Consider the following 72,089-nt stretch of genomic DNA (forward strand, 5'->3'; position numbering starts at 1 on the left):
TTGGGCGGGAAGGTGGAGTTGAGGTAGAAGATCAGCCATGATCTCATTGACTGGCGAAGAAGGCTCAAGGGGCCGAATGGCCTATGCCTGCACCTATTTCTTATGTTCTCTGTTAACATGCAACAGGTCCATGCCGGTGTTTTTGCTTCACTCGAGCCTCTGCCCACCACTCTTCATCTCACTCTATCAGCATATCCTTCTATTCCTTTCTCCCTCATGTACTTATCTAGCTTCAGCTTAAAAGCATCTATGCTCTTCGCCTCAACTGCTCCTTGTGGTAGCGTGTAATTTCAATTTATACATTGGCTGCCATTCTTGATGTGCAGAACAATGACATCATGAATGACAGGCTGGATTGTGAGCAAGAGAGAAACAGAAAAGAAATCGCGTTAAAATGAAATCCATAAACGTTTGGTCTTAGTATCAACAACAACAATAAAAACTTGTATTTATATAGCACCTTTAATGTAGTAAAACATCCCAAGGCATTTCACAGGAGCGTTAACTGACAAATTTTGACACTGAGCCACAGGAGATATTAGTACAGATGAGCTTGGCCAAAGACATAGGTTTTAAGGAGTGTCTTAAAGGAGAGAGAGGCAGGGAGACAGAGAGGTTTAGGAAGGGAATTTCAGGATTGAGGGCGTTGGCAGCTGAAGGTACGACCTGCAATGGTGGAGCGATTGAAATCAGGGCTGTGCGAGAGGCCTGAATTGGAGGAGCGCAGAGATCTCGGAGGGTCTCAAAAATGAAACAGGTTTACGTCGCGACTTGAGCGGGTGTTACATACTTTGATGAGTAACATCGCCTTTTGAAAAAGACCCCTCCCCGGGGAACGTGAGGCTAAGTTTAACTCGACACCGAATAGTTCAACTGAAAAGGCAAAACTCTCATTCATGCAATTTGAGATTAAAAAAAGAGGTTTTCAATAGCAAATCCAAATTATTCTGAAATGAGAAGTTTTGTTTATGAACAGATGCAAATGAAACAAATCACATTGCTTAAAACCCACCTCTTTGACCAAGCTTTTGGTCATGTGCCCCTATATCTCCTTATGTGGCTCGGTGTCAAATTTTGCCTGATAACGCTCCTGTGATGCGCCTTGGGATATTTTACTATGTTAAAGGCGCTATGTAAATGCAACTTGTTGTTGTTGCCTGACCTCGAATTTTTAGGCTCGTGGTGCATCTGTGGTAACAGATGTGCTGTAATTATATGTTGGTAACGGGTCAAAATGGCAGGAGTATGGCAAAAAATGATCATTAATGAGGGAAATTAAGTAAAATGATTATTCAAATCAATTATCAGTTTCTATCTTCCCAGCCAGAGAGTTCTGTCAGTTGAACAGTTCATGTAGAGTCACACTTTCCGTTTGTTCGATCATGCCATGCAGTACGGGCCTGAGGTGACACAGTGCGTTATAATGCAGTAACTTTGCTTCAGCTTTAAAGGTACATTGTCAACCCCTTGGTGAGGGTAGACTGGAAGGGCAATTAAGAAGCCAAAAGTTCAATTGTGCATTAACCCAAACGATTGGAGACCGGGATCTTACTATGAAGTTTGAAATTAGCTTGTTGCTTGAGGAATTTGATACAGTTCCTATCACTTATCCATGCTTATCACATGAGAATTATCACCGGTACGCTTTTATTGACACCGACATCTTGGCTTCCCATGCTTGCAAACATCGCACCACCACACCGACGCCGCGAGTATGCTGTCTCCAGAGAATACAACCGCTACACCAGCAAGACATGCTGATCCAGGCCGACTTGAACAACCTACCACCAACCGGTCTCAAATCTAGAAGGCCATTGTGGACCATCGCCGAAGCCCTCTGGCGATCTCCCCTCAGCCTTGATGACCAATGGTGAAATGCTTGGAAGAACTGCGACATACGGAATGGATTCCTTGTAGAGGACCCCACAGTACAACCTGAAGGATCAAACCTCCCTCGCAAACAGTGGACAACCATCAACCGCCTCAGAACCGGTCACGGTCGATGCTGCCACCTTCTCCCTAGATGGAAGATCAAAGCATCCCCATCATGCGACTGTGGAGCTCCTGATCAGACCCTGGAGCACATCATTGAGCACTGCCCTCAGAGGAAATTCACAGGCAGTCTACAAGATATCCACGCTGTTACACCGGAAGCTTTGGCCTGGATATCTGACTTAGATATTGACATTTGATTTGCTTTGCTATTACCATATGAAAGAAGAAGGCTGCCAGCTTCTATATCAGGCAAACCGCACCAACCGCGTGCCATTATCATAAGAGTCGATGACAAGGAAGCCGCTTATAACAAATTAAACACGCCAACTATTTCCTTCATATTGTCTCCGTATTACAAAAAGGATATGGAGGCACTGGAGAAGGTGCAAATAAGATTTAGTAGAATTATACCAGAACTGAGAGGTTACAACTATCAGGAAAGACCAGACAGGCTGGGTCGCTTCTCCAGAAAAGAGAAGGTGACCCGATAGAGGTCTTTAAAATTATGAAAGGTGTTCGACAGGGTAGGCGTAGAGAAGATGTTTCCACTTGTGGGAGAGACCAGAACTAGGGGTCATAAACATAAGAAAGTCACGAATAAATCCAATAGGGAATTCAGGAGAATCTCCTTTACCCAGAGAGTGGTTAGAATGTGGAACTCGCTGCCACAGAGAGTGGTTGAGGTGAATAGCTTTGATGAATTTAAGGGGAAGCCAGATGACATGAATCAGTCATTCATGAAAGAAAGACTTATGAAATAATACTGAGCAGCCTACGGGTGGCGCTGTCCAGGGAGAGTATAAATACTCGGGTACGGGTCCAGCTTGTGCAGGACATTCTTAACAGGAACTAGTGAAGGACACAACTAGACCTCCGTGTTGTAAAACAGTTGATTAAAGCTATGTTTAACGCTTAGACCAAGTGCCTAGTAGTTTAATTACGTCACCAGATAAGTTCATGAGGGAGAAAAGAATAGAAGGATATATTGATGGGGTTAGATGACGAGGGCTAAGAGGATGCTTGTGTGGAGCATAAACACGGGCATGGACTTGTTGGGCCAAAGGGCCTGTTCCTGTGCTGTAGATGCTATGTAATTCTTTATGCACTTCTTCGCACTACATTAACCCCTTTACAGTGTTGACCAATGTCATAGAGTCCTAGGCCTAGAAATTCAGTATAGCCACGTTCGGGGCGCTACTGTCGGGCGGCCGCTAAAGTTTGCGCCCGGCGCAACTTCACGCCACCTTCGCCGATATTCAGTCGCATCGCCCCAAGAGGTTGCTGCTGCACTAAAACAGGCGATGCACGACTATCATTAGGCGCAAAGCCGGCGGTCCGGGGCAATACCCCCGAGGGCGGGCGCAGCGCAGGTGCGGCGAGTTACTGATTGACGGCAGACACTCTGGCGCCGGTGAGCTCTTAAAGGGGGAGGGTGGATTTGTTTGCCTGCCACGCCCTGCACACTGCAGCCCTGAAGCAAGGCCTGACCACTGCTGCTTGATCTGTACAACGCCCAGGACTATGGAGAAGGCCAACGTTTGCACCCATTGCAGCCCCCATTATATGTTTCCAATCAATGCTATGGCTCTGAAGTTAAAGACAAGTGCAAAGCTGTGGCCTGAAGCCACAAGTACCTGTGCGAGTATTGAGCCAAACCAGAAAGCTCTCTACCTTTGTCTCTCTCCAAAGATCCGTCTCTCACAAAGAAGGAGTGTTGCAAAATGGCTGCCATTTCTACTGCAGGAGGAGTGCCCTTTAATTTGCGCCCCCCTCGCCCCGCAGCGACTGGGAACCGTTCCCCTCTACCAGTCGCTATGGGCGCCAGGCGCACAATAGGCCGGCGCCACTGAATTTCCGGTTTGGGGCGCACAAAGAGCGTTGCACGATGAAATGATGTCAGGATCTGCGCGCGCACCTGAGCGCGCGCAAAGGCTTTGCGCCGCCGCTAAATCTTCACTGAAGTTGGGGAGAGGCGCAGATCGCGATGCACCCGGCCGCTAGCCGCCTAGCGCCCCACATCTCCTCCTCCTAAGGCGCTAGCGGCTGGTGCAAACAACTGAATTTCTAGGCCCTAGAGTCATAACGATACAGAAGGAGGACATTTGGCCCATCGAGTCAATGCCGGCTCTCTGTAGAGCAATCCAGTCAGTCCCATTCCCCTGCTCTATATCCGTAGCCCTGCAAGTTTAATTCCCTCAAGTGCCTATCCAGACCACTTCTGTCGGCAGCGAATTCCAGGTCATCACCACTCGCTGTGTAAAAAAGTTTTTTCTCACTATTTACAATCTATATTAATGACCTAGATGAAGAGACCGAGTGTAATGAATCCAAGTTTGCTGATGATACAAACCTAGGTGGGACAGTAAGCTGTGAGGAGAACACAGAGTCTGCAAAGGGATATAGATAGACTAAGTGAGTGGGCAGTAAGGTGGCAGATGGAGTAAAATGTAGGGAAATGTGAGGTTATTCACTTTGGTAGGAAGAATAGAAAAACAGAATATTTATTGAATGGTGAGAAACTTTCAAATGTTGGTGTTCAGAGAGATTTGGGTGTCCCCGTGCAAGAAACACAGCATGCAGGTACAACAAGCAATAAGGAAGGCAAATGGCATGTTGGCCTTTATTATAAGGGGGTTGGAGTATAAGAGTAAGGAAGTCTTGCTACAATTGTACAGGGCCTTGGTGAGAACACACCTGGAGCACTGTGCACAGGTTTGGTCTCCTTATCTAAGGAAGGGTGTATTTGCCTTGGAGGCGGTGCAACGAAGGTTCACTAGATTGATTCCTGGGATGAGAGGGCTGTCCTATGATGAGAGATTGTGTAGAATGGGCCGATACTCTCTGGAGTTTAGAAGAATGAGAGGTGATCTCATTGAAACATACAAGATTCTGAAAGGGATTGACAGGGTAGATGCTGAGAGGTTGTTTCCCCTGACTGGAGTGTCAAGAACTAGGGGACATAGTCTCAGGATCGGCCATTTAAGACTGAGATGAGGAGGAATTTCTTCACTCAGAGGGTTGTGAATCTTCAGAATTCTCTGCCACAGAGAGCTGTGCCTGCTGAATCACTGAGTATATTCAAGACTGAGATAGATAGTATTTGGACTCTAGAGGAATCAAGGGATATGGAGATCGGGCGGGAAAGTGGAGTTGAGGTGGATGTTCAGCCATGATCTTATTGAATGGCGGAGCAGGCTCGAGGGGTCGTACGGCCTACTCCTGCTCTTAGTTCTTATATTCTTCAGTTCTTAAATCTCTCCGTGGCCTCACCCCTCCCTATTTCTGTAATCCCCTCTAGCCCCACAACCCTCCGCGAACTCTTGCGTGTCCCCCACTTCCTTCGCTCCACAATTGGCGGTCGTGCCTTCTGCAGTCTAAGACCCTAAGTTCTGGAATTCCCTCGCTAAACTCATCGCCTCTCTACCTCTCTCACCTCCTTTAAGTGTCTGCTTAAAACCATCTGACAGAGGTGTTCAAAATTATGAGGGGTCTAGACAGAGTAGATCGAGAGAAACTGTTCCCATTGGCGGAAGGGTCGAGAACCAGAGGACACAGATTTAAGGTGATTCGCAGAAGAACCGAAGGCGACATGAGGAAAATCTTTTTTATTCAGCGAGTGGTTAGGATCTGGAATGCACTGCCTGAAAGGATGGTGGAGGCAGATTCAATCGTTGCTTTCTAACGGGAATTGGATAAGTACCTGAAGGAAAATAAATTTGCAGGGCTACGGGGAAAGGGCAGGTGGAGTGGGACGAGCTGAAGTGCTCCTGCAGAGAGCCGGCACGGGCTCAATGGGCCGAATGGCCTCCTTCTGTGCTGTAACCATTCTATGATTCTACAGTTCTTTGACTAAGCTTTTGGTCCTAATATCTCCTTCTGTGGCTCGGAGCCAACGATTATCTGATAACGCTCCTGTGAAGTGCCTTGGGATGTTTTACTGGGTCAAAGGTGCCAGAGAAATATAAGTTGTTGTTTTTGGCAAACTTACCCAATGAGCCATCGGGAGAACTGTTGTCTTCATGTACCAGGAGTGCAATATGAAAGCAGCAATACAATTACACAAAAATACGGTTTCTATCAACACAGCGTTGTTTTACCTATTACTTACCAATACACTTTCATGCTTTGGAGTCCACAAGTATTTCACGAGAAAAGCAAATGTAATAGATTGTGTTTAACCTTTTCACTAACGCAAACATATAAAGGCTTCAACAAAATGGGCTCTGGACATTACTAATCCATATATATTGAATGCCGCTTATACCAAGACAAAATACTGCGGTATTAAAGGTCTCGTGGTAACGGAACAGATCGACCAATGGGTCAAGATATTTCCAATGTTGTTAATTTATCTTGCAGATCAATTTTTAGACGATTTGATGAATTTAACTCCATTTTCCTCCTGGGACAATACCCTTCTCCTGAAGATAACCATTGCCATCTAGGAGTTTTATCATTTCGGTGCACAAAGGGTAGTGGAAATCTGGAACTCTCTCCCCCAAAAGCTGTTGAGACTGAGGGGGTCAATTGAACAATTCAAAACAGAGGTGGATAGATTTTTGTTAGGCAAGGATATTAAGGGTTACGGTCCCAAGGCGGGTAGATGGTGTTAAGATACAGATCAGTCATGATCTAATTGAATGGAGGGTCATCACACTTACGGGTTCCGATCCCGCCTCCAACGACGCCCGACACACAGACGTTATTTTGCGTCAATTGGCCTTGTTAAGCCCTGCCCTGCGGCTTGCCGGCCAATTAAGAGAAAGCCGGTGTCAGATGACGTCAGTTGATGACACGTCATCTGCCATTTTTCTTAAAGGGGACACACTCATTTTTGTTTGACAGGTGATTTTTCAGTATTTGACAGCATTGAGGTGCTGCAAACACTGACAATCACTGTACAAAGGTGAGCCCTTGCACCCAGGCTCTCCAGAGACTCTCTCCTTAGGATAAAACAGATGGCAGCTGCAGGTGAGGTTACAGAAGCGATCTGCCACTGGTGAGAGAGGTTCTCCCAATGAGCTGGGACTACACAAACACTTCAAGCCTTTTTACCTACAGAAAAGTCTAAATACATTAAAAATAATTTTCCAAGCATTTCCTTACCTCTGAAACTCACCAGTGAAACTCACACCACTTCTGCAGCTGTCATCAATGAAGAAACATTACAGTAGACCCACAGCACGCTACACTTACCCAAGGCGTGGTGCCCGGATGTCGGGAAGCCCGCAGTCGACCTGGCAAAATTGGAAAAAGCCTCTTTACTGCCTATTAACTACCTGTTAACAAGCAGTTAAGTGCCTTTAATCCTCTTCCCGCCGCTAGGAGTCGGGTCCCTGCACAAATCAGAGACCCGACTCCCGGGAAGATTGATTGGAGGCGGGTTGGAAGCGGGTTCGGGACCCGTTTCCCAATCTTTTTGATTTTGCCAACAGCCCCGCCTCCAAACCCGACCCCTGAGCACCGGCAAAATCGAGCCCTGTGATTCTATAAAACTCGTTCGATATAAGCAGTGTGGACTGCATGTTAACGGCCTTTCCTGGTGCTACAGTAAATGTGTTCCCTCTCTTAAACAAATACGTCCAGAAAAAAATCCCTTCCAAGTGCAATTCAGTTAATTTCAGACTGACTGGGACAGCTAATTTGTTTAACTGTGCACTCCTAATTTCTACTTGCTCGAATATTTTGGCTAAACACAGTCAGATATTGTGACAAATTGGTCCCAGGCTTTGCAGAAAATGCCTGTATCGTGCTGCTTTTCGAGTCACTGCCTCCTTTATTTAGCTGCATGTGTGTCTAATCTATCCAACCAGTTTATCACGTTTACGGTTCTGGTAAAATACAGATATTAATCACATAATAGAGCTACAAACAACATGCTTTATCCTGAAGGGCAATCGCATATTTCACGCCTTGTGAACTGCCCCAGAGTGAATCTTCAGGGATGCCTAAATGACAGCTGAGCTCACGTTCAGCAGCGACATCAGTTATCTGTCATTTTTATTATCCATTCTCGCATTGTGGGCGCCGCTGGCAAGGCCGGCATTTATTGCCCATCCTCTAGTTGCCCTGAGAAGGTGGTGGCGAGCCTCCTTCTTGAACCGGTTATATCGAGTTACATCGAGTCTTCAGCACGGCAACAGGCCGTTCGGCCCATTTGGTTCATGCTTCACGTGAGCCTCCTGCCACCCCTCTCCATCAAACCCCATCAGCAGAAGCTTCTATTCCTTTCTCCCTCATGTTCTTATCTAGCTTCCCCTTAAATGCATCTATGCTACTCGCCTCAACCACTCCCTGTGGCAGCGCGTTCCACATTCTGACCACTCTTTGGATGAAGAAGTTACTCCTGAATTCCTTACTGGATTTATTAGTGACTATCCTATAATTATGTCCTCTAGCTTTGGTCTTCCCCACAATGGAAATATTTTCTCCACATACAGGAAACTCTTTGGTATCTGGCACCGACGAGACCGGGATGGTGCCGGTTGATTCAAAATTCCGGATGACGGAGAGGGTTATCTACCGAGGCTACTTTTAACAAACAAAGAGTCAGACTCCTGTTGTTGAGGTGTTCAGACTCCCGACAGCGCCAAGAAGCCGAGTAGTGGCAGTTTGGAGAATTACCCCCACCGACTAACTCGGCCACCGCGGGAGACTCGGACTCGGCAACATTGCCGGTTGTTGAGGTGTTGTTTTCGGAGTATGAATTTTGCCGGTTAATAGAGAATTCCGGATATTTAGGTGCCGTTTAAACAAGAGTTTCCTGTATATCCTAATAAAACCCTTTCATTGTCTTAAAGACCTTAGTATAATTTTGCCTTTCGAACAGTTTCAAGGCACTTCCTTCAAATCAGGAGAAAGTTGCTGCAAATCAAAATTAGGGTGCGAGTCTTTAAATAAATGAAATCATAACAATTTAATTGATTACGCAACCCAACGCTGGGAAAATTAAAGAGGTGACACCTACAAATTGCAACACAACTGCCTTAAACTCTGTTGTATTAAAATGTCCGTGCAGTGAATGTTATTCGCTCTATGTGCAAGTCCTGGTCACCCATCTCCCCTGTGCTCACCAAACTACATTGGCTCCCGGTCCAGCAACACCTCGATTTAAAAATTCTCATCCTTGTGTTCAAATCCCTCCATGGCCTCGCCCCTCCCTATCTCTGTAACCTCCTCCAGCCACACAACCCTCCGAGAAATCTGCGCTCCTACAAATCTGTGTCCTTGCACATCCCCGATTTTCATCGCCCTACCATTGGCAGCCGTGCCTTCAGCTCCCAAGACCCTAATCTCTGGACTTCCCTCCCTGAGCCTCTCTGCCACTCTACCTATCTCTTCTCCTTGAAGATGCTCCTTAAAATCTATCTCTTTGACCAAGCTTTTGGTCACCTGTCCTAATATCTCCTTATTTGGCTCAGTTTCAAATTTTGTTTGATAACGCTCCTGCGAAACGCTTTGGGACATTTTACTACGTTAAAGGCACTATATAAATGCAAGTCACTGTTGTTGTTTAAAACCTGCTTCCCCCCCAATACTGCAACCCTGGCTGAGACTGAACACAGATTGGAACACAGATACAATAGCAAAATACTGCGGATGCTGGCAATCCAAAATAACAACAGAAAACACTGGAAAAACTCAGCAGGCCAGGCAGCTTCCATGGAGAGAGAAACAGAGTTAACGTTTCAGGTCGAAGACCCTTCGTCAGAACTGGAAAAAAGCAGGAAATGGAAAGCAAGTTTAGGGGCTGGGAAAAGGGGGAGGGGATGAAAGAACAAAAAGGAAGGTCAGTGATAGGATAGAAGGCAGGAGAGATAAAGAGACATTGAGAGACATTGAGAGATGTTCAAGGCAAGAGGAGGTGGTAATGGGACAGCTTAAGGAACAAAGGATGGCTCTAGATAAAGTGCTTCCATACCAGTGCTTCCGATATGTCTTCCTTTTTCCTCAACCGAGGATTCCCCTCTACTGTGGTTGACACGGCCCTCGACCGTGTCCGTTCTATCTCCCGCACTTCTGCCCTCATCCCTGCCCCTCCCTCCCGGAACCACAACAGAGTTCCCCTTGTCCTCACCTTTCACCCCACCAGCCTCCACATTCAACATATCATCCTCCACCATTTCCACCACCTCCAGCGTGATCCCACCACCAAACACATCTTCCCCTCCCCTCCCCTTTCAGCATTCTCTAGGGACCGCTCCCTCCGCGACACCCTAGTCCACTCCTCTACCACCCCCAGCACCCCTTCCCCTTCACCCGGTACCTTCCCGTGCAAGCGCAGGAGATGCAACACATGCCCTTATACCTTCCCTCTTCACACTGTCCAGGGCCCCAAACACCCCTTCCAGGTGAAACAGCGATTTACTTGTACTTCTTGCAATCTAGTGTACTGTATTCGCTGCTCACGATGCGGTCTCCTCTACATTGGGGAGACCAAACGCAGATTGGGTGACCGCTTTCTGGAACACCTCCATTCAGTCCGTAAGGGGGACCCCGAGCTCCCGGTGGCCTGTCACTTTAATTCACCGCTCCACTCCCACTCAGACCTCACCATCCTCGGCCTCTTGCATTGTTCCATGGAAGCTCAGCGTAAGCTCGAGGAACAGCACCTCATCTTCCGATTAGGCACTCTACAGCCCTCTGGACTCAACATAGAGATCAACAATTTCAGATCATAACCTCGGCCCCTATCACATATATATATTTTCCTTTTTTATCCACACTTTTTGTTTGGCCTTTATTTCTTCCCTCCCACAGGGCAGCTGTCCTTCATTCTGCCAGCGCAATTCACACTTCATCTAGAGCCATCCTTATGTTCCTTAACCTGTCCCATTACCACCTCCTCTTGCCTTGAATATCTCTTAATGTCTCTCAATGTCTCTTAATCTCTCCTGCTTTCTATCCTATCACTGACCTTCCCTTTTGTACTTTCATCCCCTCCCCCTTTTCCCAGCCCCGAAACTTGCTTTCCATTTCCTGCTTTTTTTCCAGTTCTGACGAAAGGTCTTCAACCTGAACCGTTAACTCTGTTTCTCTCTCCACGGAGGCTGCCTGGCCTGCTGAGTTTTTCCAGCGTTTCCTGTTGTTATTTTGGAACACAGATAGTCTTTCCCAGTCTGTATAGCTGCCTATCACATTAGGCAGTGCAGTGAACCGCAAGGCATTCGGGATGATATATTTTGACATGTTATGAATAAATCCAGTAATGCCAGAATTGAGGACCCATAGTTACTTCTGTTGCTTCTCCTGTTGTTTCTTTCTTTAGTGGGGAAGAAACAAAAAACAGCCGAACAAAAGCACCCCATCTTTCAATTCGGCACTTTGCAGCCTCCCTGCCTCAAAATCATAGAATGATACAGCGCAGAAGGAGTCCATTCAGCCCATCGTGCCTGTGTCGGCTCTTTGAAAGAGCTGTCCAATTAGTCCCACTCCCCCCTGCTCTTTCCCCATAGCCCTGCAATTGTTTTCCCCTTCAATTATTTATCCAAATCTCTTCTGAAATTTACTATTGAATCTGTTTCCATCGCCCATTCAGTCAGCGCATTCCAGATCACAACAACTCGCTGTGTAAAAAAAAGGTTTCCTCATCCCACCTCTGGTCCTTTTGCCAATCATCTTAAATCTGTTTCCTCTGGTTACAGACCCTTGAGCCACTGGAAACAGTTTCTTCTTATTTTCTCTATTAAATCCCTTCATGACTTTGAACACCTCTATCAAATCTCCTCTAAACCTTTTCTGCTCTAAAGATTTCAACAACTTCAGATCATAACCACCGCTCCCGCGTTTTCGGACAGCAGTTGCTGGTAATGGTCCTGCTGTTGCCATTTACTCCTTGCTAGACCATCTTTTGTTCCTTTGCTTGCCCCAGTGCCACGCCCTTCTGCCTTGAACCACCATCTCTTTCATCACTTCTGCCCTCCGCCCTATCACAGACTTTCTTCCTTTGTTCTTCCCTCCCCTTTCTTCACCTGGCCCTGTACTTGCTTAGAAAGAGTTAAATCTCTAACTTCTTCCGGTTCTGATGCAATGTTACCAACCCGAAACGTTAACTTTGTTTCTCTCTCCGCAGATGCTGCCTGACCTGCTGAGTATTTCCAACATTTAGAAACATGGGAAAAATAGGAGCAGGAGTAGGCCATTTGGCCCTTCGAGCCTGCTCTGCCATTCAATATGATCATGGCTGATCCTCCATCTCATTACCATATTCCCACTCTCTCCCCATACCCTTTGATGCCTTTTGTGTCTAGAAATCTATCTATCTCCTTCTTAAATATATTCAGTGACTTTGCCTCCATAGCCTTCTGTGGTAGAGAATTCCACAGGTTCACCACCCTCTAAGTAAAGAAATTTCTCCTCATCTCAGTCCTAATTGTCCTACCCCAGATCCTGAGACTGTGACCCCTCGTTCTAGACTCCCCAGCCAGGGGAAACATCCTCCCTGCATCCAGTCTGTCTACCCCTGTCAGAATTTTATACGTTTCAATGAGATCCCCTCTCATTCTTCTGAACTCTAGTGAATACAGGCCTAGTCGACACACTGTCTCCTCATACGACAGTCCTGCCCATCCCAGGAATCAGTCTTGTGAACCTTCGCTGCACTCCCTCCATGGCAAGTATGTCCTTGGAAGGGTAGAGCTGGGTGCTCCTACCTTTAACTGCACAGTGCTTCTAACCCCTGTCAACAGAAAAGGGGATCATGAGGAGTAGGCAGCACTAGTTGTGGCACATTCACAGAGCCGGCACAGATCAGAATGGGCCGAATGTCCTCCGCGTGTGCCGTGCGATTCCATGATTCGCGAGTGAGCGCGCTTCACCCAGACGGGCCTCACATTAATTCTACACATGCTAATGGAGCTGATGGCTGGGAGTTCTGCCTGATCCCAGGCTCCATTAGCAGTTTTTGACTGACCTAATTGCTCATTCAGCTCGCAGAATTCAGTTAGAAATGGCAGCGCTAATTATCCCTTCACTGAAATGAAATGCTTACCCCTGTTGCGAAAAGGATTTCCGACCGCTCCTGGTTGGAAAGGTTTTGAAAACCGCTGTCAGAAATCATCCCGCAGTTTGCTTTTCGCAATGGTCTGATTAGAAATTCTAATCGACAGAAGTTTAAATAATTGGTTTATTAAAAACTTGTCTGGATGACAGAGGGGGGAACAAAAAAAAGCACGGCAAGCGTGACAGCAAAAAATATTTCATGTGAATATTCAGATCCGCAGATGGTTGCTGACTATCTGTTCGTAACACAAGGGCTGCAACGTATTTTTGTTTATTGACTAGGTTAATCGACATCTGCATTGGCTTCAGTGCGGTGAGATTAACATACTGCTTTGCAAGACAATGAATGCATGTTTAATTAGGCATTGCTGTTGGGTTAAATGTGCTGCAAGACACATTGTCAGGTCTGTGAACGGACGTGTGTGCAATCACTTAGGCAATGGAACGACCGCACAAGCCTCTGCAAGCTTCTAATGTTGGCCTGTTTTATGTTTGCAGGGACCAACAACAGCAACAACAATAACAACTTGCATTTGTTTCTGACAACAAATTGGATTTACATAGCGCCTTTAATGTAGTAAAATGTCCCAAGGTGCTTCACAGGAGCGTGTAAGACATGTGGAATTACCCCTCGCCCCGTCCAACAGGTTATAGAGTTCAGACTTGAGACTTAAGAGAAATTACACCAGACACACGGGTTCTATCTTTAACCTTTTATTGTTCCTAAGACAGATTCCAAACCCCAACCACTGTTCGAGCAGTTCATCAATAATATTACAGGAAATCACACATACAGCCACCCGCCGATGATCAGTCCAGCGTTGATTGTAGGTCCCCGTAAGTGAAAAGACTGGCCAGGCCCCTCCTTCCCACTGCAGCCTGATCCTCGTAGGCGAGATGACCGGCCAAACCACCTTCTTCTGACTGCAGTGCTGAAATTCTTTAGCCGCTGTGTTTTATACAGCTTTCTTTGCCTTTTGCAGTAAATCAATCATTCAGAGATAGTGAAACGTTCCTTTAATGTTGGGCTGAGCTGTTTGAGCTGTCAAACGTTTAAATTAACTCATCCTGTGTGGCTTATCCTTATCACAGCCCAAAATTGTTCATTCACTCCTAAAGTTTACAAAGGTGGCAGAAAACCACTTGGTTATAACATAAGAACATAAGAAGTAGGAGCAGGAGTAGGCCATACGGCCACTCGGGCCTGCTCCGCCATTCAATAGGATCATGGCTGATCCGAACCTAGACTCACGTCCACTTCCCTGCCCGCTCCCCGTATCCCCAAATTCCCTTATCAGCTGGGAAACTGTCTATCTCCGTTTTAAATTTATTTAGTTTTGCAGCTTCCACAGCTCTCTGAGGTAGCAAATTCCATAGATTTACTACCCTCTGAGTGAAGAAGTTTCTCCTCATCTCAGTTTTGAAAGGGCAGCCCCTTATTCTAAGATTATGCCCCCTGGTTCTAGTCTCACCCATCAGTGGAAACATCCTCACCGCATCCACCCAATCAAGCCCCCTCACAATCTTATATGTTTCGATAAGATCGCCTCTCATTCTTCTGAATTCCAATGAGTAGAGGCCCAACCTACTCAACCTTTCCTCATAAGTCAACCCCCTCATCTCCGGAATCAACCGAGTGAACCTTCACAGAAATCCCACAGTGCAGATAGAGGCCATTTCGGCCCATCGAGCCTGCACCGACACATATCCCACCCAATCCCCGTAACCACTACACCAACACATATTCCACCCTATCCCCGTAACCCCACGTATTTAATCCCCCTAACACTAAGGGTCAATTTATCATAGCCAATCAACCTAACCCGCACATCTTTGGACTGTGGGAGGAAACCGGAGCACCCGGAGGAAACCCACGCAAACACGGGGAGAATGTGCAAACTCCACACAGACAGTCACCCGAGGCTGGATTCGAACCCGGGTCCCTGGCGCTGTGAGGCAACAGTGCTAACCACTATGCCACCTTCTCTGAACTGCCTCGAGAGCAAGTATTTATTTTCTTAAATATGGAAACCAAAACTGCACGCAGTATTCCAGGTGTGGCCTCACCAGTACCCTGTATAACTGCAGCAAGACTTCCCTGTTTTTATACTCCAGCCCCCTTGCAATAAAAGCCAAGATTCCATTGGCCTTCCTGATCACCTGCTATACCTGCATACTAACCTTCTGTGTTTCGTCGTATTCTGCATTTCAAAACTTCTAAGGTTGAATTCTTCCCTTTAACCTATGAAAAGTCACCATGTCTGCAAACCTAAGGGGGTTTGTTTATCTCTGTTGTCTCTCACTACCCCCTGCAGTCACAACCATGCTTCCTGCCTCATCAGTGAAAGACTGCTTGTTACATTCACCAACTTTATTTCACTTTGTAACACCTTTTGGCCTGGCAAAGCATTTCAACATATATCGAAAATAAAAATTAAGAATTAAGAGTCTGTGTGTGCCTACAAGCGGTTATCAAACAAAATTTGACACTTGAGCTATGTAAACATTCACTCCCTCCACCACCGGCGCACCGTGGCTGCAGTGTGCACCATCTACAAGATGCACTGCAGCAACTTGCCAAGGCTTCTTCGGCAGCACCTCCGAAACCCGCCACCTCTACCACCTAGAAGGACAAGGGCAGCAGGCGCATGGGCACACCACCACCTCCAAGTTCCCCTCCGAGTCACACACCACTCTGACTTGGAAATATATCGGCCGATACTTCATCGTCACTGGGTCAAAATCCTGGAGCTCCCTCCCTAACAGCACTGTGGGAAACATAGAAACATAGGAGCAGGAGTAGGCCATTCAGCCCTTCAAGCCTGCTCCGCCATTCAACGAGATCATGGCTGATCATCCAAACCCTAGCACCCGGTCCCTACACTGACAGCCATCCCACCCAAGCCCTATCCCCGTAACCCCGTAACCCCACGTATTTAATCCCCCCTAACACTAAGGGTCAATTTTTATCATGGCCAATCAACCTAACCCGCACATCTTTGGACTGTGGGAGGAAACCGGAGCACCCGGAGGAAACCCACGCAAACACGGGGAGAATGTGCAAACTCCACACAGACAGTCACCCGAGGCCGGATTTGAACCCGGGTCCCTGGCGCTGTGAGGCAACAGTGCTAACCACTATGTCACCGTGCTGCCCTTCATCACACGGACTGCAGCGGTTCAAGAAGGCGGCTCACCAGCACCTTCTCAAGGGCAATTAGGGATTGGCAATAAATGCTGTCCTTGCCTGCGCGCCCACATCCCATGAATGAATAAACAAAAAGGAGATATTAGGAAAGGTGATCAAAAGCTTGGTGAAAGAGGTAGCTTTTAAGGAGCGTCTTACAAAAGGAGGAAAGAGAGGTAGAGAGGCGGAGAGGTTTAGGGAGGGAATTCTAGAGTTTAGGGCCCAGGCTGCAGAAGGCACGGCCGCCAATGGTGGGGCGAAGAAAATCAGGGATGCGCAAGAGGCCAGAGTTGGAGCAAACCAGTGATCTCAGAGGGTTGTAGGGCTAGAGGAGATTATAGGGATAGGGAGGCGTGAGGCCATGGAGGGATTTGAACACAAGGATGTAAATTGGGAATTTGGGTAATTGCCAGACCCGGAGCCAGTGTAGGTCAGCGAGCCTAGGGCTGATGGTTGAATTGACTCTGGTACCTGCTTTAGGGTCGTGGTGAGAGTTATACTGCCAGCTGTGATTCGCTTTGCACTTGGCCGACATGGAGCTGTCTGCGTAAAGGCCATGCGCAGAGGTCCACTGAGGAAGCTTTTAAAGTTAGCGACAAGCGGGCCGTCTTGTTGTTGGCACTTTGTAAATGTACAGGCACATTCCCTGGAAGGTTCAGTGAGGTTAGCCAGGAAGTGGCCAACTTGTGTGGCCCTGGAAGGCCCCAGGCTCGATCCCCAGACTGTGCTGCTATCAGCTAATCTCAAAGATGACAGTAGGAGATCTACAACGGGCCTCAGTGCCTCTGGATTGGGGAGGGGGACTTCAGTCAGCGATGTTCCTGGTTCTAATTGATATCCAATGCGTCCTTCCACAGGTTTGCATGTGCATGTGTGTCTGTGTGCATGTGTGCTTGTGTGTGTTTGTGTGTGTGTGTGTGTGCTTGTTTGTGTGGGTGTGTGAGTGTGTCCGTATGTGCATACGTGTGTGTGTCTGTGTGTTTTTGCCTGCATGCGTGTCTGTGTCTGTGTGTGCATGTGTGTGTATGCGTGTGTGTGTGTGCGTGTGTGTGTCTATGTGTGTTTGCCTGCATGCATGTCTGTGTGTGCATGTGCGCGTAAGCGTGTGTGCACGCGCATGTTTGTGTGGGTGCGCGAGTGCGTCTGTGCGTGTTTGTCTGCATGCGTGCGTGTGTGTGTGGGCGTGTGTGCATGTGTGTGTGTGCATGTGTGTTTGTTGGTGTGTGTGTGTCAACTACAAGAGAAATGCAGGGAACAGCCTGACATAGTCATAATTACCGAATCATACCTTACAACCAATGTCCCAGACACCACCATCACCATCCCTGGGTATGTCCTGTCCCACCGGCAGGACAGACCCACCAGAGGTGGTGGCACTGTGGTACACAGTCGGGAGGGAGTAGCCCTGGGAGTCCTCGACATTGACTCAGGACCCCATGAGGTCTCATGGAATCAAGTCAAACATGGGCAAGGAAACCTCCTGCTAATTACCACCTACAGCCCTCCCTCAGCTGATGAATCAGTACTCCGCCATGTTGAACACCAATTGGAAGAAGCACTGAGAGTAGCAAGGGCACAAAATGTCCTCTGGGTGGGTGACTTCAATGTCCATCACCAAGAGTGGCTCGGTAGCACCACAACTGACCGAGCTGGCCGAGTCCTAAAGGACATAGCTGCCAGACTGGGTCTGCGACAGGTGGTGAGGGAACCAACAAGAGGGAAAAACCTAGTACAATAGGAAAATACTGCGGATGTTGGAAATCCAAAATAACAACAGAAAATGCTGGAAAAACTCAGCAGGTCAGGCAACATCCGTGGACAGAAATTTGAGTTGACGTTTCGTTGACATTTCATTATTTCTTGTAATTTTTCCACTCCTTTCCCCGCCCCCCCTCCTTTCCTTTTGTTTCACTCTCACACCTGGCAGCTATCCCTTGCCCTGCCAGTACACTTTACACCCAATCTCAGCCTATTACCATCTCGTCCAGCTTCTAACACCTTTTATTGTCCCTTTTTTTACTTCTTTTGTTTCTTTTATTCTTTTGTCCGATCGCAGCCCTGCCTCCGATCTATCTTTTCTTTCCAGTTTTGAAGAAGGGTTCGACCCGAAACGTCAACTCAAATTTCTGTCCACGGATGTTGCCTGACCTGCTGAGTTTTTCCAGCATTTTCTGTTGTTATAGAGGGAAAAACCTACTTGATCTTGTCCTCACCAATCTACCTGTTGCAGATGCATCTGTCCATGACAGCATTGGTGGAAGTGACCACCGCACAGTCCTTGTGGAGACGAAGTCCCGTCTTCATGTTGAGGATACCCTCCACCGTGTTGTGTGGCACTACCACCGTGCTAAATGGGACAGATTACGAACAGATCTGGCAACTCAAAACTGGGCATCCATGAGGCACTGTGGGCCATCAGCAGCAGCAGAATTGTATTCAACCACAATCTGTAACCTCATGGCCCGGCATATCCCTCACTCTACCATTACCATCAAGCCGGGAGATCAACCCTGGTTTAACGAAGAGTGCAGGAGAGCATGCCGGGAACAGCACCAGGCATACCGAAAAATGAGGTGTCAACCTGGTGAGGCTACAACACAGGACTACTTACATGTCAAACAACGGAAGCAACATGCAATAGACAGAGCTAAGCGATCTCAGAACCATCGGATCAAATCAAAGCTCTGCAGTCCTGCCACATCCAGTTGTGAGTGGTGATGGGCAATTAAACAGTTAACAGGAGGAGGAGGCTCCCAAAATATCCCCATGCTCAATGATGGTGGAGCCCAGCACGTGAGTGCAAAAGACAAGGCTGAAGCATTTGCAACTATCTTCAGCCAGAAGTGCCGAGTGGATGATCCATCTCAGCCTCCTCCTGAGGTCCCCAGCTTCACAGATGCCAGTCTTCAGCCCATTCAATTCACTCCATGTGATGTCAAGAAACAGCTGAAGACACTGGATACTGCAAAGGCTATGGGCCCTGACAACATTCCGGCAATAGTACTGAAGACTTGTGCTCCAGAACTAGCTGCGCCCCTAGCCAAGCTGTTCCAGTACAGCTACAACACTGGCATCTACCCGGCAATGTGGAAAATTGCCCAAGTATGTCCTGTCTACAAAAAGCAGGACAAATCCGACCCGGCCAATTACCGTCCCATCAGTCTACTCTCAATCATCAGCAAAGTGATGGAAGGTGTCGTCGACAGTGCTATCAAGCGGCACTTGCTCAGTAATAATCTGCTAACTGGCGCCCAGTTTGGGTTCCGCCAGGGCCACTCAGCTCCTGACCTTATTACAGCCTTGGTCCAAACATGGATAAAAGAGCTGAACTCAAGAGGTGAGGTGAGAGTGACTGCCCTTGACATCAAGGCAGCATTTGATCGAGTGTGGCATGAAGGAACCCCAGCAAAACTGAAGTCAATGGGAATCAAGGGGAAAACTCTGCATTGGTTGTAATCATACCTAGCAAAAAGGAAGTTGGCTGTGGTCGTTGGAGGTCATTCATCTGAATCACATGACATCACTGCAGGAGTTCCACAGGGCAGTGTCCTAGGCCCAACCATCTTCAGCTGTTTCATCAATGACCTTCCCTCCATCATAAGGTCAGAAGTGGGGATGTTCGCTGATGATTGCACACTGTTCAGCACCATTCGAGACTCGTCAGATACCGACGCAGTCCGTGTCCATATGCAGCAAGACCTGGGCAACATTCAGACTTGGGCTGACAAGTGGCAATTAACATTCGCACCTTCAAGTGCCAGGCAATGACCATCTCCAACAAGCGAGACTCTAACCATCTCCCCTTAACATTCAATGGCATTACCATCGCTGAATCCCCAACTATCAACATCCTGGGGGTTACCATTGATCAGAAACTGAACTGGACCAGCCATATAAATACTGTGGCTACAAGAGCAGGCCAGAGGCTGGGAATTCTGCGGCGAGTGTCTCACCTCCTGACTCCCCAAAGCCTTTCCACCATCTACAAGGCACAAGTCAGGAGTGAGATGGAATACTCTCCACTTGCCTGGATGAGTGCAGCTCCAACAACACTCAAGAAGGTCGACACCATTCAGGATAAAGCAGCCCGCTTGATTGGCATTCCATCCACCACCTTCAACATTCACTCCCTCCACCACTGGCGCACTGTGGCTGCAGTGTGTACCATCTACAAGATGCACTGCAGCAACTCGCCAAAGCTCCTTCAACAGCACCTTCCAAACCCGCGACCTCTACCAGTTAGAAGGACAAGGGCAGCAGACGCATGGGAACATCACCACCTACAAGTTCCCCTCCAAGCCACACACCATCCTGACTTGGACCTGTATTGCCGTTCCTTCACTGTCGCTGGGCCAAAATCCTGGAACTCCCTTCCTAACAGCATTGTGGGTGTACCTACACCATATGGACTGCAGCGGTTCAAGAAGGCGGCTCACCACCATCTTCTGAAGGGCAATTAGGGATGGGCGCTTAAATGCAGGCCTAGCCAGCGATGCCCACATCCCATCAATGAATAAAAAAAAACAGCACCAACCGCTGTACATGGCCTTCTTTGACCTCACAAAGGCCTTCGACACTGTCAACCATGAGGGATTATGGAGTGTCCACCTCAAATTCAGCTGCCCTCAAAATTTTGTCACCATCCTCCGCCTGCTTCACGACGACATGTAAGCCGTGATCCTGACCAATGGATCCACCACAGACCCAATTCACATACGGACCGGGGTCAAGCAAGGCTGTGTCATTGCATCAACGCTGTTCTCGATCTTCCTTGCTGCAATGCTCCATCTCATCCTCAGTAAGCTCCCCGCTGGAGTGGAGCTAATCTGCAGAACAAACGGGAAACTATTCAACCTCTGTCGCCTCCAGTCCAGATCCAAGGTCGTCCCATCCTCTGTCATCAAATTACAGTATGCAAATGACACTTGCGTCTGCTCACACTCTGAGGACGAACTCCAAACCATCATCAACAACTTCCCCGAAGCGTACAAGCTTTATACTAAACATCCGTAAGACAAAGGTCCTCTACCAACCTGCCCCCGCCACACAGTACTGCTCCCCAATTATCAAAATCCATGACGAGGCCTTGGACAACGTGAACCACTTTCCATTCCTCGGGAGCCTACTGTCAACAAGGGCAGACATCGATGTCGAAGTCCAACACCGCCTTCAGTGTGCCAGTGCAGCCTTCGGTCGCCTGAGGAAGAGAGTGTTTGAAGACCAGGACCTCAAACCCGGCACTAAGCTCATGGTCTACAGAGCAGCAGTGATACCCGCCCTCCTGTATGCTTCAGAGACATGGACCATGTACAGCAGGCACCTCAAAGCATTGGAGAGGTTCCACCAATGTTGCCTCTGCAAGATCCTGCAAATACATTGGCAGGATAGGCGCACCAACGTCAGTGTTCTCGCTCAGGCTAACATCCACAGCATTGAAGCTTTGACCACGCTCGATCAGCTCCGATGGACGGGCCACATCGTCCACATGCCCGATACAAGACTCCCAAAGCAATCGCTCTACTCGGAGCTCCAGCACAGCAAGAGAGCCCCAGGTGGGCAGAGGAAATGCTTCAAGGACACACTCAAAGCCTCCCTGAAAAAGTGCAACATCCCCACTGACACCTGGGAATCCCTGGCCCAAGACCGCTCAAAGTGGAGGAGAGTCATCCGGGAAGGCGCAGAACACCTTGAGCCTCTTTGCCGGGAGAAAGTGGAAGCCAAGCGACAACAGCGGAAGGAGCGCACATCAACCCAAGCGCCCCACCCACCCACCCCTTCAACCACCGTCTGCCCCACCTGTGACAGAGACTGTAGGTCCCGCATTGGACTCATCAATCACCTGCGAACTCATTTTTAATGTGGAAGCAAGTCATCCTCGGTTCCAAGGGACTGCCTAAGAAGAAGAGGGTGCGCGAGTGCGTCTGTGTATGTTTGTCTGCCTGCGTGCGTGTGTCTTTTGAGTGAGGGCAGGATCCGACTCAGGCGTGATGTCTCCCTTTCCCCCCTGCCAATGCCTAAATAGCCCACCTGCACTCACTGTCTGGCAGCGATAGCATCGTAACCCAGTTAGAAGAACATAAAAGTGGGCTCCCCGCAGTGTCGTTAGGTTTTATTATTAAAGCTTAATGAGGTGATTTCGTACTTGTTGCAGCTGGCGTGAAGTCCAAGTAGTGCGAAGCTTTCTCTTTGAAGCAAGCTCAATCAAAGCAACTTCAAAGTGATGCAGCAGTCGCTACACTGCATAGACCACATTTATCCTGCAGTCTCAACAGAAAAACCTATGTTTCATCAAATTGAAACTGCAGAATTGCCAGCTTAATTGGCTTCATTATTAAATGAGGCCCCCCACAACCCCCCTCTCCCCACCATGCCAAAAAATTGGAAAGCAGATCATGCTGGAAATGCTTATTCATTCTATATATATATATATAGAATCATAGGGCTGGATTTAGCCAATGGGGAGCTTTTGGAGGCGGGACTCCCACTTGTCGGGTTTCAGTTCCGCCTTCATCAACTTCTGGCCAACCCATGCTATTTTCCCTTGATTGACCTTGTTAAGCCTGCCCAGCGGGCTTAGAAGGCCAATTAAGGGAAAGCCGATTACAGAGAATGTCAACGTATGACGTTTCATCTGTCAAAAATTTTTGACAGATGAATTGTCATCGTTTGACAGCTCTGCGAAGCTGTCAAACAATTGAAGGGATAATTACTAGTCCTAGCCCTTTTCGGGCTACCCCAGATCAGGAGTATTCCCCAGACGTTCACCCTCAACTAAAGTTAGAGATAGCTGAATCCTATAAGATGCTTAATTGGGTCTAAAGGTCCAGACTATCTCTCTCTAAAGGAAAGGAACAACTTGAAGATGTTACCATCCTCCAGATAGCACTTTCAATAAGTTTAACTAAACTGTAACGTTCCGGATATTATGAGGGCCCGGAAAACTCCCCCTGAATTCTGCAACTCCTCACCAAAGAGTGTAGAGGGATTGAGTTCATGAGTTTGATACAGAAGTACTATGTGAGACAATTCTAAAAATACATAGATTTATTAAAGAACCGACATGTAGTTAACAGCTGATGATTCAATCGCAACATTAACAGTTCAAAATACAAATAGCTTACAATTCTTAATCTCAGAGATCCTTATTCTCAAATCTTAACTTTGTTACATTTTTTAATATCTTACTTATTTCTAACCCACCAAAATCAAAGAAAAGTACCTTTTTGATCCCCAAGACTCAAAGGCCTAGAAATTCGGTTGGTAGCGCCAGCGGTTAGCGCCTAAAGAGCCCGAGAATTGGGGCGTAACCCAATGTTGGGGCAGGTGCAATGAAGATAGCGACAACTCCCATATTGACTATACATTTAACGCCTGCGCTAAGTGTTTGCGCGCGCCCGCATGCGCAAGCAGATCATGACGTCATTTCAGTGTGCAACGCCTTTTAGACGCCCCTGACCGGATATTGGGTGGCGCCCGGAACCTTTATGCCTAGCGCTGTTAGTGACAGTTCGAAGGAACGTTAGCAGGCCCTTCTCGGAGTCGGGGGGCGCTATTTAAAGGGGACAGCTCTAGTATAAAAGCTGCAGCCACTTGGCCTGTTCATTGCGATCGTAGCTGGAGAGAGTTGGTGAGCTACTGTAGAGCAGAGTTTTTGGAATTTAGCATTAGAGTACTTGGGACCTTCAAACCTGTCCGGAGCAGTTGGAGCACTACGCCTAACAGCGTTTTGACCAACTGGCATCGGAATGGGAGCTGCTTTGGAGGGCGACGGCCTCATGGCCGAACACTGTGAAGGGGCAGAGAGACGGCGGGAGAGAGGGCTGGGATTGGCCAGAAGGAGGAGGGGCAATGGAGGTCGGCCAATCCGAGGGTATGCTGCGAGGGTCTTTAGGCAACAGGTGTCATACCTTGACATGTCGGAGGAGCAGTGTGTGCGAAGGCTCCGATTCGGGAGGGATGTTGTTACTGAGCTGTGCCACCTGCTTGCTGAGGATCTGCAGCCGTGTCTACGGTGCAGGACCGCTCTGTCGGTGGCCGTAAAACTGACTGTTGCCCTCAATTTCTATGCCACCGGATCCTTTCAGTCAGCCACTGGGGACATTGCGAATATCTCTCAGTTTGCAGTCCACTGTTGCATCCGGCAAGTTACAGCTGCCCTTTATAGACGCAGGCATCAATTCATCACCTTCCCTCTGACCCTGGAGAAGCAGGCGGAGCGCGCGCAGGGCTTCGCTGCTATTGCAGACATCCCCATGGTGCAGGGGGCAATTGACTGCTTTGAGGGCGCCATTCCAGAATCCTGAGGACTTCCGCAACCGCAAGGGGTTCCACTCCCTCAACGTGCAGCTGGTCTGTGACCACTGCCAAATCATCATGGCAGTCAACGCCCGATTCCCAGGGAGCAGCCACGACGCCTTTATCCTGCGGCAGACCTCAGTTTGTGACCTTATTGAGGGGCCGGCTCGACAACGAGGCTGGCTTATTGGGGACAAGGGTTATCCTCTCTGCCCATGGCTGATGACACCACTCTGTCTGGCCGCCACCCCAGCAGAAGAGCTGTTCAACAGCAGCCATCAGGCGACCAGGAACATTGTAGAGCACACTATTGGTGTGCTCAAACAGCGTTTCCGCTGTCTGGACCATTTGGGGGGAGCCCTGCAGTACTCGCCGGAGCAAATGGGTCACATCGTCATCGTCTGCTGCATGCTCCACAACTTGGCGATTCGACGCACCCAGCCAATTCCAGCTGTCCCTCAACGTCCAGCAGAGCAGGCGGACGAGGAGGAGGAGGAGGAGGAGGAGGAGGAAGAGCAGGTGGAGGAGGAGGAGGAGGAGGAGCATGCAGACGAGGAGGAGGAGGAGGAGGAGGAGGAAGATGGAAGGGCTCCTGAAAGTGGAAGGGCCATCCGTCAGAGGCTCATCAGGACTCGTTTCGAGGCCCCTCTGGCGGAATGATGGGTGTCTTTACTCCTGTGCTCTTTGGATCTTTGAAAGCCTCTGAAGGCCAGCATCACTGTAAATAGTCACGTGTACCATAGCACATTAAAACTTTTCTTTATTGTCACAAAAGTCTTTCTATTCTGCCCTCGCAACGCGATCCTATGCAGAGCTAGACAGATAGCGAACAACTTGATATCTTCCCGTAAAATCACAAGGCTTGACTTTTCTTGTAACGCTTTATTGAAAGATTCTTATTATTGTAAAACTGAATTACAACACAGAAATGGAAGCACACATTAGTATACAAGCGCATAACTGATATGTATACACAAATTTAGGTACGCCTGAGCAACACAGTACATTTAGTAAACTGAGAGGCATTCTCTTTAAATTAGCCCTGTACATAGTGTATTAAAATACAGCTCCTAGTTAATCAGCTAGACAGAGAAAAGTTACAACTAAACATTTTCTACAACATACAGTGCACACTAATCATCTATAGCATTCTAGAATACTTACAGACAAACTATTTCCAAGACTCAAGCATGGGGACAATACAACTGCTCGGAGCCTGTGCTGCTGTAGGAGCACCGTGGTGTAGGTCTGTGTCCCAGCGAGGACTCCACGAGGACTACGTAGCAGTCCTGTGGGGAGCGTGATGACCTCATCACGCTCGGTCGCGTTGTCCGCGCTTGGGGCGTCACGTGATGCGCGTGGTCGCGTTTCTGGCCGTGGAGGCCGAAGTCAGGAGCGGGAGCTGGAGGCCAGGCTGAGCCGGTGCTTACCGCGGGAGCGGAAGATCGCGTCGCTCCCGGCGGCTGGTAGATGCGGCCGAAGATGCTAGGCCGGGCTGTGCCGGTGGCCTTTCTGGAAGGCCGAGTCGGGCCGGCAGCTGCCTCATGCACGTCACGTCGTACGTGCCGTGACGTCAGCATGCTACGTCGTACGTGACGTGACGTCAGCACGCTAAGGCGCGTCTTAAAGGGGCAATGGCCCTAAAAGGTAAGTTAAAGGGGCAACGGCCCCAACAGGTAGGTTATACATATAGTGAGGTTAAGTTAGAGGGAGAGGCAGCACACTCCCCGCTTGGTACAATTCCATTGTACCACTACAGATACAAAATAAACCTGAAGAAAACGTCCTTTTGCTGCAACATACTCAGAGTCCGTTCTCTAGGTTACTTCAGAAAGGAGGACTACGATCTCTGAGACTGGCCTCAGAAACATTTTGATAGGCCCCTCCTTGACAATCTTCACCTCCACCTTGTGGACCCTCTTGTCCCTGGTCGGCAGAGTTTTGACAACCAGGCCCACTGGCCATTCATTTCTGCGTGCTTGGCTGTCTTTCAGCAAGACAACGTCTCTCACTTTGATGTTTGGCTTGTCTTCTGTCCATTTCCTACGGCTCTGTAGGGTGGACAAATACTCTCCTCTTTGCTTGGGGAATGTCTGTCCCTCTTCAAGACATTTGAATTTCTCCTTGAAGACATCATGCTGGACAGAGCGAATGATCACACCTTTGGCTTGTGAAAGCTCACTTGTGCTGGATACTTCTTTAGAACATTTTCATCCTTTGCGTTCTATGTTGTCCGAATTCCCCTTGAAGGATGCTGCTACATGAATGAGACGGGCTGTGGTTCGGCAGAGTGTTCTCCAGCTTGAGAATCGCTCGAAGCGTTGTGAGCCCAACTGAGATTCTGAGGCTTTGGTGACCAGGGTCGTAACTTCAGGCCGAATCTCAGTATCAGCTTCAGGCTCCACAAGGGTGAAGGGATTGGACTCAGGAGTCTCCTCTGTGTTGACATTAGACAGGAAAGAGGGGCCCGAGAACCAACTGCTTTGCTGTAGGTGTGCTGCTGGTATAGACCTGGTAGCATGGTCTGCAGGGTTCAGGTCTGTGGAGACATAGCGCCACTGGTCAGGGTGAGTGGATCGTCTGATACGAGTCACCCGGTTGGAAACATACACATAAAACCTTCTTGTGGAGTTGTGGATGTAACCAAGTACAACCTTGCTGTCCGTGAAGAACTTGACGGCGCCCACATCGATGTCAATCTTGTCTCTGATCAAGTGCAGGTTCCATTTTGCTTCTTTTTCTGGGAGGAGTGGAGCATCCCACTCACTCTGATCCGATGAGAGTTCCCATACTAATGCTTTTCCTTGCATTGTTATGGGAGCTACGACCCCCAAAGGGTCGTACAAACTGTTGACTGTGGACGGGACGTCTCTCCGTGTGAATGGCCTTTCTTCGCGGGACACCAGGAATGTGACGCTGTCTGTTTCCAGGTTCCAGGAGAGCCCCAGGCTCCGTTGAAGGGGGGGAGGATCCACTCCAAGGTGCAAATCCTTCAGGTCCTTGGCACGGTCCTCTGCAGCGAAGGCTTCCATCACCTGTCCACTGTTCGATGTTACCTTGTGTAGTCTCAGGTTGGACTCTTTCCATGGCCAACAACTTTCAGGACGGCCATCTAACTCCAGAAGGCCCGAACTCAACAACTCTCGGCGGATAAGGCACCCAGCGAGGTCCTGTGTACCCTGTGGCTCGGGTGAGGACTGCTTGGCTGGATTGGCCGAGTGCTGTGGAGGTCTCTGTAGGTAAGTCTTGCTTGTTTCTTCTCCTTTAAGCTCAGTGTCTCCAAAAACAGGCTGTTTGCTACTGTGGTGAGTAGCTGGTTCTGCATCGAGTTAGTTGGATGTTTCCTTGGAGAACAATTTGGAGTGTTGTTGGACATACTCACTTGTACGTTGCACTGGACTGAGGGGCTGTCCAAGAAAATGTGTTTCCTGGCTGGGCTCCCCGCCTTCGTTCTCCTCACATTCTTCATAAGCTGCGGCTTTAGCTTTAGCGGCAGCGGCAGCTCTCTGGCTTTGGAGAATGTGGAGACTGGCAGCGAGGTCAGCTTTCTGCTTCATCACACTAGCTTCTTTTTCAGCGAGGGCCAATTGAGCCTGGGCAGCTTTTGCCTTGGCACGTGCTTTGGCGGCTGCAGAAGCTGTCGATGACGACGGTCTGCTGGACTGCCGAGATGATCTAGTGGATACTTTAGAGGACAGTGCCGTCTGCTTCATCACACTAGCGTCGAGGTCGGCTCTCTGCTTCATAAGGTCAGCTTTCTGCTTCATCATACTAGCTTCGAGGTCAGCTCTCTGCTTCATCACACTAGCGTTGAGGTCGGCTCTCTGCTTCATAAGGTCAGCTTCCTTTTCAGCGAAGGACAATTGAGCCTGGGCAGCTTTTGCCTTGGCACGTGCTTTGGCGGCTGCAGAAGCTGTCGATGACGACGGTCTGCTGGACCGCCGAGATGACCTAGAGGATACTTTAGAGGGCTGTGACTTGGCATCGTTTGCTAGGAGAGGCTCATGCTTCTCGCTTGACTGGTCGACGTCCTCTATGGCATATTGTCTTCCTGAGCGTAGACTCATGGTAGCTGAGTGGTATCTTCCTGTGCTTGAGCCCGCTGTGCTGTTGTCTTTTTACTATTCTGCCCTCGCAACGCGATCCTATGCAGAGCTAGACAGATAGCGAACAACTTGATAGCTTCCCGTAAAGTCACAAGGCTTGACTTTTCTTGTAACGCTTTATTGAAAGATTCTTATTATTGTAAAACTGAAATACAACACAGAAATGGAAGCACACATTAGTATACAAGCGCATAACTGATATGTATACACAAATTTAGGTACGCCTGAGCAACACAGTACATTTAGTAAACTGAGAGGCATTCTCTTCAAATTAGCCCTGTACATAGTGTATCAAAATACAGCTACTAATTAATCAGCTAGACAGAGAAAAGTTACAACTAAACATTTTCTACAACATACAGTGCACACTAATCATCTATAGCATTCTAGAATACGTACAGACAAACAATTTCCAAGGCTCAAGCATGGGGACAATACAACTGCTCGGAGCCTGTGCTGCTGTAGGAGCACCGTGGTGTAGGTCTGTGTCCCAGCGAGGACTCCACGAGGACTACGTAGCAGTCCTGTGGGGAGCGTGATGACCTCATCACGCTCGGTCGCGTTGTCCGCGCTTGGGGCGTCACGTGATGCGCGTGGTCGCGTTTCTGGCCGTTGAGGCCAAAGTCGGGAGCGGGAGCTGGAGGCCAGGCTGAGCCGGTGCTTGCCGCGGGAGCGGAAGATCGCGTCGCTCCCGGCGGCTGGTAGATGCGGCCGAAGACGCTAGGCCGGGCTGTGCCGGCAGCCATTCTGGAAGGCCGAGTCGGGCCGGCAGCCGCCTCACGCACGTCACGTCTTACGTGCCGTGACGTCAGCACGCTACGTCGTACGTGACGTGACGTCAGCACGCTAAGGCGCGTCTTAAAGGGTCAATGGCCCTAAAAGGTAAGTTAAAGGGGCAACGGCCCCAACAGGTAGGTTATACATATAGTGAGTTTAAGTTAGAGGGAGAGGCAGCACACTCCCCGCTTGGTACAATTCATTGTACCACTACAGATACAAAATAAACCTGAAGAATACGTCCTTTGGCTGCAACATACTCAGAGTCCGTTCTCTAGGTTACTTCAGAAAGGAGGACTACGATCTCTGAGACTGGCCTCAGAAACACTTTGATAGGCCCCTCCTTGACAATCTTCACCTCCACCTTGCGGACCCTCTTGTCCCTGGTCGGCAGAGTTTTGACAACCAGGCCCACTGGCCATTCATTTCTGCGTGCTTGGCTGTCTTTCAGCAAGACAACGTCTCTCACTTTGACGTTTGGCTTGTCTTCTGTCCATTTCCTACGGCTCTGTAGGGTGGACAAATACTCTCCTCTTTGCTTGGGGAATGTCTGTCCCTCTTCAAGACATTTGAATTTCTCCTTGAAGACATCATGCTGGACAGAGCGAATGATCACACCTTTGGCTTGTGAAAGCTCACTTGTGCTGGATACTTCTTTAGAACATTTTCATCCTTTGCGTTCTATGTTGTCCGAATTCCCCTTGAAGGATGCTGCTACATGAATGAGTCGGGCTGTGGTTCGGCAGAGTGTTCTCCAGCTTGAGAATCGCTCGAAGCGTTGTGAGCCCAACTGAGATTCTGAGGCTTTGGTGACCAGGGTCGTAACTTCAGGCCGAATCTCAGTATCAGCTTCAGGCTCCACAAGGGTGAAGGGATTGGACTCAGGAGTCTCCTCTGTGTTGACATTAGACAGGAAAGCGGGGCCCGAGAACCAACTGCTTTGCTGTAGGTGTGCTGCTGGTATAGACCTGGTAGCATGGTCTGCAGGGTTCAGGTCTGTGGAGACATAGCACCACTGGTCGGGGTGAGCGGATCGTCTGATACGAGTCACCCGGTTGGAAACATACACATAAAACTTTCTTGTGGAGTTGTGGATGTAACCGAGTACAATCTTGCTGTCCGTGAAGAACTTGACGGCGCCCACATCGATGTCAATCTTGTCTCTGATCAACTGTAGGTTCCATTTTGCTTCTTTTTCTGGGAGGAGTGGAGCATCCCACTCACTCTGATCCGATGAGAGTTCCCGTACTAATGCTTTTCCTTGCATTGTTATGGGAGCTACGAACCCCAAAGGGTCGTACAAACTGTTGACTGTGGACGGGACGTCTCTCCGTGTGAATGGCCTTTCTTCGCGGGACACCAGGAATGTGACGCTGTCTGTTTCCAGGTTCCAGGAGAGCCCCAGGCTCCGTTGAAGGGGGGGAGGATCCACTCCAAGGTGCAAATCCTTCAGGTCCTTGGCACAGTCCTCTACAGGGAAGGCTTCCATCACCTGTCCACTGTTCGATGTTACCTTGTGTAGTCTCAGGTTGGACTCTTTCCATGGCCAACAACTTTCAGGACGGCCATCTAACTCCAGAAGGCCCGAACTCAACAACTCTCGGCGGATAAGGCACCCAGCGAGGTCCTGTGTACCCTGTGGCTCGGGTGAGGACTGCTTGGCTGGATTGGCCGAGTGCTGTGGAGGTCTCTGTAGGTAAGTCTTGCTTGCTTCTTCTCCTTTAAGCTCAGTGTCTCCAAAAACAGGCTGTTTGCTACTGTGGTGAGTAGCTGGTTCTGCGTCGAGATAGTTGGATGTTTCCTTGGAGAACAATTTGGAGTGTTGTTGGACATACTCACTTGTACGTTGCACTGGACTGAGGGGCTGTCCCAGAACATATATTTCCTGGCTGGGCTCCCCGCCTTCGTTCTCCTCACCTTCTTCATAAGCTGCGGCTTTAGCTTTAGCGGCAGCGGCAGCTCTCTGGCTTTGGAGAATGTGGAGACTGGCAGCGAGGTCAGCTTTCTGCTTCATCACACTAGCTTCTTTTTCAGCGAGGGCCAATTGAGCCTGGGCAGCTTTTGCCTTGGCACGTGCTTTGGCGGCTGCAGAAGCTGTCGATGACGACGGTCTGCTGGACTGCCGAGATGATCTAGTGGATACTTTAGAGGACTGTGCCGTCTGCTTCATCACACTAGCGTCGAGGTCAGCTCTCTGCTTCATCACACTAGCGTCGAGGTCGGCTCTCTGCTTCATAAGGTCAGCTTTCTGCTTCATCATACTAGCTTCGAGGTCAGCTCTCTGCTTCATCACACTAGCGTCGAGGTCGGCTCTCTGCTTCATAAGGTCAGCTTTCTGCTTCATCATACTAGCTTCGAGGTCAGCTCTCTGCTTCATCACACTAGCGTCGAGGTCGGCTCTCTGCTTCATAAGGTCAGCTTCTTTTTCAGCGAAGGACAATTGAGCCTGGGCAGCTTTTGCCTTGGCACGTGCTTTGGCGGCTGCAGAAGCTGTCGATGACGACGGTCTGCTGGACCGCCGAGATGACCTAGAGGATACTTTAGAGGGCTGTGACTTGGCATCGTTTGCTAGGAGAGGCTCATGCTTCTCGCTTGACTGGTCGACGTCCTCTATGGCATATTGTCTTCCTGAGCGTAGACTCATGGTAGCTGAGTGGTATCTTCCTGTGCCTGAGCCCGCTGTGCTGTTGTCTTTTTACTATTCTGCCCTCGCAACGCGATCCTATGCAGAGCTAGACAGATAGCGAACAACTTGATATCTTCCCATAAAATCACAAGGCTTGACTTTTCTTGTAACGCTTTATTGAAAGATTCTTATTATTGTAAAACTGAAATACAACACAGAAATGGAAGCACACATTAGTATACAAGCGCATAACTGATATGTATACACAAATTTAGGTACGCCTGAGCAACACAGTACATTTAGTAAACTGAGAGGCATTCTCTTTAAATTAGCCCTGTACATAGTGTATCAAAATACAGCTCCTAGTTAATCAGCTAGACAGAGAAAAGTTACAACTAAACATTTTCTACAACATACAGTGCACACTAATCATCTATAGCATTCTAGAATACTTACAGACAAACAATTTCCAAGACTCAAGCGTGGGGACAATACAACTGCTCGGAGCCTGTGCTGCTGTAGGAGCACCGTGGTGTAGGTCTGTGTCCCAGCGAGGACTCCACGAGGACTACGTAGCAGTCCTGTGGGGAGCGTGATGACCTCATCACGCTCGGTCGCGTTGTCCGCGCTTGGGGCGTCACGTGATGCGCGTGGTCGCGTTTCTGGCCGTGGAGGCCGAAGTCGGGAGCTGGAGGCCAGGCTGAGCCGGTGCTTGCCGCGGGAGCGGAAGAACGCGTCGCTCCCGGCGGCTGGTAGATGCGGCCGAAGACGCTAGGCCGGGCTGTGCCGGCTGCCTTTCTGGAAGGCTGAGTCGGGCCGGCAGCCGCCTCACGCACGTCACGTCGTACGTGCCGTGACGTCAGCACGCTACGTCGTACGTGACGTGACGTCAGCACGCTAAGGCGCGTCTTAAAGGGTCAATGGCCCTAAAAGGTAAGTTAAAGGGGCAACGGCCCCAACAGGTAGGTTATACATATAGTGAGGTTAAGTTAGAGGGAGAGGCAGCACACTTTCATTACAGCAAAACAACGTCAAGTCAATAGAAACCACAACTAACAAAATAAAAGTCAACTCTTCGGCAAAGCCGCAAAACTAAACAAACCATTTCCAACAATTACAACAGGTGAGGGTGTCCTTGAATTTGGCCAAAGAAACGTCTCAGCACCTCCCTCTACTGCTGGCTCCTTGATGGAGAATGACTTCTCTTTCGCGGTCGGCCCCTTCCCTCCCTGCTGCTCCTACGTAATTGAACCCCAGTGGCGGGGTCAAGGCTGGGGGACGCCTGCTGACTGTGTGGAAGCGCAGAAGCCCCTGAGGGGCGGCCTGGCCAACCTCTGGTCTTGGAGGGTGCGGACGCAGGCTGCTTGATCTGAGCATGGCTGGAAGCAGTGTGCCCTGCAGGTGGTGGCAGCTGCACTGCAGACGTACCAGCGCTGGCATGTGCAATGGTCACCTGCCGAGAGAGGACACCTGCACCATGGTCGGACGGCACACTGGCTTTCTGAGGGGACCGGTTCGGCTCATCCGCCACAATCGCATGCTCCACTGATTCCTGGCCTTGTATGGGGCTGGAAGGGCCCGGGGTGATCCTAGCTGATGCAGATTGGGTGGCTGCAGTGAGAGTTCACGTTGTCTCAATCTGGGTGTGGACGAGGCTGGCAAGTGACTGCGTGGCAGCAGTGAGGACCTGTGTGGCAGGTGCCAGTGCTTCGGAGAAGCCCTGGACAGTTCTTTCCATTGCTTCGGACAAGGCCGGAGCAGTCCGTTCCACTGCCTCGGACAAGCCCTGGACAGACCTTTCCAGGGATTGTCCGAAGCCCTGAACAGTCCTTTCCATAGCGGCCTCGAAGCCCTGGACAGTCCTCTCCATGGCTGCCCTGAAGCCCTGGGGAGTCCTCTCCATTGTTGCCCCGAAGCCCTGGAGAGTCCTCTCCATTGCTGCTCCAAAGTCCAGCACACTCTTTGCCAGTGTTTCTATTGACTGAGGCATCCTCCCCACTGCAGCCATCAGCTCAGTGTGCCTGAGCCGGGCCTGGGTGCTCATTTCAGCCAGGCGACACACCTCCTCTGCACTCTGGGCAGCAGTCATCACTCCCTGCCTTGCCCTCCGGGGAGCCGGTGGCCGAACTTGCCTACCCCCCTTGCGTTGCTGCATGCCGCTTGTTCCGGCAACTGGCTCATCATCACAGCACCCCCCCTCCCCTCCAGGGAACTACTATCCCCAGTCTGCAGATGTGTAGGCTCCCCTGAGATTGGAACGGATGCTCCAGCTTCCTCCTGATCCTTGCCTCCGGAGGCACTGGCACTGGCAGCTTCAGGGCGTTGATCCCGAGTTGGTGATGAATCACCTGAAAGCAGGGAGGTGGAAGAGTGGCTTTAGCAAAAGGACAGGTTGGCGGCAAGGCATGCCAGATTGCGGCAAGGCTCTGACATGGCTGCACACTGAGGAAGCATGCTGGCGGGGGGACCAAGTGGAAGGAAACAGCTGAAAAAGGTGAGAGCCTTACCCTCGCTGTCGAGAATGTGGTCGGCAGCTGCAGTGGTAACAGGACCACTCAGACGTCCTCCAAGAATCTGGTGCACTCTCTCCTCGAGATCCGTGAGAGTGACGATTTGTGGAGGTCCGCCACCGGTTCGAAGCTGGTCCTTTCGCATCGCCGCCAGCTTGGACTGCAGGGGAAAGAAGGGGAAGTTCTGTTACATGAGGCCTTGAGAGATCATTGCATGCCCCCCTTGGTGCAAGAGCCCTTACATGATGCCTTGAGAGATCATCTCATGCCCCCCATGGTGCAAGAGCCCTTACATGAGACCTTGAGAGATCATCTCATGCCCCCCTTGGTGCAAGAGCCCTTACATGATGCCTTGAGAGATCATCGCATGCCCCCCATGGTGCAAGAGCCCTTACATGTGGCCTTGAGTCAAATGTCCATGTGTGTGCCCAGAAAGGGCCATGGGTGCTTGCTGACAGATGGCCATTGGGGCATCATGGCAACAGGGTGCTCGAAGTCAGGTGCAGATGGAGGGAATCAGAAGTTTGCATAAACAACACTCACCCTAATGACCCGAGTGAGGTTGTTGAATTTCTTCCTGCACTGAACAGGGCTCCTGGTTGCCATACTGCTGGAGTTGACCCTCAGAGAAACCTCCCTCCAAGATCGCCGGTAATCCTTTTGATTCGGCTTCCTGCCATTGTCAGGATACAGAACATCTCGACGGCGCTCCACTGCGGACACCAACTGGCCCAGAGCCTCAGTGCTGAAGCGCTCTGCTCTCTGTCTCACCTTCTCCATCCTCACCAAGTTTTTTGCACCAGAGAAGGGCGAGCGCCGATTCTGAGGCCTACAGGGCGTTGAGTGCGGCAGCTCAGGCTGACTGACCCACCCCTTTAAGAGCCGGCCGGCGCCTGGAAGTCTCGTGGTTTTCGGTAATTGAGATCACCTGCGCTGCACCCGTCCACGCCGATATTGGGTAACGCCTGAACTTTTGCGCCTTAGGAGCCCCGTGCAACGTCTGAATTCGCGCCTCAATCCCCTTTGGGGGCGATGCAACCCAATATCGCGCCAGGCAGCGATAAGTTTCGTCTGGCTATAAACTTTGCTGGCTATAAACAGTTCTAACGCCTCAAGCGGGGCTATACCCAATTTCTAGGCCAGAGAGTTAAAAACTTACAGAGCCTGCCTCTGAAGAATAAGAATCACTTTGCCCCTTTCAGTGACTTCTGTTTTCCTATTTGAAAGTTCTATATTTTATACCCTTTTTTCAGTGGTATATCCTTTGAAGTTTTCTGCTGATGTAAGCTAATTATCTCGAGTCATCTTTCTGTTGACTTCTTTCTATTCTTACTGTCAATTCAGCTGTTAGCTTGCAGAATCCTGTCTGCTGTGTAGGTGTTCAAAACTTATCATAAAAAGCGGTTATAAGAGATGTATCTATTTCATGCCATTTTTACGAAGGACTTCGATTCAATTCTTAAATCACCTTAGCTGGTTGTAAGCAGACTTCGTGTCTTCTATGTGTTCCAAGTTCAATACAAAAACCATGTGATTGCTTGGGGCATCTATTGATGTCATATTTACAAAGTCTTCTGTTTGTATCTTTTACAACATGTAAATTAAAAACACTTCAACCGAGTACATGATTGTTTTCCTAGCCATCTCACTTGGTTGTATTACAGACTTACGTCTCCTATCTTTCATTTGATGTCATATTTATGAATGCATATGGTTCTTTAATGTTATGTGCTTCTATTTCCCGAAGTGTTGTTTTAAGACACCTTAACATTATACAATTGTGCTCTTTCATGTGCCTGTTTACCAAGTGTTGGTTTAAAACAATTTAACTGGGTTATGGTATTGTGTTCTTCCCAAAGCTCAGACTTTCTGGAAGCTCCAATGGTTTACTGCAATAGGGCCATTGTTTCAGTGTCAACAACCAATTCCCATTTCAAAACATAGAAACATAGAAGATAGGAGCAGGAGTAGGCCATTCGGCCCTTCGAGCCTGCTCCGCCATTCAATGAGATCATGGCTGATCATCCAAATTCAGTACCCTGTCCCTGCCTTCTCCCCATATCCCTTGATCCCTTTAGCCTTAAGAAATATATCCAACTCTTTTTTGAATATATTTAATGAACTGGCTTCCACTGCCCTCTGTGGCAGAGAATTCCACAGGTTCACCACTCTCTGGGTGAAGAAATTCCTCCTCATTTCAGTCCTAAATGTCTTACCCCTTATTCTTAGACTATGACCCCTGGTTCTGGACTCCCCGCCCATCATAAACATCCTTCCTGCATCTAGTCTGTCCAGGCCTGACAGAATTTTATAAGTTTCGATGAGATCCCCTCTCAATCTTCTAAACTCCAGTGAGTATAAGCCCAATCGACACAATCTCTCCTCATACGTCATTCCAGGTATCAGCCTGGTGAATCTCCGCTGCACTCCCTCCATGGCAAGAACGTCCTTCCTCAGGTAAGGTGACCAAAACAGCACACAGTACTCAAGGTGCGGTCTCACCAGGGCCCTGTACAACTGTAGCAAGACATCCTTGTTCCTGTACTCGAACCCTCTTGCTACGAAGGCCAACATACCATTTGCCTTCTTAACTGCCTGCTGCACCTGCATGCTTACCTTCAGCCTGCATTCTGTTTACAACTTTGTGTTAACAACTCATCTTATCTCAGAAGCCTGTATTTACAGCTTTGTGTCGTTGAAACTTTTAGATTTTTAAACCCAGTTTGTCATGTTTTAATAAAGTCAGAATTCTGTTCATAGGTTGGTGTATTTTTCTGAATAGGTATGGCTCATTCCTTTACACACTGACATTCTCTGCAGTTTGATGTGTTCTTGAATTCAAGACCTCATCAAACCCCTTTCTTTTGTAGAAATGAGATGGTTGTTGCATTGGCGAATGCAATGGCCGTCTGTAATCTCTACCGCGGAGGTGCGAGACTCTCCGCATACCCACCGATTGAAGCCTGCAGGAAGAAACAAAGGTAAGTACACTTTTTCTAACACTTTGCACTTCCCTCAGATACTCACCTCTCCACACTTGCACCCATCACTCATTTCCGCAGCACACTTTTAGACCCCTCCGACTCCCGCAGATGCACTTCTCGACTCGGTGACCCTGGCAGGGTTCAGAGCCTTGGCGATGCCTGCACTTGTGTGGGCAAAATGGGGATAATCCTCTTATCTGCCTGTTAACTACCTGTTAACAGGCAGTTAAGTGGCTGTAATCCCTTTCCCGCCCCCAAGGAGATGAGACCCGGCGTGGGACGGCTTCCTGGCAAGATGGCACGGAGTCGGGTGGGGGCGAGTTGGGCACCTGCCCCCCCCAGATTCTGCCATTTTCCCGGCAGTCCTGCCTCCAAACCCGCCTCCCCAGTGCTGGCAAAATCCAGCCCCCAGAATCCTACTGCACAGGCAGAGGCCATTTGGCCCATCGTGCCTATGCCTCCTCATTGAGAAAAGCAATCTGACCAAACGCAGATTGGGTGACCACTTTGCGGAACACCTCCGTTCAGTCCGTAAGGTTGACCCCGAGCTTCCGGTCGCCTGTCATTTAAATTCACCGTTCCATTCCCACTCAGACTACACCGTCTGCGGCCTCTTGCATTGTTCCACGGAAGCTCACCATAAACTCGAGGAACAGCACCTCATCTTCCGATTAGGCACTTTACAGCCTTCCGAACTCAATATTGAGTTCAACAACTTCAGATCATAACCTCGGCTCCTATTACATTTTCATATTTTTTATCCACACTTTTGGTTTGTGCCTGTTCCTTTTTTTCTCTCTCCCACATGGCAGCTGTCTCTCACTCTGCCAGCGCATTTCACACTTCATCTAGAGCCATTGTCTGTCTCTTTACCTGTCCTATTACCATCTCGTCTCGCCTTGAATATCTCTTAATGTCTCTTCTTTCATCCCCTCCCCCATTTCCCAGCCCCCCAAACTGCCTTTTGTTTCATTTCCTGCCTTTTCTCTCAGTTCTGTAGAAGGGTTTCGACACGCCCTATTTCTCCCTCCATGGATGTTGCCTGGCCTGCTGAGTTTTACCAGCATTTTCTGTTGTTATTTCGGATTTCCAGCATCTGCAGTATTTTTGCTATCCAATTACTCACGCTGCTCTTTCTCCACAGCCCTGCACATTTTCTCCCCTTCAAGTATTCATCCAACTCCCTTTAAAAAAAAACTTACCATTGAAGCTGCTTCCAACCATCCTTTCAGGCAGTGCATTACAGATCTTAATCACCATATCACACATGCGTAGGCTCTGCTAAGTGTGAGCCGAGTCCAACAAGTGTCAGGGCGATATATTGAGTTAGGGTCTGGGTGCGGGCTGTTTTATAATAATTTTAACGATGATTTCATTCATCCGAACATCCAATTCGTCATTCTGATCAGCAAAATAATTGATTAGCACAACCCCAGTTTGTTAAAAAAAAAAGTAGCGGTAATGCATTATTTTAATGAGAATACTTAACATTCTAATGATCCTACAGTAAATTATCTAGTAATTTGGTGTTAATGTGACATGACAAATGACAATCGTATTAATAAAAAACACTGTCACAGTAAATTCTCACAGTTTTTCGATCACCCCCTCCCCAAGCCCCACCCCCCCCACCCAAATCTTATACCCTTCACCAGAGGCGTGAGCACATTATCTTGCCTGACACTCCCAGTGCAGTGCTGAGGGAGTGCTGCACTGTCGGAGGTGCTGTATTTTAGATGAGACGTTAAACCGAGGCCCCGTCTGCTCTCTCAGGTGGATGTAAAAGATCCCGCGGCACTATTTCGAAGAAGAGCAAGGGAGCTATCCCCGGTGTCCTGGCCAATATTTATCCCTCAACCAGCATTACTAAAGCGGATGATCTGGTCATTGTCACCTTGCTGTGCGCAAATTGGCTGCTGTGTTTCCGGCATTACAATCCTATGAGGAGAGATTGAATAGATTGGACCAATGCTTTCTGGAGTTTAGAAGAATGAGATCTCATTGAAATGTATAAGATTCTGAGGGGGAATTGACAGGGTAGATGCTGAGAGGCTGTTCCCCCTGGCTGAAGTGTCTAAAACTAGGGGACTTTAAAGGGCTAGAAATTGAGTTGCTTTGTGCCTCGCGTTAGTGCCTCCGGGGGGCGCTAACAGGGCGCAAATGCCCTAGTACCCGGGCGCGGCACCGCTGACGCCGCTCGTGAAATTCAGCGGGATGTTAGCGGCAGCGGCGGCGATGATGATGTCATCGCCGTGCTTAGCACTCTGTTTGCGCCCCGGCCACAAACTTCCCTTACGCCCCCCCTGACTTATGGCCGGGTGATATGTGTGACAGGATCAGGGGGCAGTTTTTGCAGCGCCGGCGGTGCTACTTATAGGGCAGGTGTCGGGCATCCATTTTTATTTTGGCTGACTGCCAGCACCTGCCCCCTTTCACTTTCAATCAGGGCACCGGTGTGCGCAGCACTAGGCCCCACCCCTTTAATCAGGGGAGGAGGCCTCCAATACTGCATGTAGCGCCACGACATTGAGTTGTAGCGCCCCAAGAAGGAGGTGGTGCGCTTCCAGTATCGCTCCACCTCCTTCTTGGGGTGCTACTACTGAATTTACGGGGTAGGAGCGCTAACTTTTTCGGGGAGCTAAAATTAGCACCCGGGCCAGGTTAGTGCTCCAAAATGGGCGCCACCCAATTTTCCCCCCGAAGTCTCAGGATAAGCGGTCTGCCATTTAAGACTGAGATGAGGAGGAATTTATTCACTCAGAGGGTGGTGAATCTTTGGAATGCTGATTCATTGAGTATATTCTGGGCTGGGATCGATAGATTTTTGGACTCTAGGGGAATCAAGGGATATGGGGATCGGGCGGGAAAGTGGAGTTGAGGTCGATGGTCAGCCATGTTCTTATTGAATGGCGGAGCAGGTTCGAGGGACCGTATGGCCTGACGTAAGAAAACTACTAGGCACTTGGTGTAAGCGTTAAACAAAGCTTTAATCAACTGTTTTACAACATGGAGGTCTAGTTGTGTCCTTCACTAGTTCCTGTTAAGAATGTCCTGCACAAGCTGGGCCCGTGCCTGAGTATTTATACTCTCCCTGGACAGCGCCACCCACAGGCTGCTCAGTTGATTCATGTCATGGCCGACTCCTGCTCTTACTTCTTATGTTCTTATGTTCTTATGTATTACCTTGACTGTACTTCAAAAGTACTTCATTGGCTGTAAATCGTTTTGGAACATCCTGAGGTTGTGAAAGGCGCGATAGAAATGTCAGTTTTTTCTTTCTCTCCTGAAGGTGCTGATTCTAGCAGGGGTACAGTTCCACTGACAGCGCCAGTGGTCTCGAACCTCATCCAAGCGCCCACGCATCATGAGGGCGCCTGGAATATCAGCCTTGTCCTCACCTAAAGTTCATACACGCACACGTGTGCTTTTCTGGATTGCGATCAGGAGCGGGAACCCTGTCCAATTTCCCCCCTTCCTACTCCAGGGGTGCGGGGACCAATGGTAGTGTCTCCAGATGCTGCCTTGGCTGAGATCTGCTAACTCATAATACCAACCAAGGTCTCGGCCACTAGGGGAAGGTCTTTGTGATTTTGTGTTCATCGTTATATATTTTATTTCAGCTGAAATAGATTGATAGAGGTGGAATTAAAACTGAAGATGTTACCAACAAGCGAGGAAAGAAAACGCAGAGATACTGGCAATCTGAAATTAATTCTTCCTCTGAAGCAATAAAGCTCAATTAGCACCCAAAGTAGAAAATGAGAGGTTGACATTTTCCTGGGCTATTTTTGATTGTTTAACAGGCTGGGAGAGGAATTTCCCAAAATGTTTTTGTCGTAAATTGGAATGGGTTTTCATCTGTCTTTTTGCCTCTCCCAGGACATCACATGGCTTTCGGGTGGGGTGAGGGGTCTAAGGGGCAGAAAATCATCTTAAGCGGTAACGCTCAACAGGTGGTATCGAATGTGCCGCCCCCATATACAACCCGTCCGATATTCAGTTCGAATGACTTCAGCACGGTGGCATAGTGGTTAGCACTGTTGCCTCACAGCACCAGGGACCCGGGTTCGAATCCGGCCTCGGGCGACTGTCTGTGTGGAGTTTGCACATTCTCCCCGTGTTTGCGTGGGTTTTCTCCGGGTGCTCCGGTTTCCTCCCACAGTCCAAAGATGTGCGGGTTAGGTTGATTGGCTGTGATAAATTGACCCTTAGTGTTAGGGGGATTAAATACGTGGGGTTACGGGGATAGGGTGGGATATGTGTTGGTGTAGGGGTTACGGGGATCGGGTGGGATATGTGTCGGTGCAGGCTCGATGGGCCGAAATGGCCTCTATCTGCACTGTGGGGTTTCTGTGTGATCTGTGTGAGGTGCATTACAGGCGTTCAATTCACTACCGCCCGCTTTGCACTGCTGCCCAAGGTGCACCTCTGCCCCAATATATGGTGATGCACAAGGCATCGCAGTTGTGGGTGGGACAGGCTGGACGGACCAGGGGCTAGTTTCCTGTCCATCATCACTCGTGTGAATTGCTGTTGTGACCCTTCAGAATTGACAATGGGTCATACTGAAAACATTAACATACCATAAAATCATCAAAACCTACAGCACAGAAGGAGGCCATTCGGCCCGTCGTTCCTGTGCCGGCTCTTTGAAAGAGTAGTCGTGCTCAATCCCACATTCCCGCATTTTGTCCGTAACGCTATAAGTTCCTCATCCTCAAGTACCTGTCCGACTCCCTGTTAAAATTATTGATGGAATCAGTTTCCACCACCAAACGTATCTTTCCTTTCTAGATGCAGATTTACATGCAATTACTCTTTTCAGAAAGTAACTATAGCGAGTGGGAGCACCCGTGAATGGGGGAATCGGACTAGCTGTTGCTATGTAATAACATCCCTGCGTGCAGTTCCCTTGCAATAGCCGGTGTCAAACATAACGGGCCAGAAATTCGGATCGGAGGCTTCCCGCGGGTACAAGCCCCCGACCTGCACTTACCTAGCACGCCGGCCGTTGTGCTGTGGGCCCACGTGAGATTCCGATCCTGGGCCTGCTCCAGCTGCCGGCGCGCAGTGCTAGCGTATCCCAGGGGCGCAGTTAGTTCAAAGCGTCCCCTGGGATCACGTGGGCCATGGAGAGCTAATGGTAGCAGGGAATCTGTATTCATAGGTTTGACAGGAAGACCTCTCAAATCTATGAATAGAGATTGGCCCCAAAACATAACTAAAACTTCAAATAAATTTTAAAAAAACATCAAATTTTTAAAATAACATAGAAACATAGAAACATAGAAGATAGGAGCAGGAGTAGGCCATTCGGCCCTTCGAGCCCGCTCCGCCATTCAATGAGATCATGGCTGATCATCCAAATTCAGTACCCTGTCCCTGCCTTCTCCTCATATCCCTTGATCCCTTTAGCCTCAAGAAATATATCCAACTCTTTCTTGAATATATTTAATGAACTGGCCTCCACCGCCCTCTGTGGCAGAGAATTCCACAGGTTCACCACTCTCTGGGTGAAGAAATTCCTCCTAATTTCAGTCCTAAATGGCTTACCCCTTATCCTTAGACTATGAACCCTGGTTCTGGACTCCCCAGCCATCCGAAACATCCTTCCTGCATCTAGTCTGTCCAGGCCTGACAGAATTTTATAGGTTTCGATGAGAATTACGAGATTACATAAAATAACTATTTTAAACAATCATTTAAATTTTTGAAAAAATTAATTACAGTTTTTAACGGGGCTAAAAATAAACTTACCTTTCTTTAAAGTATTAAAAAAAATAAACCTGTGGAAAAAATGTTTTAATTTTATTTAATTTACCACTTGCCTTGTTAAAAGCAGGCCTTGTGACTGCTTTTTAGAAGCGTAGCTGCTGGAGACTTACCCTCCCGGAGAAACCTGTAAAAAAAATGGAAGTTCCAGGCGTACGCGCTGCCTCTCCGGCGCACGCGTTCGACCTGTGAACCCCTTCCTTCAAGGGAACGGAAGTTCCGGTTTCCCGCGCATGCGCAGTGTATGCACGAAACCGGCACTTTCGTTGGGCCTACGCGTGAGTACCCAGCGCAGGGAAGAACTTTCAGAGGCTGAACGTTCCTTCCATTCTCACACTGTGGCTTGTCAGGTACAACAATCAATTGTGGATTGATCTGACAGGCTGAGGAAGGACTCTGCTGTGGTCAGTCCACCACCTCTCCTGCTTCTTCTAAACTCCAAATATTCATCCGACGTGTTAATGTTAGGCTGTTCAGGGGTTGATGCCAGGAACCACTTCTTCACACAAAGGGTAGTGGAAATTTGGAACTCTCTCCCCCATCCCACCCTCTACCCCAAAAAGCTGTTGAGGCCGGGGCTCAACTGAAAATTTCAAAACTGAGATTCTGGAATGGGGAATGTGGGGAAGAGCAAAACTGGAGGCCATCAATATAAGATAGTCAAGAAATCAAATAGGGAATTCAGAAGAAGCTTCCTTGCCCAGCGGGTGGTGAGACTATGGAACTCGCTACCACAGGGAGTGGTTGAGGCGAATATTATAGATGCATTTAAGGGAAAGCTGGACAAGCATATGAGGGAGAAGGGAATAGAGGGTTATTCTGATAGAGTTAGATGCGGAAGGATGGGAGGAGGCGTGGACTGGTTGGACCAAATAGCCTGGTCTTGTGCTGTATATTCTATGTAATTGTGTGTAATTATATGAGATTGATAGCTTTTGTTAGGTAAGAGTATTAAGTGTTATAGAGCCAAGGCGAAGCTGAGTTATGGATCAGCCATGATCTAATTGAATGGCGGTACTGGCTCGAGGCTCTGAATGGCCTCCTCCTGATTCTACATTCCTATGTAATTTGTAATGTGCCTCAATAAATCCGAGACTCGATGTTAGTGAAACAAAACAAGGCTTTTATTGACTTAGAAGGTAACACACAGAGGAGAATGTATCTTCAATCCAGAGGTCTGCCGTACTGGATGTGCTGCAGGCTGGGCCAGCTTACATAGGAGCCAGGTATGGGCGGAGCCCTACACACAGTACAATACAATGGAAATGAAACTGAAACCAACCACAGTCACAGGCAGAGAAATACTGATGAGTGATGAATGGAATATTTCATCACATTCACCCCTTCTATAGATTTAGTCTGTTCGGGGGTTTGATAGTCCTCTGCGACCGACGTGGCTGTTGTGGTGCCGCGGGTGTCGGCTGGATGTCCCCGGTGGCCTCCTGGGTCTCTGCCGGGGGTGCCGCCAGGGTTGTTGAAGGGGTAGTTGGTGGGGGTACCGTTGGTCGATGTTCTTCCGGGGGTGATGAAAGAGTAGTGGGTGGGTAAGAGTTGCTCTGGTCGTTGTTGCTGCTGTTGTCGTGGTTGTTGTCGTTACCGGCTGGAGCGACGTCTTTTATGGACACGGTGTCCTCCCTTCCGTCGGCATGCCGGACATACGCGTATTGGGGGTTGGCGTGGAGTAGGTGCACTGACTCCAGGAGAGGGTCCGTCTTGTGGCCCCTCACATGCCTTCGCACGAATACCGGACCTGGGGTGGAGAGCCATGACGGCATGGATATGCCTGAGGTGGATTTCCAGGGAAAGACAAACATTCGCTCGTGAGGCGTGGCATTAGTGGCAGTACACAATAGCGACCGTATCGAATGGAGCACATCTGGGAGGACTTCCTGCCAGCGGGAGATAGGGAGGCCTTTGGTCCTTAGAGCTAGAGTGACTGCTTTCCATACTGTCCCGCTCTCTCGCTCCACTTGACCGTTACCCCTGGGGTTGTAGCTGGTGGTACGGCTCGTGGCGATCCCCCTGGACAGCATGTACTGGCGTAGCTCTTCACTCATGAAGGACGCCCCCCTATCCGTATGGATGTAGCTCGGCATACCGAACAGGCAGAACAGGCTGTTGAGGCATTTAATGACCGTGGCGCTGGTCATGTCTGGGCAGGGGAAGGCGAATGGGAAACGAGAGTATTCGTCCACAATGTTCAGGAAGTAAACATTGCGGTCGACGGATGGGAGGGGGCCCTTGAAATCTAAGCTGAGCCGCTCAAAGGGCCGTGTAGCTTTGATTAAGTGGGCTCTATCTGGGCGGTAGAACCGAGGCTTGCACTCAGCGCAAGTGCGACAGTTCCTGGTCAGGGACCGAACTTCCTCAATCGAGTAGGGTAAGTTGCGGGACTTTATGAAGTGGAACAGCCGCGTGACCCCTGGGTGGCAGAGGTCATTGTGGAGGGTCTGTAGCCGATCCCCGGTGGCGCTGGCACACAACCCTCGTGAGAGGGCGTCGGGGGATTCGTTAAGGGCCCCTGGCCGGTAAATGATGTCATAATCGAAGGTGGAGAGCTCGATCCGCTACCTAAGAATCTTATCATTTTTAATCTTCCCCCTCTGTTTATTATTGAACATAAACGCTACCGACCGCTGGTCGGTAAGTAGGGTGAAGCGTTTGCCGGCTAGGTAGTGGCGCCAGTGGCGCACTGCCTCCACGATGGCTTGGGCCTCCTTTTCTACGGAGGAGTGTCTGATCTCGGGCCCTTGGAGGGTCCTCGAGAAGAAAGCTACGGGCCGCCCCGCCTGGTTGAGGGTGGCCACCAAGGCAAAGTCAGACGCATCACTTTCCACTTGAAAGGGAGTGTTCTCATCCACTGCCTGTAGCGTGGCCCGCTCAATATCCTGCTTAATGCTTTTGAAGGCGGCATGGGCCTCAGCAGAGAGCGGAAAAGAGGATGCTTTCAAGAGGGGGCGGGCTTTGTCGGAGTAGTTGGGGACTCATTGGGAATAATAAGAAAATAACCCCAGGCACCTTTTCAGGGCTTTGGGAGTGTTGGGCAGGGGCAGCTCCCGTAGGGGGCGCAATCGGTCGGGGTCTGGTCCGATTTCCCCATTCTCCACCATGCTGCCTAGTATGCAGAGGCGCGTGGTGTTGTAAACGCACTTGTCCTCGTTGTAGGTGTGGTTGAGTTTTTGTGCGTTTTTCAGGAACCTCTCGAGGTTCGAGTTGTGATCCTGCTGGTTGTGACCACAGATGGTGACGTTGTCGAGGTAGGGGAAGGTTGCCTGCAAGTGGTGGTCATCGACCATGCGGTCCATCTCCCTCTGGAAGACCGAGACCCCATTCGTCACCCCAAAGGGGACTCTGAGGAATTGGTAGAGGCGTCCGTTCGCCTCGAAGGCGGTGTACGGGCGGTCCTCTGGTCTGATAGGGAGCTGGTGGTACGCTGACTTGAGGTCGATGGTGGAGAACACCCGGTATTGGGCGATTTGGTTCACCATTTTGGATATGCGGGGTAGCGGGTAGGCGTCTAGTTGGGTGTACCTGTTGATCGTTTGGCTATAGTCGATCACCATCCGTTTCTTCTCGCTACCCCTTACCACCACCACTATTGCTGCATTCAATAATGCGCTCTTTCAGGAGCCTGTCTACCTCGGTCGCGATAAACCGCCTGTCCTCCCAGCTGTACCTCCTGCTTTTGGTCGCTATTGGCCGGCAGTTAGGGGTAAGGTTCGCGAATAGCGAAGGCGGCTTTACCTTCAGGGTAGCCAGACCGCACACTGTGAGGGGCAGCTGGGACCCACCGTAATTGAGCGTGATGCTTTGGTGGTAGCACTGGAAATCCAGGCCCAAGATCACGCTCGCACATAGATTCTTCATGATTAATACTTTAAAATTATCGTATACAGTTCCGTTAACGGACAATTGTACCGTGCAGTAACCCATAATGGTCGATGTCTGGGTTTTATCAGCCATAGAGATGGTACCCCGAGTAGGGACCACCTTTAGGGAGAGTTGTTGTGCCAGTTCAGGGTGGATAAAACTCTCCGTGCTTCCACTGTCAATTAAACATTTAACCCTGCACCCGTTTACCTCGATGTCCACCATTGATTTGGATAGCGGGTGCGGCCTGGTCTGGTCCACTGTGACCGATGCCACTGTAGGGCCCTGATCGAGACAAGATGGCGTCCACGCTGTCTGCTCACAAGATGGCGGACCCCACGAGGTCGGGCAAGATGGCGTCCAAGTTGGCCGCTCCCACGGCGCACATGCGGCGGTGGCGGGTTTTCCGGCGGTGTTCCCTCTGCACACCTTCCCGAAGTGCCCCTTCTTACCGCACTTAAAGCAGGTGGTGCCTTTCGCCGGGCACAGGTTTCTGGTGTGCTTCGGCTGCCCGCAGAAGTAGCAGTTGGGTCCCTGACACGTCGCGGCTGTCGTAGGGCTTCTGGGGGGAGAGCGGGGCCCCGACGGTGTCGGACTGCCGGGCGGGGAAGATGCCTTCCAAGATGGCGGCACCCTTGGTGCACACGTGGCGGCGTGGACGGCGCGGGCTGAAGAGTAGGCGTCCGAGTTTCTCTGGGCCACATCCAGGGATCGTGCTGTGTCCGCAGCCTGTTTCAGGTCCAATCCCGTTTTTTCCAGCAGTCTCTGCCGGATGTCAGTGGAGCTGAGGCCTGTGATAAAGGCATCGCGAACAAGCTCGTCAGTGTACACTGCGGCTTTTACATCTTGGCACTTGCAGTCTTTGCCAAGCGTTTTCAGGGTGCCTAGGAACTCCTCCACCGATTCCCCAGGTCGCTGTGCGCGAGTAGCGAGCAGATGCCTAGCATACACCTCATTCGTAGGCTGCTGGTAATGCGTCTTTAAGATGTCGCAGGCGGCCGGGTACGTGTCGGCATCTTGGATGAGGGGGTAAACCCGGTGGCTTACCCAATTCCGCAGAATTCCGAGTTTCATACTCGCAGCGTCCGTAGCGTCTTTGACGGCTGCGGAATTGTCCAGGAAGAATTCCATACACATAAACCAGTGTCCGAAGCGTGCCAATGTGTCCGAAGCATGCTGGTCCAAATCCAAACGTTCGGGTTTCAAGAGTTGATCCATTGTGTTGAAAATTAAGTCAATAAAATTGATGTGCCTCAATAAATCCAAGACTCGATGTTAGCAAAACAAAACAAGGCTTTTATTGACTTAGAAGGTAACACACAGAGGAGAATGTATCTTCCATCCAGAGGTCTGCCGTGTTGGATGTGCTGCAGGCTGGGCCAGCTTACATAGGAGCCAGGTATGGGCGGAGCCCTACACACAGTACAATACAATGGAAATGAAACTGAAACCAACCACAGTCACAGGCAGAGAAATACTGATGAGTGATGAATGGAATATTTCATCACAATTTGCTCGCTACTTTTCACAAATAAAATCAAGACTAATTGCATGGTCTCCTACTCTAACTTTCGAGAATCCTCAAGAATGTAGAACATTTTGTCTTCCTCAGTCTTCCCCCCACCACCCCCCCCTCCCGCCCCCACCACCCTCCTGAAATCTGCTGGCTTTAAAATGCAAGCTTAGCACCAGTTAATCACTATTCCTTCATCTAGCCTTTTCTCCTACTGTTCTCCTACTCATCTTACATTGTAGGACTAGGCTCTTCCATTAAGAAAAAGAAAGGTGCAACTAAGGAACGCAGCTCACGATTGTTTCACTTTCACTGCTGTGCACTGAGGCTGACATTGGGAACATCCCTCAGGAACAGCATAGCACTGGTGAACAACACGCCATCATAAAGCCTGAGTCGATACACCATCCCTTTTTACCCTTCCTGCTAGCTGCAAGCTGTAAGCATTGTAAAGCAAAGGTGACCAGGTGGTCTCCAAGACCTCCCCCTTCTGCCAGTACCAGATGGGCATTGTTTCACCCTGCATAATTGACCATACTAATTGGCAGTGAGTTAGCAATCTAACACTGAGTATCCATAGGGATGGCTGGTGTGGGCAGCGGAAAAAAACTCTCTGTGGTACAGAAGGTAGAGTTTGTTTGAGCTTGATATCAATGCACATTGTTGGAACAGAGCAGAGGGAATGTTACATAGCCATGACTGTGCTTGAAGCTATCCTGGGAGTGCTTAATGCTCACATCGGTTTTGAAAAGTGGATCGCACGTTCTGGTCCTGAGCATAATGTTCACCAAAAAGTTCACCATAAGAGTTATGAGCATACAATTGGTTATTCACACGAGTTAGTCATAACACTTGAGTTCTTTCATCTCCATTTGTTATGTCACTGACCAAGAGGCCAGTCAATAAAATCATAAAGTGTGAAGTTGACCGGTAGTTGAACCACTGTGCGACCACCTGGAAATTTCAATTATAACTGAATGCACCCAAGTGGTTATTCATAGCTGTCAATGGTGAACTTTTGAGAATAATCAGTCATGTCTTGCTGCCTTTATACTGCAAGTACAGTTTGACACTGGTACCTGTTTGATAGCAGTGCAAACTGACAGCTCTGAGCTTTATTGGTGGCACCACACTGCTGTCAAACAGGGGGAGAACATCGCACTGTGCATGAGCATATAAATATAAGCATGGTATTCTGCTAACTCCGTATCTCCCTAGTCTTCCCTTCCCTTCCTCCTACAGTCTGAAGGCTTTTAAAACCCAACCTTGGTGTCATCTAACTCAGTGGTTCTCAAACTTTCTTGGTTGAAGGACCCCTTTTCAATTGGATTAGTTATCATTCACCCACCCCCATCTAAATTATAATACTCTAGAATACTCAAGATATGAAAGTGCTGCATGCAAAGAGGGTTTAATAATGTTTTTAAGAAAACAGATATTTACTTACAGATGTCACTGAGATGGGCACTCACTCCGCAGCAACAGACAGCCACTATTAGCCACTTACTGCTGGCGCATTTTTTAAAGCCGTCAGCAGGCCGGCCAAGGTGAGCGAGGGCACGAGCACCCATGCACGTGTTGCTGGAAGCATGACTCACCGCCGCACCATCCCGCTGGCACGTTCTGTAACAGCTGCACTGCGGGATTGCGCGTGTTTGCATGAACGCCTTCAGGCACGTGTTCAAAGGGCCCCCTGCAGGCGCTCTGATCACGCGGCCGGAGGATGGCGCAGGGTCGCGGCGTCAGGGAGTGGAATCGGCTCGACCGGCAGGGCGCGCTCGCTGCAGAGTGGGTGAGAGTTGTGGGCCTCTGTGAGGAGGCAGGCCCAGGACCCGTGGAGGATAATTCGCAAGAACTGAATCAATGTCGGCAGGTTTGAAATTACCTCCGATCATGAAAGGCGCTCTATAAATGCAACTCTTTAACTGGTGGTCAAATGCTCGTGGATGGTTAATGTGAACACAGACTCGATGGGCCGAATTGCCTCCTTCTGTGCTGTACTATTCTACGAATCTATTCCAGCGAAGATCCAACAATTCAGTTGGCTCTTCACTAACACTAAAACTTGAAAGGCAGTTCAGTGCATCGCCTTGGAACTTATTAAACTTGAAAATTAAGGTTTCTGAAGATGGCTTCATACCAATTGCAGTTATGCTGCAGGTAGTGCAAACCAAAGTGGTGTGAGTCTACCTTGAGGTAGTCTTGCACACAATGCCCAATTGTGAACTGATGCTGGTTTTGCTTCCCACATGCTGTGTCACTGAGACATTTGTAGGGGCGGGGGGGAATTTTAAACCCCACCCACCCAGAGGAAACTGAGCAGGACAGTTAAAATGCAGTGGGAGACATGCCCAATGGCTTCTCGGTCCGGCCTGGCCACCCAAAGCTTGATGTTTGGCAGTGGGGTCGTGGTCCAGGGGGAGGTAGGAGGAGTTGTTAGAGAGTTGGCGTTTAGCCTCCGCACAGTAGAGGTCGATTCGTACAACCACAGCACCTTCGCTGTTAAGTCTGTGAGTTGTTCAAGTAATTAATACTCAGACTTAATCAGTAACAATAAAACAGGTCTTTACTGGTTGGAGGTAGGGACTACACTGAATACAAGATTACTGCACAGTGCTTATATACCGGTGTGTTCACCCCCGGTATTACGTCTACAGCAGCCTGAGAAAGTAGTACATCTCTTAAGGTGGAACAGGCTTAAGCTCTCTTAAGGTGGAACAGGTTACATACACAACATTCGCCACTTTAACAGTTTCCAGTTTCCTGGCCCCAACCATCTCCTTTTCACTATGGACGTCCAATCCCTCTACGCCTCCATCCCCCACCAGGATGCCCTGAGGGCACTCCGCTTCTTCCTTGAACAGAGGCCCAACCAGTCCCCATCCACCACCACCCTCCTCCGCCTAGCTGAACTTGTTCTCACATTGAACAACTTCTCCTTTGGCTCCACTCACTTCCTCCAAGATAAAGATGTTGCTATGGGCACCCACATGGTCCCTAGCTTTGCCTTCCTTTTTGTGGGATATGTGGAACATTCTTTGCTCCAGTCCTACTCAGGTCCCCTCCCTCACCTCTTTTTCCAGTACATTGATGACTGTATCGGTGCCGTTTCCTGCTCTTGCCCTGAACTAGAAAATTTCATTTACTTTGCTTCCAATTTTCACCCTTCCATCTCCTTCACATGGTCCGCCTCCGACTCTTCCCTTCCCTTCCTTGACTTCTCTGTCTCCATTTCTGGGGCTAGGCTATTGACAAACATCCACTATAAGCCCACTGACTCCCATACCTACCTGGACTACACTTCCTCCCACCCCGCTCCCTGTAAGGACTCTATTCCATTCTCCCAGTTTCTCTGTCTCTGCCTCATTTGTTCTGATGATGCCACCTTCTATACTAGTGCTTCTGATATGTCTTCCTTTTTCCTCAACTGAGGATTCCCCTCTACCGTGGTTGACATGGCCCTTGACCATGTCCATTCCATTTCCCGGACTTCTGCTCTATCCCCTTCCCTTCCCTCCCAGAACAACGATAGGGTTCCCCTTGTCCTTACCTTTACCCCAGCAGCCTCCACATTCAATGGATCATCCTCCCCAACTTCTGCCACCACCAGCGTGATCCCTCCACCAAACACATCTTCCACTCCTCTCCCCTTTCAGCATTCCGAAGGGACCGCTCCCTCCGCGACACCCTGGTCCACTCCTCTATCACCCTCAACATCCCTTCCCCTTCCCACGGCACCTTCCCGTGCAGGCGCAGGAGATGCAACACCTGCCCTTTTACCTCCTCCCTTCCCACTGTCAAGGGCCCCAAACATTGCTTCCAGGTGAAACAGTGATGTACTTCTTGCAATTTAGTATACTGTATTCGCTGCTCACGATGCGGTCTCCTCTAAACTGGGGAGACCAAATGCAGATCGGGTGACCGCTTAGCGGAACATCGCCGTTCAGTCCGTAAGCGTGATCCCAAGTTTCCAGTCGCCTGTCACTTTAATTCTCCGCTCCACTCCCACTCCGACCTCTCCGTCCTCAGCCTCTTACATTGTTCCAACGAAGCTCAACGTAAGCTCGAGGAACAGCACCCCATCTTTCGATAAATATATTTTTATTTTTACTTTTTTTCTCTCTCTCATGGCAACTGTTGATTCTGCCATCGCCATTTGCACCTCATTTAGAGTCATCTTTTGTTTCTTAACTTGTCACATTACCATCTCCTTTTGCCTTGCACTTTCATTCCCTTTTGTCTTTTAATCTCTCCTGTCTTCCACCCTATCACAGACCTTCCCTTTTGTTCTTGCCTCCCCTCCTCCCTCTCCCTGCCCCTACACTTGCTTAAATATCTGTTACTTCTCCAACTTTTTCCAGTTCCGACGAAAAAGTCACCGTTAAATCTGTTTCTCTCTCCACAGATGCCGCCCGACCTGCTGAGTGTTTCCAGCATTTTCTGTTGTTATTGTTTCAGATTACCAGCATCCGCCATATTTTGCTTTTGTTTTTGTTGTTGTGCCTTGAAGTCTACCCCATTGAAGCTTCTCTGCAGCAATGCAAAGTATACAGACCTGTGAGGAGAGAATGTTCTTCTAATGAGATTATACTGAACAATTGTGACCCATTGTATAGCAACCCTACTCATTGGTTCTGACCAACCCCAGTCTCCAGCTAGCATTTATATAGCGCCTTTTACAGAGTAAAATGTCCCAAGGCGCTTCACAGGAGCATCAGTGAATAAAAAAAAACTGACACCGAGCCAAAAGGAAGGAGACATTAGGACAGGTGAGCAAAAGTTATTCAAAGAGGCAGTTTTTAAGGAGCGTCTTACAGGAGAGAGTGAGGCGGTGAGGCAGAAAGTTTCAGGGAGGGTAGTACAGAGCTTGGGACCTGGGCCGCTGAAGGCACGGCCGCCAATGATGGGGCAAAGGAAGTGGGCTTTTCTGTTAACAAGGTGAAACTTCATTGTAACTCGGTTGTAGTGAATGTAAATGCATTCCTCTGTTTTGACATTTCGTGCAGCACAGTTTGGATAGGTTGGGCGATTGCGCAGATGAATGGCAGATGCAGTATAATGTGGATAAATGCGAGGTTATCCACGTTGGTGACAAAAACAGGAAGGCAGCTTATTATCTGAATGGAAATAGATTAGGAAAAGGGGAAGTGCAACGAGACCTGGGTGTCCTTGTGCAGCTGTCGCTGAAGGTATGCATGCAGGTGCAGCAGGCGGTTAAGAAGGCAAATGGTATGTTGGCCTTCATAGCGAGAGGATTCGAGTACCGGAGCAAGGATGTCTTGCTGCAGTTGTACAGGGCCTTGGTGAGACCAGACCTTGAGTATTGTGTGCAGTTTTGGTCGCCTTATCTGAGGAAGGATGTTCTTGCCATGGAAAGAGTGCAGTGAAGATTCACCAGACTGATACCTGGGATGGCAGGAATGATGTATGAAGAGAGATTGGGTCTATTATGTCCGTGTGTAATTGAGACACGGACTGCAGGAGTTGGTTATAACAGGTGTTTACTGAGTGGAGACAAACTGGAACTACTATGCAAAAGTTACTTCACAGGCTTATATACAGGGGTGGTCACTACTGGTACTGCAGTATACAGGGGCTGCAGAATATAGTTCCTTCTGCGAAGTACATACACTACAATTCCTCCCCTTTTAGCTAAACAGTACATAACATTCGATTAATAATTAAATAACATATTTACAATTACAGTTGCTAGATACATTAGTTGAAGTTAAGCAATTATAAGTTCAGTCTTTGAGGAGGCTTCCTGATTCTGTCTGGATAACGCCTCTTTAGGGTATCAGGTTCTTCTGGCAAAGTTGATTCGGAATCAACATCGTTGTTTGGTTCGTCTGCTTCCAATGTCACCGATTCTGAGGTAGATGCAATTGGTACTTCGGTTTCATCACCAGGTGTATCGGATCGTGGTGTGGAATTGACGTTTTCCAGTGACTCTAGAATCTGGTCAGCATGGCGTCTTACAATGCTCTCTCCAACGTCCACGGTATACATTAGAGGTCCCTGCCGTGTACAGATCGTTCCTGGCTGCCATTTCTCTGTGCGGTAGTCCCGGGCCAAAACTGGTTGACCTATCTTAAAACTCCTGGTCGGCCTTTCATTCATATTCTGAAACTGCCTGTTCTCCACATCTCTTCTGATGTTTGGCTTAACCAAATCCAAGCGGCATCGAAGTCTTCGATTGAAGAATATCATGGCTGGAGTTTGGTTGGTAACCGCATGTGTCGCATTCCAGTAGGCAAACAAGAAGTTGTCCACCTTGTGTTGTAGGGGCATGTCTTCATTACACATTGCCTTGATAGCCTTCTTGAATGTTTGAACGAACCTCTCAGCCAATCCATTGGTGGCTGGATGATATGGGGTGGATGTGTAATGCTTAACACCATTGTTCTTTAAGAAACTCCGGAACTCTTCAGACACAAACTGTGGTCCATTGTCGGAGCAAATCTGTTCAGGCAGCCCATTTCTGGCGAATATGATTCGTAAGACTGTGATAGTTTTTTCTGTGGTGGTTGAGGACATTTTTATTACCTCTGGCCACTTTGAATGTGCATCCACCGCAATTTAAAACATCGAGTCCATAAATGGACCAGCAAAATCAATGTGCACCCTTTGCCATGGAGATGAGGGCCACTCCCAAGGATGTAGAGGGGCTTGTGGTGGGGCGTTTTGGACCTTCTGGCAACCTGTACAGCTCTTGGTCATCTCTTTGATTTCTCTATCGATTCCCGGCCACCACACAAACGCTCTGGCTAAGTTCTTCATTTTTACCCCTCCCAGGTGACCCTCATGAAGCTCATTGAGCACTCTATCCTTCAATTTGGGTGGAATTACTACTCTGGATCCACACATCAAGGTTCCTCTGCACACTGACAGCTGTTCTCTTCTCGGCGAGAATGCTGGCAGCAGTGGTTCGCCATGTGCTGGCCATCCCTTCACCGTTAAATCATAGACCCAGGAGAGTGTCGGGTCATTCCGTGTTTCCTTTTCTATGTTTGCATTTGTCACAGGGAGACATTCGACTATGGTCGAGTGGAATATCTCCACCGGATCCACTGCAGGTGCTTCCTCCACCGTCGGCAACGGTAGGTGCGACAATCCATCAGCATTCCCATGCTGTTTAGTTCCTTTGTACTCGATGTCATATTGGTGTGCCCCTAGGAAAAGGGACTACCTCTGTAGCCGTTGTGCTGTCATTATCGGTACGCCCTTCTGAGGGTTGAAAATGGATACAAGAGGTTGATGATCAGTTAGTAGAGTAAATTTCTGACCGTGCAGGTAGTGATTGAACTTCTTCACCCCCCACACCAGGCTGAGGGCCTCTCTGTCAATCTGGGCATAGTTACGCTCGGCTGAAGTTAACGAGCGTGACGCAAAAGCTATCGGCCTCTCTGAACCATCAAGGAATTTATGTGACAGTACCGCTCCAATGCCGTAGGGAGACGCATCACACGCCAGTCTTATCGGTAGTGATGGGTTGTAGTGAGCCAGTACTTCTCTTGAAGTGATTAGGTCCTTACTCTTCTGAAAGGCCCGCTTACATTCATCGCTCCATTTCCATGCTACTCCAGATTGTAGTAGGGCATTCAGTGGGTGCAGAATTGTGGACAAATTCGGCAAAAACTTATGGTAGTAATTCACCAATCCGAGGAATGACCTCAGTTGCGACACATTTTCAGGTGCTGGGGCCTTAACAACCACTTCAATTTTGTCAGGGGACTGATGTAACCCCTCTTCATCAATCACGTGGCCACAATACGATAATTGTTTCTTAAAAAACTCGCACTTGGGGCGATTGGCTCGTAGCCCATGTTCTCTTAGTCTAGTGAGCACCTGCTCTAGGTTGGCAAGGTGTTCACTGTTATTTTCACCTGTCAGTAGGATGTCGTCCAAGTAACACTGAGTCCCCGGAATCCCTTGCAGGACTTGTTCCATCGGTCTTTGCCATATCGCCGGAGCTGATGCTACTCCGAATACCAGTCGATTATACTGGTAAAGACCTTTGTGAGTGTTTATCGTGAGATACTTCCTGGAGGATTCTTCAACCTCCATCTGCAAATATGCTTGTGCTAGGTCAATTTTTGTAGAACGCTTCCCTCCAGATAGTGAGGCGAAAATATCTTCTATCCTCGGAAGAGGATATTGTACTGTGTGAAGGATTGGGTTCACCGTCACCTTGAAGTCCCCACAGATGCGAACCTTCCTTGGCTCCTCAGACTTATTGTTCAACGTTTTCTTCATTACAGGAATGATGGGTGTCGCCCACTCGCTCCAGTCTACCTTAGATAACACGCCTGCATTCTCCAGATTCTCCAGCTCTGCCTCGACGGCTGGGCGAATTGCATATGGTACCGGTCTTGCTTTAAAAAACTTGGGAATTGCATTCTCTTCTATTTTTATCGAGGCGGTTACGCCTTTAAGAGTTCCCAGTTCTTGTTGAAATACCTCTTTGGCGTTATCTAAGATTGTTGACAATCGACCAGGAGTGACGTCGTCATCCTTTTTACCAGCCACCGTCAGTGCCTGAATGGAGTGCCAGTCTAAACTTATCTTTCTGATCCATTCACATCCCAATAACTGTGGTCCACCATCTTGCAGTATGTACAGATACAATTTCTGAGTTTCCTTGCCGTTGTATTTGACAGGCACCCTTATTTTTCCTCTGGGGTATACTTTTTGCCCCGTATACGTCCTCAAGACAATGGATGTCTCTTTCAAGGGTATGCATATTTTGTCCTTGGACCAGCAGTCCTTCTGGTCATGGGTTGTTCTGCCACAGCGATAACATTTTTCAAATCCCCGTGTCATTTCGCGGGTGCCGTATTCCTGTGGCTTTTGCTGTGTTTCCGCAGCTACCCTTGCTGCTGCTTCGTACGATACTGCCACGCTGAAAGCCTTATCTAGCGTCAGCTCTTTCTCGGAGAGTAACCTCTTCTGGGTTCCTTCACTCAGGAGTCCACAGACAAATTTGTCCCGTAGGGCATCTGCCAGTCCTGCTCCAAACTGGCAGTGCTTTGATAGCTTGCGTAGTTCCGTAAGGTAATCAGCATTGCTCTCATCTTTATGCTGATTTCTCCTGTGGAATTTAAATCTTTCTGCTATCAGCAGCGATGTAGGACTTAGGTGTTCCTGTGGGATATCAACAATTTCGTTAAAACTCTTCGCCTTCGGTTTGGCTGGAGTAATCAGGTTCCGCAATAGGCCGTACGTTCTTGCGCCCATTAAGTTAAGTAGTACCAATGCCTTTCTCTCATATACCTCGACTCTTTCCACATACGTGGTCCAGTCTTCTATTGCATTATCGAAGGCAGTGATATTGCCAGTCTTCGGCATCTTGTAAATCTATGATGGCACCTTCTTCCCCGATTTACAAAATGGCGCCTCCCGCGCTTTGCCTTCTTCCCCGCTGGATTAAGATGGCGCCTCCCGCGCTTTCTGCCTTCTCCGCTGCTGCTAGCGCTGTTGCTGGCATTTTATGCCTTGATGGCGATGCCCTATGGTCTTCGCGCACTTCCCCCCCGCGCTGCTGCTAACGCCGCTCTCCGCGGTTCCCGTAGCAAACTGCAGCTCCTCGCGGCTTTCTGCGCTTCTAAGTTTTTAATTATTTCCCCGTCGTCGGAGCAACCTTGTGGAACACTTGCCTCCCTCTTCTCGGGTTTGTACGCTGCCCGGCTTCGTAGCACCGGCCGCGCCCTGTGTGCTCCACCCTCTCTCTCTCTCTCCTCTTCCCGACAGCGCTGCTCGGCCCCGTTGAAAAGCCACCCGATCGAGCTCTGGCCCGCCACAGCCCAGGAAGGATCAGTGTACTACCTGCCAGCAGCCCGATTAGCTGTAACACCATCGACAGGATAACCAAGCCCCGCTCTCGACAGTCTCTCCTGCAAATCTTCAACTCCGATGAATCAGAGGCGGTTGCCCACGGTCGACGCCCGTTTCTTCTGTTTTTTTTTTCTTTCTTCCTTCTGGCCTCGACCTCTGGCAACTTCGCTTCAGGGATGGATCCCCATGAGGTGGTGCAGACTGTAGGTAAGTTCGGATCTGCTCGTCGCCAGTATTATGTCCGTGTGTAATTGAGACACGGACTGCAGGAGTTGGTTATAACAGGTCTTTACTGAGTGGAGACAAACTGGAACTACTATGCAAAGTTACTACACAGGCTTATATACAGGGGTGGTCACTACTGGTACTGCAGTATACAGGGGCTGCAGAATATAGGTCATTCTGCAAAGTACATACACTACAGGGTCGATTAGGCTTATATTCGCTAGAGTTTAGAAGATTGAGAGGGGATCTCATTGAAATTTATAAAATTCTAACAGGACTAGACAGACTAGATGCAGGAAGGATATTCCTGATGGCAGGGGAGTCCAGAACCAGGGGTCACAGTTTTAGGATAAGGGGTAAGCCATTTAGGACTGAGACGAGGAGGAATTTCTTCACCCAGAGAGTGGTGAACCTGTGGAATTCTCTACCACAGAAGACAGTTGAGGCCAATTCATTAAATATATTCAAGAAGGAGTTAGATATATTTCTTAAGGCTAAAGGGATCAAGGGATATGGGGAGAAAGCAGAGACAGGGTACTGAATTTGCATGATCGCATTGAATGGCGGAGCAGGATCGAGGGGCCGAATGGCCTACTCCTGCTCCTATCTTCTATGTTTCTATATTTGCTTTTCACATGCAAAGCTGCTGAGTATTATGTGGACCCGGGTGTGTTAACACAAAGCCAAACACAAATCTAGGAGTTTGAGATTGCTTTTTAAACGATCAGTTCCTTTTGTTTTTCAAGGATTTCCCGTGGTAGATTTTTAATTAAGTAATAATGGATGTATTGCCTTAATGGTACAGCTCACAGAATGGTGAGGCTAAATGTCAAGTCTTCCAGGTTCAATCAATTTGCAAAGGCATACTTCAATCTAACATATTATTACTTTAATATGTACAGCAAAGCAAATATTCTGGTAACACATTGTTAAAACTAGAACTAATCTTAGTAAACTGCCACTTTCTCTCAAACAGTAACGTAGTTTTACATTACTTTTGCCACAAATATGTAGCAGTGCCCCTTGAAATGTCTAACCTATTGATGGAATCTGACTTCTTAGCCTTACTAGAAAGAGAGCCTCCTTGAAACATCAGATTGAACTGGATATACAACATCTCGTACCTACACAGCAGTTCCACTGGGAAGCGTGCTCAGTCATACTCTGCTCCTTGTCCCCCCTCAATGGCATCAAAAGTACTTTTGTTCTATTTAATGGAACATAGGAATAGGAGTAGTTTCACCTTTCGATTAGATGAGTGGCTGTACTGATGGCATCATCTTCTATGGAATGATTAACTTCCCAACTGATGACCGAATCCTACACATAGACATAAAATACCCGGAATTTCCATAGGGTGTTTTCATGATTCTCCTGGCACAACTTTGGCAGGGGATTGGTGCAAACCCTGCAGAAATGGCACAAAATGGCAGCTTACGCGTTTAAGAACATTATAAAATAGGAGCAGGAGTCGGCCATACGGCCCCTCGAGCCTGCTCCGCCATTCAATAAGACCATGGCTGATCTTCTACATTAACTCCACCTTGCCGCCCTATCAATTCAAGTCAATTCAATTCAAATCGCTTTATTGGCATGACAAGTTACATCTTATGTTGCCAAAGCATCGGAAAACATTCATGTTTGTTCACAAAAATACAGATCTATCCATACAGTGTATAAACAGATATATCCCTGAGTGTATAAATATACTTTCATATAATTTATATATACTCTTATCTTATCTTTAGTGGTTGTCCCTCTGTTTATGGCAAGCTGTAACATAGTGTGCCGCTAGTGTTATGCAACTTCTCTCTTCCCCTAGTAGGTATGGGAGTTTTTGGTCGTCATTCAATTTTCTGAATTCCAGGCATATTTTTGTAAATTTTGGGTAGAAATTCTCCCTTATGCCCCTTATCCCCCTATCCTTTGATTCCTTTAGTGCCCAAAAATCTATCAATCTCAGTCTTGAATAGACTCAATGACTGAGCCTCCATAGCCCTCTGGGGTAGAGAATTCCAAAGATTCACCACCCTCTGAGTGAAGAAATGTCTCCTCCTCTCAGTCCTAAATGGCCAACCCCTTATCCTGAGACTGTGACCCCGTGTTCTAGATTCTCCAGCCAAGGGAGACATCCTCCCTGCATCTATCCTGTCAAGCCCTCTAAGAATTTTATACATTTCAATGAGATCACTCTCATTCTTCTAAACTCCAAAGAGTATAGGCCCAATCTACTCAATCTCTCCTCATAGGACAACCTTCTCATCCCAGGGATCAATCTAGCTTCTCCGGGTTTTCTACCAATCTCCCAGGAGATCAAGAGAATTCCAGGTGCAACTCAGTGACTCTGCCATGAAAGACTGGTCAGAATGTTGCTGGTCTACCTCTATTCTATAAAGGGTAACAAATTCTCTTCATATATGTCCGTCCAGTAGAAGGGTATAACTGATACAATACCACTGTGATGACAACCCTGGACCAGGCTTAGATATTGGAAGCAAGGATACAAAAGGCATGCACCTCAGTGCTCTGTATTAATGAGAAAGCTTGCCCCAATGTTATATAAAGATTTTAATAGTGGGACCCATTACTGCACAGTAAGGGAATGGATGCAAAGACGAGTGTGAGGAATATTAAAAATGCAATAGGAAAAATTGGGGATGTGCATTTCGCTTGATAGGCTGCCTGTTTAGACTCTTTAGGAAGGATGTCAAGACCTTCGAGAGGGCGCAGAGGAGATTTACTGGAATAGTACCGGTGATGCGTGGCTTCAGCTACGTGGAGAGCCAAGAGAAACTGGGGTTGTTTTCCTTAAAGCAGAGAAGGTTAAGGGGAGATTTAATAGAGACGTTGAAAATCATGAAGGCTTTTGATAGAGTAAATAAGGAGAAATTGTTTCCAACAGCAGGAGAATTGATGGCCAGATTTATGGTGATTGGCAAAAGAATCAAAAGTGACATGAGGAGATTTTTTTTTAGGCAGTGAGTTGTTATGACATGGTATGTACTGCCAGAAAGATTGGTGGAAGTAGATTCAATAATAACTTTCAAAAGGGAATTGGATAAATACTTGAAGGAGAAATAATTGCAAGGCTAAGGGGGAAGGGACTAATTTGATAGCTCCTTCAAAGAGGCATGGTGGTTCGAATGGCCTCCTTCTGTGCTGTATCATTCTATAATTCCATGATTCTATAACTGGGTTTACTTCAAGCAATTCTGATGGATATCAGCAGTCCAAGTCTTTAGTAATGGCAAGTGGAGCTCGCATTTAATGGGTCGGTAATATTATTGGCTTTTGTATTTAATCAAAGTGCTATTGGACGTGTATGGATGCAAACCTGAGTGGTATAACTCAGGAGTCAGCTCAATCACACTAAAGGCTAGAGGTACATGACCACCCCTGGACACCAGGTGCAGTATAACTGCAGTCCAAGGCAAAGCCAAGTTTGAACCTCTGGTTGAATGTTTTTAATGCCAGCAGACCACACATGCCCCTGTCGACTGTCTCCAAACTGGAACTGAACCGGTAGTTAGAAGCCAGTGAGCAAGCGCACATGCAAGGAGCTGCTCTGTCCTTCAGCAGAGATCAACGTGGGAGTCAGAAGTATAGCATGGACCTGCCAAGCTTGCATCTGCCATGCAGGAGACCATTACTTAACACTTTAAAATAAAGTACGGACCTTGCATTTCTAAAGCACATTTCAATACCTCAGGGCATCCCGAAGCACTTTACAACCAATGCAATACTTTTGAAGTCCAGTCACTGTTGTAATGCAGGAAACAGAACAGACAATTTACACACAGCAGGGTCCCACAAACAGCAATGACCAGATAATCTGTTTCAATGATATTGGTTGAGGGATAAATATTGGCGAGAAGACCAGGAAGAACTCCCCTGCACTTCTTCGGAACAGTGCCGTGGCATTTTTACATCCACGTGAGAGGGCAGACGTGGCCTTGATTTAACGTCTTACACGAAAGACGGCACCCCGAAGGTGCAGCGCTCCCTCGGCACTGCACTGGAGTGTCAGCTTAGATTTCATGCTCAAGTCTCTGGAGTAGAACTGGAGCCCACAACCTTCTGACTCAGAGATGAGAGTGCTACCCACTGAGCCATGTCTGACACCTGTCAGTAGTAAAAAGAGTAGTAGACACACAAACCTGTGAATCACTCCGCTGTACTAACCAAGTCTAAAGTTAGACATAAAGATGCAAGCTATACATCAGATATTATGGTAATGATTTGTAGTATCTACTAAAGGCTGCCTCAATGTGTTGGATTAGCTGATCATTGGCTTTCATCTGGTAGAGCAGATTTAAGTGACACAAGTTATTGCAGTGTGTTAATTTATTAAAAACGTAATTAATCAAACGATCGTGAGCGGCACTTCAATCATAAATGGAATACTGTTGCTTGTATTAATTTATTCATTCTCAGGATGTGTGCATTCGCTAGCAAGACCGGCATTTATTCCCCATCCCTAGTTGCCATGACAAGGTGGGGCTACTGATTCGGACAGTTTAGAGGGCGGTTAAGGGTCATATAGCATTGTAATAGGAAACTAAACGGAATTAGACCTTACCATCTGTGCCCAAACATCAACAGCTAGTTTCTAACAATGAGTGTCAGCCAATGAGTTGTAGGTGGGGCGGGACTTACGGCAAAACTCACAGCAAACAATCTACAGAGTCTATTTAAAAAGTGACCCTACGAACTACAGCAAACAGAATGCATGAGCGAAACTGCCGCAATGTCTCCCGATAAAAAGTCATCCTCGGTTCTGAGGGACTGCCTAAGAAGAAAAGTTTCCAACCCACTTACACTAACGGTTGGGTGGCAGGAAATGGCAACCACACTTCCCCAGCTCTTTAAACTCACACCCTCCACAAAATGTAACTGGATTTGAGGATGTAACATTTCCTCCATTTCTGGTTTGTTGGCCTACCATGTAGTTGGCTCCCCTAGTGCCTTAGATTGGCGATCGTGATCGCCTGCCCCAGTCTACCAGAGTGTTAATTGGCAACACTGTATCACCCAATGAGTTGCCCTGTGTCACCCAATGTGTCGCACTGTGTCAGCCAATGAGTTGGAGGTGGGGCGGGACTTACGGCAAAACTCACAGCAAACAGTGTACAGAGTCTATTTAAAAAGTGACCCTATGAACTACAGCAAACAGAATACATGAGCGAAACTGCCGCAATGTCTCCTGATAAAAACAAGGGTGATTTCTCCAGCTAAATGCAGTGAGTGAAGGAGCGTTACATACAAATGACATAGGATTACATAGAATATAGAACACAGATACAGGCCATTCGGCCCAACCAGTCCATGAGGGTATTTATGCTCCACTCGAGCCTCCTCCCATCCTTCCTCATTTAACTCTAGCAGCATAACCTTCTATTCCCTTCTCCCTTATATGCTTATCTAGTTTCCCCTTAAATGCATTTATGCTATTTGCCTCAACAACTCTCTGTGGTAGCGAGTTCCACATTCTCACCACTCTCTGGGTAAAAAAGATTCCTCTGAATTCCCTATTTGATTTCTTGGTGACTATTTTATATTGATGGCCTCCAGTTATGCTCTTCCCCACAAGTGGAAACATTCTCTCTGTATCCACTCTATCAAAACCTTTCATAGTTATAAAGACCCCTATTAGGTCACCCCTCAGCCTTCTCTTTTCAAGAGAAAAGAGCCCCAGCCTGTTTATCCTTTCCTGATAGGTATAAGCTCACAGTTCTGGTATCATCCTTGTAAATCTTTTTTGCACCCTCTCCAGTGCCTCTATATCCTTTTTATAATATGGCGACCAGAACTGTGCACAGTGCTCCAAGTGTGGTCTAACCAAGACAAAAGCAAAATACTGCAGATGCTGGAAATCTGAAATAAAAACAGCAAATGTTGGAAAATACTCAGCAGGTCAGGCAGCATCTGTGGAGAGAGAGACAGAGTTAACGTTTCAGGTCGATGACCCTTCGTTAGAACTGGAAAAAGCTGGAGATGGAACAGGTTTTTAAGCAAGTGTAGGGGGCAGGGAAAGGGGGGAGGGGAGGAAAGAACAAAAGGGAAGGTCTGTGATAGGATGGAAGGCAGGAGAGAGTAAATGACAAAAGGGATGATGGTGCAAGGCAAAGGGAGATGGCAATGGGACAAGTTAAGTAAGTGGTCTAACCAAGGTTCGATGCAGGTTTAGCATAACTTCCCTACTTTTCAATTCTATCTCTCTGGAAATAAACCCTAGTGCTTGGTTTGCTTTTTTTTATGGCCTTGTTAACCTGTGTCGCAACTGTCAGTGATTTGTGTATTTGCACTCCCAGATCCCTTTGTTCCTCTAATCCATTTAGATTCTTATTTTCTAGGTAATATGTGACCTCCTTATTTTTCTTATCACAATGTAATGCCTCACACTCATCTATGTTGAAATTCATTTGCCAACTGTATGTCCATTCTACAAGTTTATTAATGTCTTCTTGCAATTTATTGCAGTCCTCCTCAGTATTGGTGTCATCCACAAATTTAGAAATTGTGTTTTTGATTCTGACTTCTAAATCATTAATATAAATTGTGAACAACAGTGGTCCCAGCACTGATCCTTGTGGGACCCCACTTCCCAACTCATGCCACTCTGAATAGCTACCCTTTACCCTTAGTCTCTGCTTTCGGTCTTTCAGCCAGCTAGCCATCCATTATGCGCATAAAATCACTGCCAATCACGTACAGCGGTGCGGTCTCTGGGCGTGATTGACGGGGGAATTACCCAATCATCTCCATTCTTGCCAGGAATAATAGTGTCTCTAATTGCAGCCCTAGCCTACTGATGAGGCACTTTCTTTTTGTTTAAAGGGGAGGACAATGCCTGATTTTTTTTTCCCCACAGTAATTATACATTCACTAAGGAACTTTGGGAAACAATCAGCTTTGGACGCTGTCAATGCCTAATTTCAGATTCTATTCATGAACCATTGTTTACAGAGGAAAATCTGACAATTTCCTACCTTTTCTTAAAAGAGGGATTGCACGTCCTTTGGATTCCTTTGCTTAAGAAGAGCTATTATAAAAAGAAACAGCTTTTTTCAGACTGGCAATCTCCAGATGTAATGATAACCTTGCTTGGGTGCACCTGTATCTGTATGGCTGTCAGCAGTGGCTCAGTGGGTAGCATTTTCACTCTCCTGAGTCTCGAAGGTTGTGGGTTCAAGTCCCACTCTAGAGAGTTGAGCACAAAAATCTAGGCTGACACTCCAATGCAGTACTGAGGGAGTGCTGCAATGTCAGAGGTGACGTCTTTCAGATGAGATGTTAAACCGAGCCCCCGTCTGCTCTCTCAGGTGGATGTAAAAGATCCCATTGCGCTATTTTGAAGAAGAGCTGGGGAGTTTTCCCCGGTGTCCTCGGCCAATGTTTATTCCTCAACCAACATCATAAAAAGAAAAGATGATTTGGCTATTATCACATTGCTGTTTGTGGGAGCTTGCTGGATGCAATTTGGCTGCTGCGTTTCCTACATTACAACAGTGACTACACTTCAAAAAGTACTTCATTGGCTGTAAAGCGCTTTGAGACATCTTGAAGTCGTGAAAGGCGCTATAGGAATGCAAGTCTTTCTTATTCACATCTCAGCATTAAACAAACAAATTGACCACATAGCTCCTTGAGAATATTTTTAGTGTCATCTCATTAATTCTTTATTTTTAATCAGCCACAATGCACCTCCTACGTTAAACCATTACAAACAATAGTATGATAGCAAAATACTGCAGATGCTGGAAATCCGAAATAACAACAGAAAATGCTGGAAAAACTCAGCAGGCCAGGCAACATCCGTGGAGAGAAATTAGAGTCGACGTTTCGGGTCTAACCCTTTTTCAAAACTGGAAAGGAAATGAAATAGATCGAAGGCAGGGCTGGGAGAGAACAAAAGAAGTAAAGAGACATTAAGAGGTATTCAAAACCAGACGAGATGGTAATAGGACAGTGGAGACAAAAGACAGCTCAGATTAGGTGTGAAATGTACTGGCAGGAAGAGAGACAGCTGCCATGTGGGAGAGAGAAAAAAAAGGAAAGGGGGGTGAGGGAAAACCCAAAACATAGGGGTGGAAAAAAAAATAAGTAAAAATGTAATAGGGGCCGAGGTTATGATCTGAAATTGTTGAACTCAATATTGAGTTCGGAAGGCTGCAAAGTGCCTAATCGGAAGATGACAAACAATAATATGTCTGTTGTTGGCTTCTGGCCTCTGTGTCTCTCTGGGGAACTGTTCCTCCTCGATTAGCCTGTCTCAGTGACTGAAATGAGCATAGAATCAAACCAAAAGCCAAATATTGCAGATGCTGGAAATTGGAAATATAAACAGAAAGTGCCGGAAATACTCAGCTGGTCAGTTGGCATCTGTGGAGAGAGAAACAGATTTAATGACCGGGATTATCTTTACCTGGCTGGGGTTGGGTGTGCGTGTCAGCGTGGCGGGTCGCGACCCCATTGTTGATTCCATCCCGCTCCTGAAATCGACTTTGCGTTACCCAGCCCTAGTAAATGGTGTGGGTCTGATGACATCACTGATGACGTGTTTTCAGCCGGAATATTTAAAGGAGCCACGGCCACATTGCATTTGAAGGGTCTTCTAGGAGAGTGCAGGCAGCACACTGCACAAATGGAGTGCTGCAAACAATTCCAGAGATGACTGCACGGAGACAGAGGGCTGCACCCAGGTTCTCCGAAGACTCCCTCCATATGCTTGTGGAGGGAGTGAGAGCACGCAGGGAGGTCCTCCTCCCTTCTATTGGGCGGAAGAGACCTCCCCAGTAGACCAAAATAGCCTGGCTCCAAATAGCAGAGGAGGTCAATAGCGGGGATGTTGTCAGGAGGACCTGGGTGCACTGCCGGAAATGTTTCAATGATCTCATTAGATCAAGAAAGGTGAGTACAAAGCCACACTCAACATCATTGTGCTGTGTCTCTCATCAGATGCCCATCGCTCTGCCTTCCCAACCCTGCTCCTGCACATCATTACTCACACCAACGTACCTTGCACGTTCACCCATCCCTCTCTCTCTATCTACATTATCACTTCCCCATCTCACTAGCCACTCCTCACACTCACCCTCATCGTAATGCAATCATAGCAACTAACAACACACAAGGAGGTCACTTGGCTTTGGCACCCCACTCCATTATAGTCTCCCTCTAAAGATGTAACCCATCTTCACAATGGTGTGGGTCTGATGATATCACTGATGACTTGTTTTCAGCCGGAATATTTAAAGGAGCCACGGCCACATTTGTCTTCACAAAGGAGGACACAAATAACCTCCCAGAAATACCAGGGAACATAGGGTCTGATGAAAGGGTGGAACTGAAAGAAATCAGTATTTGTAGGGAAATGGTGTTAGGAAAATTGATGGGACTGAAGGCCGATAAATCCCCAGGGCCTGATAATCTACATCCCAGGGTACTTAAGGAAGTGGCCCTAGAAATAATAGATGCATTGCTGGTCATCTTCCAGAACTCAATAGATTCTGGAACAGTACCCATGGATTGGAGGGTAGCTAATGTTACCCCACTATTCAAAAAAGGTGGCAGAGAAAAAGCGGGGAATTATAGACCGATAAGCCTGACATCGGTAGTGGGGAAAATGCTAGAGTTCATCATAAAAGATGTAATAGCAGAGAACTTGGAAAAAAGTGACAGGATCGGACAAAGTCAACATGGATTTACAAAAGGTAAATCATACTTGACTAATCTACTGGAATTTTTTGAGGATGTAACTGGTAAAATAGATAAGGGAGAACCAGTGGATGTGGTGTATTTGGACTTTCAGAAGGCTTTCGATAAGGTCCCGCATAAGAGATTAGCGTGCAAAATTAAGGCACATGGGATTGGGGGCAAGGTATTGACTTGGATAGAGAACTGGTTGGCGGACAGAAAGCAAAGAGTTGGAATAAATGGGTCGTTTTCCGAGTGGCAGGCAGTGACTAGTGGGGTACCGCAAGGATCGGTCCTAGGACCCCAGCTGTTCAACATATATATTAATGATCTGGACGAGGGAATTGGATGTAATATCTCCAAATTTGCAGATGACACAAAGTTGGGTGAAAGGGTATGCTGCGAGGAGGATGTCATGAAACTCCACTACGATTTGGACAGGTTAGGTGATTTGGCAGAAACATGGCAAATGCATTATAATGTGGATAAATGTGAGGTTATCCACTTTGGTGGCAAAAACAGGAAGGCAGATTATTATTTGAATGGCAATAGATTGGGAGAAGGGGAAGTGCAAAGAGACCTGGGTGTTCTTGTGCACCAGTCGCTGAAAGTAAGCATGCAGGTGCAGCAGGCGGTTAAGAAGGCAAATGGTATGTTGGCCTTCGTAGCAAGAGGATTCGAGTACAGGAACAAGGATGTCTTGCTACAGTTGTACAGGGCCTTGGTGAGACCGCACCTTGAGTATTGTGTGCAGTTTTGGTCGCCTTATCTGAGGATGGATGTTCTTGCCATGGAAGGAGTGCAGCGAAGATTCACCAGGCTGATACCTGGGATGGCAGGAATGACGTATGAGGAGAGATTGTGTCGATTGGGCTTTTACTCACTGGAGTTTAAAAGATTGAGAGGGGATCTCATCGAAACCTATAAAATTCTGTCAGGCCTGGACAGACTAGATGCTGGAAGGATGTTCCCGATGGTCGGGGAGTCCAGAACCAGGGGTCATAGTCTAAGGATAAGGGTTAGGACATTTAGGACTGAAATGAGGAGGAATTTCTTCACCCAGAGAGTGGTGAACCTGTGGAATTCTCTGCCACAGAGGGCGGTGGAGGCCAGCTCATTAAATATATTCAAGAAAGAGTTCGATATATTTCTTAAGGCTAAAGGGATCAAGGGATATGGGGAGAAGGCAGGAACAGGGCACTGAATTTCAATGATCAGCCATGATCTCATTGAATGGCAGAGCAGGCTCGAAGGGCCGAATGGCCTACTCCTGCTCCTATCTTCTATGTTTCTATGTTTCTATCCATTCCTTACTATCATTCCATCACTCTCACTCAACCAACTCTTCTTTCCCTCCTTGCAGGAAAAGGATATGTGTCGGTGCAGGCTCGATGGGCCAAAATGGCCTCTATCTGCACTGTGGGGTTTCTGTGTGATTCTGTGTGAATAAAAAGGAGAGGGAGAAAGCCGGAGGTAGAACACCATCATTGGCAACCCTAACAACAGCAGAGGCGGCTGCCTTAGAAGTTTCGGGAGTCGCCAAGCAGCTGGAGGTGGGAGACAGAGAGAGAGGACATCTCAGCAAACTGGTGACATAATTACATCTCATACAGCTACATGGCATACATCAGTCACTCATATGGGGACTGATGTCCGCAGCCAGTGAATGTTCATCATGTGCATAATGCTATCTGTACCCATTCTTCATATGGCATATCTAACTCATCTCTTTACTCCCCCACAGGTCCATCAAGAGCACCCTCTCCCCATCCGCCGCTCCCCACCCCCCACCACTACTGTCCAGGAGGAAGAGGAAGACGACTCCTCAGAAGAGCCTCCAGCCTCTGAGGGTGTACCGTCACCATACATAAGCGCACCCAACACCAGCATAGATACTCACACCTCGGTGGGTCCCACGCGAGATAGAGTAGTGTTGTCACCTGGTGTCTCACAACTCACAAGTGAGCAAGAGCAGATGGTTGAGACAGGGCCAGCAGTGGAGACGCCTCGCTGGAGGGAACCGGACACTCCCAGCTCTGCTCAGCCGTGTGCAGATGCCGAGCCTCGGGGGCCGTCCAGAAAGAGGGTGATCCTGGAGGTGCAGCAAGAAGTGCAGGAGATTTTGACAGGCTTTGCGAGCACAATGTCTGTACATGTGCAGAGAATTGATGAATCCATCTCCAACACGAGCACCGCCATGTCGCAGGCAATGATGACTGTAGGCTCTTCCATGGATAGCATGGCCACCTGCATGAGCAGCTAATGAGCCACTCACAGGAGCACATGGTCTCTATGGAGAATAGATGACTATCTATGGAGAATAGATGGCAGAGGCTCATAGACGTCCTCTCTAGGAGGGATGCCAGTGTAGACGTGGGTCCTCATGGCCCCACTGATGTGCAGCAAGGTCCTCTGCAGCTCCTTGCTCGCTTCCCATGAGAGTGATGAGGGTGAGAGGGGACATGGAAGTTGGGGCTCCTCTCCAAGCACTTACACTTCTCACCCATTGCCATCTCCTCAATGAGAGCCCCAATGCTTCCTCGGACACCGATGCTTCCCTGCACAGTCGCAGGAGGAGCAGACTTTGGCGGGGCTATCACAGGCTCCAAAACCCAGTGGACGTCTGCCAAGCGTGTCTAAGCAGTCGCAGCAAGGAAGTGAGCAGGCGGTCTCTACCTCTGCTGAAGCCACAGGGATAGCACCTCGCAGAAGCATGAGTAAGAGAAAGATGACTCACAAGTAGATTCACAAGCGTAGCCACTTGGGTGTTTTATTCAATGTTTCTATAAAGTTTCTGTTACTGTGATGTCACACATAAAAATCTTTATTTTCACCACTTTCGAGTCTTGGACAAATTTGTGTGCAGCTTTGGAAGTGGCTTAGAGAGTTGCAGTGAATGGTGAGACATAGGGGTAGATTTTCCTGGAGCCGTCAGGCGGGGTTTCAGGCGTGTGGGGGGGGAAATCCCAAAATCGGGGGTCCCGACACCATCCCGCCCAAAACCCGCCTCCACGTGAGTTTCAGAGGAGGCTGGCACCCGCCCCGCACTGGAACCCGCCGACCCGAGGCGGGAAGGGATTAGTGCCAATTAACTACCTGTTAACAGGTAGTTAACAGGCAGTTTTTAGCCTAATCCCTATTTTGAGGGGTGTCGTGTGGGATTCCCGACGGCTCCAAAACACGCCAGGTAAGAGCAGTCGGGCCGTCGGGTTGAAGGACTTGGAGGGGTCGCGATGTCGGTGTTCAGGTGAGTGATGGGTGCATAAGTGCAAAGGTAAGTGTGTTTGGTGTGTCTAAAGTGTGTAAAGAAGTTTAAATTACCTGTACTTACCTTAACAGTCTTTCTTCCTCTAGGTTTCAGGAGTCCATCACTCAGCCGGCAATTAAAGCAAATGGCTGCGATCTGTCAAAAGTGACAGCCTTCAGCTTTCATTGCCGGTGACAGTTCTAACTGAGTCTGTGTAGAAGGACTCAGGTTAGAAGTCAGACTCAGTGTTTGACAGCTTCAAACAGCTGTGAAACACTGATATTTCATCTGTCAAGAACTCTTGACAGATGAAATTTCAGTCTGTGACATCACCTGTTGCCGGGTGGCCCTTAATTGGCCTGCTGAGCCCGCTGGGTGGGCTCAACAAGGTCAATCAAGGGAAAATCACGCGGATTGGCCGGACGTCGATGTAGGCGGGACTAAAACCCAA

Source organism: Somniosus microcephalus, chromosome 8, assembly GCF_052327205.1.
Source record: "Somniosus microcephalus isolate GS21.2 chromosome 8, FLI_Smic_1.0, whole genome shotgun sequence".
Classification (NCBI taxonomy): Eukaryota; Metazoa; Chordata; class Chondrichthyes; order Squaliformes; family Somniosidae; genus Somniosus; species Somniosus microcephalus.